This window comes from Magnolia sinica, chromosome 12 (genome assembly GCF_029962835.1).
Source record: "Magnolia sinica isolate HGM2019 chromosome 12, MsV1, whole genome shotgun sequence".
Lineage (NCBI taxonomy): Eukaryota > Viridiplantae > Streptophyta > Magnoliopsida > Magnoliales > Magnoliaceae > Magnolia > Magnolia sinica.
The window spans coordinates 81925935-81998023 of NC_080584.1; the positions used below are offsets into that span (position 1 = coordinate 81925935).

Below are 72089 nucleotides of genomic sequence, written 5' to 3' on the forward strand. Positions count from 1 at the left end.
TAATGTAAATATTCTTTATAATAATTATTAACCATCGAGTCAAGTCAATTCGAGTCTTTAAGTTGACCTGACCCGACCCAACCCCAAATGAACATGGAGTTAAGTTTGTTTTTTAACCATGGTCCATGCTGCCCATGAGCTTTTACAACCTGAATTTAAAATAAAATAAAAATTAATAATAAAAAAAGGCCACCAACTACGTTTTGAGAATCGCACCCATTCCAATTGCTTCTCCAAAGAGCTTTGGTAGGCCCTCCTAAAGGCGAAGGAGAGGCCCATTCAACTATCATGTGAGCCACTTATGCTCTGCCTTTTGCTCCGCGTCTGTTACTATTGCCACTGCTTGGAAATGAAGTTCTTGAGAGGGCTCCAACCTTGATAAGGTACCTGTTAAGATGTGCAGCCACATTTGGGACCGTCCTCGACTGGTCGTGAGCCATGCTTGACCGGTCGTAGGGTCCGGCTCGACCGATCGTGGACCGGCTCAACTCAAAGTCCAGCGAGCACTGTTTTTTATCCTGAGGTGTTCGACCGGTCGTGGCCCATTCACGACCGGTTGTGGGGTCCTCTGGACCGGGCTGCACAACCGGTCGAGGTTACGCAGATTCGTTCCATATTTTTGCGCGGATTTCTTGTCGCAAGTCCTTTCGTAACTGGGATGCGGAAAGGGGAGTTTCCTAAACTATAAACAGGGGTTCCTAGGGTTTTTCATAGTGAGAGAAAAAAATAAGAAAAAATTATTCTAAGGTGTGGGCAAAGGGTTTTCTATGTGCTTCCAAGGGAGAGGTTAGTATATTGCTTTGTAATCTTCGTTGCTCATAGTGGAAGTTTACATCTGTGGTTTTTTATCATAGTTTGGGATTTTTCCATGTATATCTTGTCTTGTGGTTTGTTTTGAATATTTTGATCTATTTCTAGTTTATATTTTTTCCTGTTTATCGTTTGTGGGTGAGGCCTGAGATTGGATCTAGGCTCACCACGTTGTTGGCGTGCCGCGCAACAATTGGTATCAAAGCTTTTGGTTTAGTTCTATTGGAAGCGATGACGGAAGAATAGAAAACTAGAATTGAGAAGTTTGATGGTTCAAGCTTTACCTTGTGGAAGATACAGATCGAAGATTATCTGTATCAGAAGGACCTCTATATTCCTCTAGGAGGAAAAGAGAAGAAACCAGAAAAGATGACAGATGATGAATGTGGTTTTTCCTGCGTAGGAAGGCTTTAGGAACGATCCGACTCTCTTTGTCTAAGAGCATCGCCTTCAATATATCCAAGGTAAAAACGACAAAAGAATTAATGGAAGCCCTAGTCACCATGTATGAAAAACCCTCAGCATCCAACAAGGTTCATCTTATGAAATAATTATTCAACATGAAGATGTCAGATGGTGGGAGCGTGGCTGAACATCTAAACGAGTTCAATACAGTCACGAGCCAGTTGGAATCCGTTGGCATTATTTTTTAGGATGAGGTAAGGGCGTCATTGATCTTATCCAGTTTACCAGATAGATGGAATGGTTTGGTGATTGCTGTGAGCAATTCTTCAGGTCGACAAAGTTAAAATTTGATGATGTGGCCAATCTAATTCTTAGCAAAGAATCTAGAAGAAAGGCATCAGGAGTTTCAGAGGATTCAGGGAATGCTCTAAATGTTGAAGGAAGAGGAAGATCGTTGAACAAAGGAGGCAACAAACACGGGTGTTTTAAGTCGAGGAAGAAGTCCAAGGGACCGAAAGACAAAGACGGGTGTTGGCATTGCGGCAAGAAGGGGCACATGAAACGTGACTGCAGGACGCTCAAGAAACAAGAAGGAAGCTCTCAAGGCGGGAAGGATTCAGTGAATCTATCTAAGGAGAGTGACACAGAGGCCTTAATCTTGTCTCTTGATGTGAGGAATGAGTCTTGGATTATAAACTTGGGTGCTTCGTTTCATGCCACTTCATGTAAGGAAGTTCTGCGTGATTATGTGTCAAGTGACTTTAGGAGAGTTTACCTGGGTGATGATGAGCCGTGCAGTATTGTTGGAAAGGGAGACATTCATGTCAATTAAAAAGACGGAACGGTTTTGAAATTGAAGGATGTCAGACATATACCGAGTTTGAAACGTAAATTGATCTCAGTGTGGTAATTGGCCGATAACGGTTATGTGACGACATTCACTAGTGATTCCTGAAAGACTACAAAAGGTGCCTTGGTGATATCTCGAGGGAAAAAGGAAGGTACTTTATACGCGACTTCAGGATCGTATTGTTCACTCTCAGTCGCATCAACTGGAGTGAATGGCCAGTTATGGCATCAGAGGTTAGGACATATGAGTGAGAAAAGGATGAAAGTGCTATTGTCAAAAGAGAAGCTACCAGGACTGAAGTCTATTGACTTGGAATTCTGCGAGGACTGCGTATATGGTAAGCAGAAGAGGGTAAGTTTCAAGAATACAGGACGCACTCTAAAGACACATCTGTTGGAGCTTATACACACTGATGTGTGGGGACCGGCTCAAGTATCATCTCTTGGTGGCTCACGTTATTTTGTTTCCTTCATTGATGTTGCTAGTAGAAAACTGTGGGTCTATTTCTTAAAGTACAAAACTATGTATTTGACGTATTTAAGAAGTGAAAAGTTTTGGTAGAAAACGAAACAGGTAGAACAGTAAAATGTCTCAGATCTGATAATGGGGGAGAGTATTATGATAAGAGATTTGAGGAGTATTGTGCAGCAAATGGAATCAAACATCAGAAAATGATTCCAGGGACATCACAGCAGAATGGTGTGGCTGAGCGCATTAAAAGGACCATCCTTGAGTGCGCCAGGAGCATGAGGCTACATGAAGAGTTGCCCAAGACCTTTTGGGTAGATGCTGTAAATACTATCGCATATCTCATCAATAGAAGTCCCTCAGCACCATTGGATGATGGGCTACCAGAAGAAACGTGGACTGGGAAAGAAGTGAACCTTGCACATCTCAAAGTGTTCGGTTGCACTTCATATGTTCACATTGATGCAGAGCATAGAAATAAGCTGGATGCGAAGTCCAGGAGGTGTACGTTTATAGGCTACGGGCAACATGATTTTGGCTACAGGTTCTGGGATGCAGAAAATCAGAAAATCATCAGAAGCAAGGACATAGTCTTCAATGAAAAAGTGATACATAAGGACAGTGTACAGGAAAATAAGGCCGAGGAGAAAGTATTCGTAGAGATGGAAGAGTTACAGGACATGGGTCTTACAATGCCACAAGATGATCATACACAAGAGCATTATGAGGCAGAGCCGCATACACCGGTTGTGAGGAGGTCTACTCGGGAGAGGAAACCCACGGTCCGATATTCACTCTCCTTACATTATCTACTACTGACAGATAATGGTGAACCAAAATGTTTTGAAGAGGCATTAAAGACAGATACACGGGTTAAGTGGGAGCAGGCCATGGATGAGGAGATGGACTCCCTTGAGTCCAATCGTACATGGGAGTTAGTCACCCTACCTATGGGTAAGAAAGCTCTTCATAACAAGTAAGTTTACAGATTGCAGGAGGAGCACGATAGTTCGAAACGGTACAAGGCTAGACTGGTTGTGAAAAGGTTTCAACAAAAGGCAAGTATCGATTCACTGAAATATTTTCATCTGTGGTGAAAATGTTTATGATTCGTATGATCTTGAGTATAGTGGATACAGAGGACTTACATCTAAAGCAGCTAGATGTTAAGACAGCCTTTCTTCATGGGGACCTTGAAGAAGAGATATATATATGCATCAGTCGACAAGATATGTGGCACCAGGAAAGGAGAACAAAGTGTGCAGACTGAAGAAGAGTCTACATGGCAGGCCCCGAAGCAGTGGTACAAGAAATTCAACAGTTTCATGTCGGAAAACAATTATAGGAGATGTCATGCAGACCATTGTTGCTATTTGAAGAAGTTTGATACGACATACATCATCCTTCTTCTGTACGTTGATGATATGCTTGTGGCCGGTTCAAGCATAAAGGACATCTCAGATCTCAAAAGACAACTGTCTAGAGAATTTGCCATGAAGGAATTAGGAGCTGCAAAATAAATCCTAGGCATGAGGATAAAGGGTGACAGGGAAAACAAGAAACTAGTTTTGTCGCAGGCAGAGTACATAGCCAAGGTACTTGATCGATTCAATGTGAGAGGTGCTAAGCTGGTTAGCACTCCATTAGCCAACCACTTCAAGCTATCTAAGGAGCAAGGTGCAAAGACATAGGAGGAACGAGACTACATGGCTAAAGTCCCATACGCGTCAGCTATTGGAAGTCTCATGTATGCTATAATGAGCACGAGGCCAGACATTGCTTAAGAAGTGGGAGTTGTTAGCAGGTTCATGAACAACCCCGAGAAGGAACATTGGGAAGCTGTAAAGTGGATTCTTAGATACCTGGTAGGTACTAAGGATGTAGGGCTGTGCTATGGTGGATCAGAAATAAAGCTACATGGCTATGTGGATTCAGATTTGGCAGGAGACATCGACGGCAGAAGAAGCACTACAGGTTATGTCTTTACTCTAGGTAGTGTTGTAGTCAGTTGGGTCTCTCAGTTACAGAAGATAGTATCTATCATTACGACAAAAGCAGAATATGTTGCAGCTACAGAAGCGTGCAAGGAGATGGTGTGGATGCAAGGTTTCATGGAAGAGTTGGGTAAGAAGCAAGCAGAATGCAAGATGTACAGTGACAGTCAGAGTGCAATACACTTGGCTAAGAATTCAGCCTTTCATTCAAGGACTAAGCATATTGCCATCAGATATCACTTCATTTGTTCGTTATTGGAAGATGGATCGATTGCTCTGGAGAAGATTCATACAAGTGAGAATCCTGCGGATATGCTGACCAAGGCGGTCACACAAGAGAAGTTAAAGCTTTGTTCAGCTTTGATTGGTCTTCAGACTTGAAGACAGGGAGGTGATGCACTCTGGATGAAGAAGATGAAGGTTTAAGGCGATGTGTCTCCAAGTGGGAGATTGTTAAGATGTGGAGCCACATCTGGGACCGTCCTCAACCAGTCGTGAGCCATGCTCGACCGGTCGTAGGGTCCAGCTCGACCGGTCGTGGACCGGTTCGACTCAAAGTCCATCGAGCACTGTTTTTTATCCCGAGGTGTTCGACCGGTCGTGGGGTCCTCTCGACCGGTCGTGCAGCCTGCACGACCAGTTGAGGTTACGCAGATTCGTTCCACGTTTTTACGCGGATTTCGTGTCGCAAGTCCTTTCGCAACTGGGATGCGAAAAGGGGAGTTTCCTAAACTATAAACAGGGGTTCCTAGGGTATTTCATAGTGAGAGAAAAAAAAGCAAAGGAAAATGATTCTAAAGTGTGGGCAAAGGGTTTTCTATGTGCTTCCAAGGGAGAGGTTAGTATAATGCTTTGTAATCTTCGTTGCTCATAGTGGAAGTTTGCATCCATGGTTTTTTTACCCTAGTTTGGGGTTTGTCCACGTATATCTTGTCTTATGATTTGTTTTCAATGCTTTGATCTATTTCTAGTTTATATTTCTTCCTATTTATCATTTGTGGGTGAGGCCTGAGATTGGATCTAGGCTCACTACGTTGTTGACGTGCTGCGCAACATTACCATGTCACTATGGATTTTCTTGGAAAAGGGTTTGGAGGCGGGTCTCTGTTTCCGGGTCATCCCACTCCAATGCAGCCCACCACTTTCTACTCCCTAAGATCTTTCCATTGAGGATGGGCGGTAAGCCAGCTAAAGCAAGAGGGAGATTCTTCAACTTCGGGCAGTTTTCTATGATGATCGTGGTTAACGAGTTACGAACCAATGTCCCACCACAAATGCTCTTCAACTCACGTAAATAATGTAAGTGCAAAATCTTTAGATTTGGGAGTGTTACGACATTCGGAGAACCGCTGCAATCATCTCCTCCTGCTACCATCTCCTCCATGAGACGGCAATGCTCCACCTTGATCACTTCAAGGTTTTGTAGCTACTGGAATAGCCCCAATGAGAACAGATTCCTCAAACAATGGCACCACTGGACATGCAATGACTTCAAATTGGCGAGGGTCCCACTTGGCGTGGAGCCTTTGCAGATTGCCTGTAGATTGCGTAGGTCCCTTAGGGTCAGTTCTTCTAAGGTCTGCAAGATGTTGTTCCCGTCCGCAACGATGCACTCGATGCACTCAACCTCATTGCAATTTATCAAGGTGCATGCCTTCAACTGCTTCAGGTTCAACAGTAACGACAAGGAGGCAATGCCACTGCACTCTTGGTGGTTCAGCTACAGCGTGTTATTAGGGAGGATTCCTTGGAGGTTCAGCTGGAGATTGTTGCTAGGGATCATGTGGGACCCATCTTCAGCACCTTAAGAGCAGCGGGTGATCTCTGTTGAGTAATCCAGCCTGGAGGAGGCAATCTCTATTGAGTAATCCAGCCTAGAGGAAGCAAGAGAAAACGGACCCTGGCCCACCCAGAGATAGAAGCTTTCAAGTTTCCCCCATTGCCGGAACTTCTGCAGATTCCTCGTGTTTAAGAGGTCGAGGCGCCTGAGATTCACCAACACTTCCACTCCTTCTGGCAGCTCTTTGATGCAAGTGTTGGAGAGGTCCAGCACGATTAAATTAGTCAGCTTTGCTAGTGAAGGCATCGTCTCTAACTTGGAACAATCACATAATAGCAGTGCACGGAGGTTCTCTAGGCGAGAGAGTGACGAAGGAAGCGAATCGATGTTTGTATAGAATAGGTCAAGAACTTTAAGATTTGGCATGGATTCAAAGAAGGAAGATCGGATGTGTGAAGAAAGAGGGTTTTCTTGCAGCAACAATGTGGAGAGTTTTTTGCACCTGGGTCGGTCCCAGAGAACTTCTATGTCGTTTTTCATCAGCGATATCCGCTCAATTTCTTCCATCCATTCCTCCACCCTTGGCAACTCCCTCAATCCAATGCCAGCTCTAAGCAGGAACCGTGGTTTTTCCTTCGTGATGCTGATGGCCATCTCCCTAACAATGTCATGCAGCTTGATGCACTCGATGTTGTGCTTGTCGACAATGTTGTCTAACAAGCAAGAGTCCCGGAGTGCATTCAATATAGCTTGGCCCTTTTTTATCTGGTACTGTCGACTTCCCGCTCTGTCTATTAATCCCTCCTAAATCCAATAATCTATAAGCTCTTCGGTGGGGATGGCATGATCCTCCGGAAACAATGCACAATACAAGAAACAAGCTCGGATATTGTCATCTCGTAAGCGATGGTAACTGAACTTTAGCCTCTCTAGAACATTGGATTCAAAACCTTGAATCTCAGCAACTTTCAAACTTCTCAATTCATTCAAGGTGCTCCTCCACACCCAAGCATTATGAACTCCTCTAAGAGAATGTCCAACTGTGATGATTGCAAGGGGCAAGCCATTGCATTTTTGGCACACAAGCTTAGCAATGTCATTGATGTTAGGAGAAAGCAAGACATCACCAACTTTATCTCTGAACAAGTCCCATGCTTCATCTTCATTGAGAAACTTGATTTCAATGTCTCTCTGTGTCTCCATGTTTCAGCAGACTCCTCGCAATCGAGTAATCACTATGAGCTTGCATCCATTTTCTTTGTTGGGTTCAGGAATTCCTACAGTTTTGAGCGGAAATGCTTCCCACATGTCATCCAAGATGAGTGCAAGCTTCTTCCTCCTCTTCAAAGCAGCGTATATCTTTATCGATCTGTTGTCTTCGTCGTTGTCATCACATAAATCTAATTCGATAGCCTTTGCCATATTGCTTTGTAGTCTCTCCAAGGTAAGAGATTTTGACACATTCACCCAAATAACATTGTCGAAGAGCTGGGCTTCGATGAGGCGGTTATTGATGTCACTACAAGAAAGTTGGGCATATCCGACACTTTTTTAGCGGCGTCCCATCACCGATTGTCGGATGCTCGGTCGACTTAATAAAAATAATAAATAAATAAATAAATAAAAGCCCTATCTCTCTTTACCTGTCACTATCTCTCTCTCCCTCTCCCTCTCCATCTCTGCCATCTCGTCTCTCCCTCTCCCGTCCTCGATCTCTCTCTCTCTCATACTCTCTCGATATCTCTCCCTTCCTCTCCCTCCGCCTCTCGATCTCCCTCTCCTCCCTCTCTCTCGATCTCTCTTTCCCTCATTTTCTTCGACGTGTTGTTCCTTCTTCTATCTGTCTCTAATCGAAGAAAGTAGAAGAAAGAAGAGAAAATCGAAGGTACTCTCTCGATCTCTCTCCCTTCATCTCTGTCTCTGTCACTTCCCATTTTGATTATCAAAATTTGGGCAGCAGCCATCGCAGCAGCGGCCATATCTGCCACTGTCCATGGCCGCTGACATCTGCATTTTGGTTGTTTGAAGAAACGCTTCAATCAATAACGTGTACCACTATTGTACATTTAATCTCTCTGTTTCTTTCATATTTTTTTGGCCCATCCATGAGTGGACTAGCCTGATATATGGGAGGGGAACAATCAACATAGACCCACCTCATAAGAGGCAGTGATCTCACACATATACCACTTTAGACCATGTATTAAAATGGAATTTCTCACTCCATTTTTAGCGTATGATTGATTTTGTTAGTTTTTTAGGGCAACTAAATCCTAAGGGAAGGATTTGCTATGGATAAAGAGCCATTTGGAAGGAGAAATTTCTGTGATGGGTTTGGCTGAATTCGTATGTTGTTGGAGCACTATAAGTTTTTTTTTTTTTTTTTTTTTAAAGTTTGAGTACTGTTTCTGTTATGGGTTTAGCTGAATTCGTATGTTGTTGGATTTTTAGTAACAAAGTCTGATTGAGTTTACTTTGATTCTCTTTTTTCCAATTTGGTTTTGAAATTTTGAATGTCAGAGAAGTGCTACTGTGATTTGTCTGGATATATTTAAGTGACTATTTTGTATGTTCTCTACACCATAATGATGTATTTTAGTTTACCTTTGCTAATCTACTGCTCTGCTTTTCTTGGTGGGCCAGACTCCTATGATAGCTCAGTACCATTTTGAAAATGGTGGTGTCTCTACATCCTCAAATGTGGCACTCATGTACGTCTATCCTATCCAGATCATCAGGACTGTGGGCACACTTTGGATGGATCATATCTCTAACGCCACACTAATCAAGCAACCCTACTTGTCCAATTGAGGGCGAAATGAGATGGTTTCTATCATATTTTCAGTGTAGTTTTTAGGATTATGCTCCGCCAGCAATTCTGGATTGCCATATGGCTGTGCCATGTGCCATGTTGAAATGTCACCACTCACCACCATTTTAAGTGGTGAACTATATGAATCTACCCTTCTGGGTGGTGATGCATGATGCATCTTTTTGGTTTCACTGGTGCTAATGGTTTAGCAAATCCACATCTTAGTCTCATCCATTTATACATTGTCAGATTCTAGTTTTTTTTTTTTTTTTTTTGGTTAAATGTTATTTTTGTTTTTCTTTTAACTGTTGTTGTCATTTTGTGGTGGAGCTTTTTCTGTTTTTGAATTGTTGGTAGTGCTTTGAACTCGGATACTGTTTCATTTTCATTTCTCTAATAATGTTTTTTATCACGTATGAAAATACATAGTATTTTCTTTTTAATATAATTGTGCATGTTTCTGAATGGAGCTTGCACTTGTTGGTATGAGGTGGTTTTGGTTCAACCTCGAAAATGGTGGGACTGGGGTTTTTTGCTTCTTTTACCAATACATTTTCTTTTGGCAACATGTATCTAATCACCAGTGTAGTATCTAACATGCATTTGAATTTTTGGCTGGAAAATTTTCTTCCTGCAACTTTGCATGCTAAGTAATCGACCTCAGTCCGAGCTCTCCAATTAGGTAGCAATGTAGCAGTTTGTCCTCCATGCTTATAAGTTTTACGACTTTTTAAAAGAAGATTCAAAAATTAAGCATTCATAGATAAAATGAGCATTCCTAAAACATTTGTGTAACATCTATGTAGTCTCTGTGTGGCATGAGGCCCACCCCACCATTTGTGTGGCATCTAATTAACCTATCCAACAGGATTGCTCTATCAGAATTGGGGTTTTTGTCTTTTGATGATTTTTCAATTGGGTTATTTTTTCTTTTTGATTTGGATGCAGAGATTTCCAGTAAAATCCTTTTTTTATTTGATTTGGTGTTTTAATACTGATTTTGATTTTGATCTTCTTCTTCTTATTGTTTTTTAAATATAGCTAACATATGCTCATTCAGGATTAAGAAACACATCATTTGCAGGTTAGTTCTCATTACACAAACTATATACGCAAGGCAGTAAATTTTGGTAACTTAATATATGAAACTCGATTGCAGTTTATCTTTCAAAAGAATAGAGCGAGCCAAAAGACTTCCTGGTGACCCATGGGCTGAGTTATGTCTATTCCTAACAGAGCGAGCCAAAAGACCTCAAGTAGCCCAAAGGCCTAATGACTAGGCACATCCAAGCCTACCATTCTTGTAATATTTTGTACCTTGGTCGCCTCTAAATACGTTATTAAAACCATTGATCTGATGGGCCTCAAATGGGTTTGCTGTATGAACTTCTATATTAAACAATTGCTGAACATTGTAGTATTTACTGATCTGGTTTTTGGGATTTTCTTCTTTCCTACTCAAAGTAGAAATGTTTATATAATGATTATCAGCTATTCATACAACAAACACACTCTTAACGGCAAAATCTGGATTGAACTGAATTCTAAAAAAAAAAAAAAAAAAAAACTATAATTTGATTTTGGGTTTTCAGGGATATGTACATCACTACGCCAAAACTGCGAAAAAAGGACGGTCCAAAACCGTCTCAAATGGCCAAAAAGGACGGTCATGGACCGTCGCAAGGGCCGTCAAATTTTGACGTGTCGTATTACTTAAAGGACGGTCGAAAACCGTCATTTTTATTGACGAAAAAAAAGACAGTCATGGGCCGTCCCAAAAAAGGACGGTCCTGAACCGTCCTTAAAAAGGACGGTCTTGGACCGTCCCCTATAAGATTTTAAAGGACGGCCATCGACCGTCCTTAAAAAAGACTGTCGTCGACCGTCTCTGATAAGTCTTCAAAGGACGGCTATAGACCGTCCTTTAAAAGGACGGTCATGGATCGTCCTTCAAAAGGACTGTCGTAGACCGTCTCTGATAAGCCTTCAAAGGACGGCCATAGACCGTCCTTTAAAAGGTCGGTCATGGACCGTCCTTAAAAACGACTGTTATGGACCGTCTCTTATGAGCCTTCAAAGGACGGCCATAGACCGTCCTTTACAAGGACTGTCATGAACCGTCCCTTTTGAGAATTTGAGAAGATCACCTGTTACAATATATTTCATCATATTCTTCCTAATATACACCTGTTATATAATATATTTCATCATATTCACATTCACATCCATCTAAACAACCCAAACCACATAAATCCAACATAAACTACATCCATCTAAACAACCCAAACCACATAAATCCAACATAAACTACATCCATCTAAACACAAGCAATCTTATCCACATTACATTCATCCACACATAAATACATATAAGTTTAACATCATAAATAAAAAAAGAAAAAAAATCAGCAACAATTTTCTTTTTGTGTCTTTCACCTGAAAAAAAATATTAAATCAACAAAACATTATAATTCAGAATCATGAAAAATTGCATAAACTTCTTCCAAAAAAGTGGACACTTTTTAAAAATAAAACTGATCATTAAAACAGGTTTAGGTTTAGGTTTTAAGTTTTAGGTTTAGGTTTTAGGTTATAGGTTAACATTAAGGTTATAGGTTTTGGTTTAGGTTTAGGTTTAGGCTTAGGTTATAGGTTTAAGTTAAGGTTTAGGTTTTAGTTATAGGTTATAGTATATAGGTTATACCTTTAGGGAATTGAGAATAGGTTAAGGTTAAGGTTTAGGTTTAGGAAATCGGGTCCGAGTTCGGGATCAGGTTTAGGTTTGGGTTATCAAGTTTAGGTTTAGGTTTTAGGCTTATGTTTAGATTATAGGTTTAGGTTATAAGTGCAGGTAATAGGTTTAGGTTTATGTTAGGTTATAGGTTAAGGTTTGGGTTTAGGAAATCGGGTTCGGGTTCGGGTTCGGGATTAGGTTTAGGTTTGGGTTTTCAAGTTTAGGTTTAGGTTTAGGTTAGGGAGTTGAGATTAGGATTAGGTGTAGGTTTAGGTTTAGGGATTTGAGAATACATTTCGATTTTAAGTTTAGGTTTAGGTTTTAGGCTTATGTTTAGGTTATAGGTTTAGGTTTAGGTTAGGTTATAGGTTAAGGTTTAGGTTTAGGAAATCGGGTTTGGGATCGGGTTTGGGTTTGGGTTTTCAAGTTTAGGTTTAGGTTTAGGTTAGGGAGTTGAGATTAGGATTAGGTGTAGGTTTAGGTTTAGGGATTTGAGAATACATTTAGGTTTTAGGTTTAGGCTTAGGTTCTAGGTTATAGGTTTAGGTTTAGGTTAAGCTTTAGGTTTAGGTCATAAGCTATAGGTTTAGGAATTGAGAATATGTTAATGTTTAGGTTTAGGAAATTGAGTACGGGTTCAGGATCGGGTTTAGGTTTGGATTTTCAAGTTTAGGTTTAGGTTTAGGTTAAGAAGTTGAGATTAGGATTAGGTGTAAGTTTAGGATTAGGGATTTGAGAATACATTTAGGTTTTAGGTTTAGGTTTAGGTTATAGGTTATTGGTTTAGGTTAAAGTTTAAGTTTAGGTTTAGGTTTAGGTTTAGGTTATAAGCTATAGGTTTAGGGAATTGAGAATAGGTTAAGGTTTAAGTTTCAGAAATCGAGTTCGGGTTTGGGATCGGGTTTAGGTTTGGATTTTCAAGTTTAGGCTTAGGTTTAGGTTAGGCAGTTGAGATTAGGATTAGGTGTAGGTTTAGGTTTAGGGATTTGAGAATATATTAGGTTTTAGGTTTAGGTTTGGGTTATATGTTATAGGTTTAGGTTTAGGTTTAGGTTTAGGTATAGGTTATAAGCTATAGGTTTAGAGAATTGAGAATAGGTTAAGGTTTAGGTTTAGGAAATCAGGTTCTGGTTCGAGATCGGGTTTAGGTTTGGGTTTTCAAGTTTAGGTTTAGGCTAGGGAGTTGAGATTAGGATTAGGTGTAGGTTTGGGTTTAGGGATTTGAGAATACATTTAGGTGTTAGGTTTAGGTTTAGGTTATAGGTTACAAGGTTTAGGTTTAGGTTAAGGTTATAGGTTATAGGTTTAGGTTTAGGAAATTGAGAATAGGTTAAGGTTTAGGATTAGGAAATCGGGTTCGGATTCGGGATCGGGTTTTGGTTTGGGTTTTCAAGTTTAAGTTTAGGTTTAGGTTAGGGAGTTGAGATTAGGATTAGGTGTTGGTTTAGATTTAGGGATTTGAGAATACATTTAGGTTTAGGTTTAAGAAATCGGGTTCGGGTTCGGGATCAGGTTTAAGTTTGGGTTTTCAAGTTTGGGTTTAGGTTTAGGTTAGGGAGTTGAGATTAGGATTATGTGTAGGTTTAGGTTTAGGGATTTGAGAATACATTTAAGTTTTAAGTTTATGTTTAAGTTATATGTTATAGGTTTAGGTTTAGGTTAAGGTATAGGTTTAGGTTTCGATTTAGGTTATAAGCAATAGGTTTAGGGAATTGAGAATAAGTTAAGGTTTAGGTTTAGGAAATCGGGTTTGGGTTTGGGATCGGGTTTAGGTTTAGGGTAGGCAGTTGAGATTAGGATTAGGTGTAGGTTTAGGTTTAGGGATTTAAGAATACATTTAGGTTTTAGGTGTAGGTTACAGGTTTAGGTTTAGGTTTAGGTTTAGGTTATAAGCTATAGGTTTAGGGAATTGAGAATAGGTTAAGGTTTAGGTTTAGGAAATCGGGTTAGGGTTCGGGATCGGGTTTAGGTTTTGGTTTTCAAGTTTAGGTTTAGGTTTAGGTTAGGGAGTTAAGATTAGGATTAGGTGTAGGTTTAGATTTAGGGATTTCAGAATACATTTAGGTTTTAGGTTTAGGTTTAGGTTATAGGTTACAGGTTTAGGTTTAGGTTTAGGTTAAGGTTTAGGTTTAGGCTTAGGTTTAGGTTATAAGATATAGGTTAGGGAATTGAGAAAAGGTTAAGGTTTAAGTTTAGGAAATCGGGTTCGGGTTCTGGATTGGGTTTAAGTTTGGGCTTTCAAGTTTAAGTTTAGGTTTAGGTTAGGGAGTTGAGATTAGGATTAGGTGTAGGTTTAGGTTTAAACATTTGAGAATACATTTAGGTTTTAGGTTTAGGTTTAGGTTATAGGTTACAGGTTTAGGTTTAGGTTTAGGTTAAAGTTATAGGTTATAGGTTTAGGTTTAGGTTTAGGTTAAGGTTAAGGTTTAGGTTTAGGTTTAGGTTATAAGATATAGGTTTAGAGAATTGAGAATAGGTTAATGTTTAGGTTTAGAAAATCAAGTTCGGGTTCGAGATCGGGTTTAGGTTTAGGTTAGGAAGTTGAGATTAGGATTAGGTGTAGGTTTAGGTTATAGATTTAGGTTTAGGTTAGGTTATAGGTTAAGGTTTAGGGAATTGAGAATAGGTTGAGGTTTAGGTTTAGGAAATCGGGTTCGGGTTCAGGATCGAGTTTAGGTTTGGGTTTTCAAGTTTAGGTTTAGGTTTAGGTTAGGGAGTTGAGATTAGGATTAGGTGTAGGTTTAGGTTTAGGGATTTGAGAATACATTTAGGTTTTGGGTTTAGGTTTAGGTTATAGGTTACGGGTTTAAGTTTAGGTTTAGGTTAAGGTTATAGGTTATAGGTTTAGGTTTAGGTTATGGTTTAGGTTTAGGTTTAGGGAATTGATAATAGGTTAATGTTTAGGTTTAGGAAATCGGGATCGGGTTTAGGTTTAGGTTAAGGAGTTGAGATTAGGATTAGATGTAGGTTTAGGTTTAAGGATTTGAGAATACACTTAGGTTATAGGTTTAGGTTTAGGTTTAGGTTAGGTTATGAGTTAAGGTTTAGGGAATTGACAATAGGTTGAGGTTTAGGTTTAGGAAATCGGGTTCGGGTTCAGGATCAGGTTTAGGTTTGGGTTTTCTTGTTTAGGTTTAGGTTTAGGTTAGGGAGTTGAGATTAGGATTAGGTGTAGGTTTAGGTTTAGGGATTTGAGAATACATTTAGGTTTTAGGTTTATGTTTAGGTTATAGGTTATAAGTTTAGGTTTAGGTTTAGGTTTAGGTTTCGGTTTAGGTTATAAGCTATAGGTTTAGGGAATTGAGAATAGGTTAAGGTTTAGGTTTAGGAAATCGGGTTCGGGTTCAAAATCGGATTTAGGTTTGGATTTTCAAGTTTAGGTTTAGGTTTAGGTTAGCTAGTTGAGATTAGGATTAGGTGTAGGTTTAGGTTTAGGGATTTGAGAATACATTTAGGTTTTCGGTTTAGGTTTAGGTTATAGGTTACAGGTTTAAGTTTAGGTTTAGGTTAAAGTTATAGGTTATAGGTTTAGGTTTAGGTTTAGGTTTAGGTTTAGGTTATAAGATATAGGTTTAGGGAATTAAGAATAGGTTAGGTTTAGGTCTAGGTTTAGGTTTAGGGAATTGAGTTTAGGTTATAGGTTTAGGGAAAGGTTCGGTTTAGGTTATAGGTTTTGGGATTTGAGAATAGTTTTAGGTTATAAGAGGTTGGGTTATAAGTTAAGGTTTAGGGATTTGAGTTTAGGTTATAGGATTAGGTTTAGTTTTAGTTTTAGGGATTTGAGTTTAGGTTATAGGTTTAGGTTTAGGTTCTAGGTTTAGGTTTGGGTTTTGGGATTTGGTTTTGATTATATGTTTTGATTTAAGTTATAGATTATAGGTTTAGGTTTTAGGTTTTGGTTTTAGGTTTAGGTTTGTTTTAGGTTTTAGGTTTTAGGTTTTGATTTAGGTTATAGGTTAACGGTTTAGGTTATAGGTTTTTGGATTTGAGAATGGGTTCGGGTTTAGGTTATAGGTTTTGGCTTTGGTTTAGGTTACAGGTTTTGGTTTTGGTTATAAGTTATAGGTTTAGGTTTAGGTTTAGATTATGGGTTATAGGATTTGAGAATGCATTTGGGTTTAGGATATAGGTTTTGGTTTTGGTTTTGGTTATATGTTTTGATTTAAGTTTAGGTTATAGGTTTAGGTTTTAGGTTAAGGTTATAGGTTTAGGTTTAGGTTTAGGTTAAGGTTATAGGCATAGGTTAAGGTTTAGGTTTAGGTTTAGGTTATAAGATATAGGTTTAGGGAATTGAGAATAGGTTAAGGTTAAGGTTTAGGTTCGGGTTCGAGATTGGGTTTATGTTTGGGTTTTCAAGTTTAGGTATAGGTTTAGGTTAGGGAGTTAAGATTAGGATTAAGTGTAGGTTTGGGTTTAGGTTTTAAGTTAAGGTTTAGGTTTAGGTAAGGTTGAGGTTTAGGTTATAGGTTAAGGTTTTAGGTCATAGGTTTTGGTTTAGGTTAAGGGTATGGTCCCTGCAAAGCAAATACAGATATAAAGACGGCCATCCGACACAAATGGCTAGGCCCCTCCAATGCTGTCCATAAAAAATGGACAGTTTTATCATGGTCATAATAGCGGTTCCCTCTTTCCAGGGAATCCCGCTCTTCCAAATAGCTCCGACGCACATCCGGGTTTGCTCCATTAATTTTGATCAAATACATAAACACGGCATGTCCAAATGGCCAGGCCTCTCCAATGTTGTCCATAGGAAATGGACAGCTTCATCATGGTCATAACAGCAGTTCCCATCTTCTAGGGACCCCTGCTCAACATCCGGATAGCTCCGACGCACATCCGGGTCTACTCCATCAATTTCGAGTAAATACATAAATATGGCCTGTCCAAATGGCCAAGCCACTCCAATGTTGTCCATAGGAAATGGACAACTTCATCATGGTCATAACAGCAATTCTCACCTTTCACGGACCCCCGCTCAACATCCGGATAGCTCCGACGCACATCCGGGTCTGCTTATTTAAATAAAATGGATTATCAAGATCATTTAAATAAAATCAGGTCCAATCAATAATCTGACCTGGAGGATTCTGTTAGCATTGTTGACGGCACCTCGAATCTTGTTTTAGGGCCTAGAAAGTCAAAATTAGATACAAAAATTAGAAAAACCAAAGAAATTTAAGAAAGATAGTCAAAGTCCATGTGAATGAGCACAAGTATGCACCTACATATGAATTCTGAAAAGCTATTGCATATCACAAAAAATAATAATAACAATAATAATTAATAAATAAATAAATAAATAATAAAAAATCCTTGCGTTTGGTTATTCAACAAAATGGGTTAGAATGAATTCAACAAAATGGTTATTCACAGAATATAGGAGTTTTTGTAACATTGCTAGATAGGTCACAGATTCTAATAAGGTTGCAAGTACAAAGGAACATACCAGCAAAAAAGTAAGATTAAGAAATCCTATGAGCCCTTAGGCTCTAATAACATGTTAAGAAGCAGGAGAGAATTTGTGAGAAAAAGAGCATATGGGGCTGGAATGTCCAGCTCACTCTTATTTATAATATTAGAAGAAAATGAAAAATTACATATTATGCCTTATACTAAGGAAAAACTAAAGGGTAAGGGGCAAATAAAGAAGGCATGAAACAAAGATAAATGGCTGAAAAATTGGGGATAAAGGTCCATAACATATATAAAACCCAGGTGTATTTACCTGTGGACCCAGTCATCCTTTTAAAAAACTTTCCTCTTTTAAAAAACTTACTACCTCCACCCATATCCTTTGGGGCCTCTCCCTTAGAGCCTTCAACTTGAACTGACCCACTCCTAATTGTCGCAGTTCTTGGTTTCTTGCTACCTCCATATATATATATATATATATATATATAAAATAAAAAAGAGGCAAAAATATATTTATTTCCTATATATGTTTAATTTAAATCAATCAAGCCAACACATGTTATCCATCATACAAATATACATTTAAGATATTTTTATTACCCTATGATGTTTCATACCTAGGTAGACTGGGTTTTACATCATAGTAGATTGGAATAAATTAGAGAAAAGGAAAGTGATTGCCGTTTCACTGGGGAATGCTAATGCGGACCCAACTGTCTTTCTTCTTTTCAAACTATAGAATGAGAATGACTCCCAGGAATATAATTTAAAAGTGCCCTAAGCTTACACTCATAAGCTAAGAATACTTATTTAAGATTAGAATCACTCATCAGTTAAACCCCACTTGGTAGATTTCATGGCTCAAAATTGAGGCTGATGGGATCATTAGATCGGCAATCCATTGTAAAGATCCAATTATATGCCACCCAAACAAATAAGAATTTGTGTGGCCCACCTGATGATTTGAGAGAAATTGATATTTTGTACATCTAAAAGAATTGATGGGGCCGGGTGCACCTGTTGGAAGGGGTGGATGGGTGTTGGGGCCATGATGTTGGACTCTTACCTTATAGGTTGGTCTACTCATCAAAAAGAAAAAGAAAAAGAAAAAGAAGAATGTTGCTATTCTCTCATTTAACCCAAAATAAATAAATTCAACAAATTAAAATTAAAAAAAAAAATAATCCGGATTCAATGAAAAGAATCTGAAAAGCAACATTCCATTCATTAATGCAAGAACAAATGAAAATCACAATAAAATTAAAACATAAAAAACCATTTCAGATTCAATCTAGTGAATGTAAAAAATCACAACTATTGCATTCAAAAAAAAAAAAAAAAAAGGATGTGACTTTTGCAATCCTTCAAAATAGCATAGTTGTATATATGCTATCCACTGTTTCTTAAATGGTGCATTAAGCATTCATGTATGTCAGTCAAGACCATCTAGATGTTTGGAGGGTAGCACATACCTTGCACATGATTGGAGGGCAGAGTTGCGTTCGCAAAATCATCACATACAGCAACTATATATGAACTTTCACATTCTGCATTTTTTCCCACCAGAGTTGCATTTGCAAAATATTCAATACATGCAAAAGGTGAGTCACATACCATGAAACTTGTTATAGAAATTGGGCCAATCTACTCATTAGGCAGGCCATAAGTCAAAATTAATGGCCAGCTAATGGAAATCTAGCTAATCACATGACTAAATGTAATTGTCCCGCCGACATGGATTGGCCTAAAGTTCAAACCAAGTAATCAACATTTTGTGAATGTAATTGTTCCGCTGACATGGTAAGTTGACTTCCCAAATATTGAAAAGCTCGAAAGCTACAACAGAACCAAAAGTAGATATACCTTGCTGGCCACCTTATTGCCAAGACCAAATTTATTAGCAGGCTTTCCATCTGGAATCTTGTAATCTCTAAACCAGTCCCGAATTGCAGTGAGAGTTCCCTGCATCAAAGCAAACTAATAGATGAAATCAAGGGCCAGAGGATAATTCCAAGTTGTGAATGAAAATGACCATTGAATGTATCTCACCAACTTTGAACAAAGTTTTTCATGGTTCAAACCACATCATAAGAAATAAGCAGCAGTCTCCAGACATGTATCAGCAAACTCCAAAATGAGACATGTCAGCGTGTATTAGATGATACATTCCATGTGAGTACTGATTTAGTGCATCACTAGAGATGACAAATGACAATACAATGTTGAATCTTCATTTTATCATATGATGGTGGCATCAGTACAATTTCTACATAGCAGGAAAGCTGAAAAAATCATATGAGAAGAAAATGAAGTCAACATTCATTGAAATAAAATATCTATCCATATAATCAAAGTGAAGGAGTCTTATGCATTAGCGCACAATGATCAAACATTTGCAAATACGATATATGGATTATGCCACTTCAATCTCCATCCTCAAAAATTAAAAAGCATTAATGATGCAGGACCATCTGACCATCCACCAGGAGACCCAGAGTGGTCTCACTGCTATCATCCAACGAGGACATCTGCATTTCACAGAAGCAGAGCCCATGTATTCCACAAAATTGACATGATAAGATGGGCTAAACACCCCGATCCTCAAAATCTGCTCCATAAGAATGCAATGATAAAGTGCTGGGTCCAATCTCAATCATTTCTCATCTGCCGGTAAACAAGCTCCCATCCACATTTGGCATACATCCCATGTGGGCTATGCTCACAGATATCTGGAAATGATTACAAATCCAATATTGTCTCCAAAATCCAGAAAGGACACAACATTATAACTAATCCAACATCTGTAAAATACCTACTATCAAAGGAGAAAATAATGATAATATTTCATACCGGAAAATGTTTCTCAACATCAGCAACATCGTTCACGAGCGAAGCTCTCGGATCGTCCAACGATATTGCAACTATTTTCCAATCAAGCTCCCCCTCATCAATCATAGCCAAACCTGCTAGGGTCTTGACCTTGAGACATTCAAACGGAAAAAAACTCGAGAAAACCAAAAAATTTGGAAGAAAGAAAATGCAAAAACCGTGGAAAAATCAAATGGCGTATATGAAACCCCAAAAATCGCTGCTTCGGAAAATTTACACCAAAATGCAGAGATTTTCTTCTATTATGATAAATCATAGAAAGAAAAAGAGGAGGAAATCGAAACGAGGTACCTGAAAATCTCCCGATCGCAAATTCCTGGCAACGTAAATGAATGTCTAAACAGGAATTCCAGCGAATTTTGTTTGAAGGAAGGCGCGGCCTCCTCTACTTGGAAGATGGATTTGGAAGATGGATTCGGAAATCCTCTTCTAAAATGAATGTAACTTTCAAATCCAACAGTTGTGAGTTTTTCATCATTTATAAAATAAACTATATTAAAAGCCATACATATAATGGACCATTTACAGATGATTAAGATAGTCTTCTATAGGAAAAAAGTATAAATATTAGCCATTTACAACTAGACCCATCATTTAGATGGTCTGGATAACACCATCTCATTGCCACCATTGTTCTGAATGAGTCACCACCATTTTACATCAAATACAAAACTCACACATTGTCACTGTACAATAAAAAACCAACCGGTTGAGCTTTGGATCCGGTAGTGTTGAGCTTTGAATCTGGTAGGCTCTATGGGTCCCACCATGATGTATATGTTTTATCCCCGCCATCCATCCATTTCTTAACGTCATTTTACGGTTGATCCCTAAAAATGAGCTTGATATAAATCTCAGGTGGACCACACCCCATGAAAATAATAGTGATTGGATATCCATCACTAAAATCCTCCTAAGGCCCACTGTATTGTTTATTTGACATCCAATTTGTTTATTAGGTCATACAGGCCTAGATGAAGGGAAAAACGAAAATCATCTCAATCCAAAACTTTTATGGCCTCCAGAATATTTTTAATGGTTCACGCTCATTCGACATTGTTTCCTGTAATGTGGTCCATTTCAGATTGGGATATACCTCATTTTTGGTCTCATGCCGTAAGATGATTTTTAAAAATAGATGGATGACATGGATTAAACACATACATCATGGTGGGGCCCATAGAGCACCAACCACCAACCATTGGCCGGTGTCCGAAGGTAGCCAATCTGTTCCCCTTATTTGTGGTGCGGTCCATTTAATCTTTGGATATGATTCATTTTTTGGATAATTCTCTAAAATGATCTCGAAAAATGGATGAACGATGTGGGTTGATCCCAAATTTTTGGTAAATCCAAAACTTAAGTGAACCATGCCACACGAAACAATGTGAAATAATGATTTCCACCGTTATTACCTTCCTTGGGCCCACAATAATGTTTATTTGTCATCCAACCTGTTCATAATATCAAAAAGATATGAATGAAGAGAAAACACAAACATCAGCTTGATCCAAAACTTCTATGGCCTCCAAAAAATTTTCAATGGTAGAGGTTCAATCACACTATTTCTTGTGGTGTGGTCCACTTGAGCTTTGGATATGCTTTGTTTTTGTTCTTTAGACTTCAAATTATCTGTTAACATGGATGAACGGAGTGGATAAAATAAATAAATAATGGTGGACCGCACAGAATTTACTCAATATGCTAAGGGTAATTTGTAACTCACCTAAATGGAGTGGGGAGGGGTTTCCTTAAAACATTCATAATCATATATTGGGCTTGACTAAATGTGATTCACATATCCAACCCACTCATTATGTGTGTCCCACCAAATGCTATTATATGTTTTAGGGATGTCTTCGCATAATTTTACATGCTATGGCCCACCTGAGTTTTGTATACAACTGATTTTTGGACTTAAAGGGAACACATCAAATGCATGGTGTTGATGTTCTACACACATCATGGTTGGGCGCACAGATTAACTTCATGGGAAGTTCCCATGAGGTGACCTTTTATAGTACCATTTCATTATTTAGGTAACTCCTTCGTGGGTGTTACTCTAACCGTGTAGGGCCCACCTTGATATATTATATATATATCGACTCTGTCCATTCACTCTATTTTACTGATCATTACCCTTAATTTGACTAGTTACTCGCCTCGATCATACTACATATGAGAAAGATATTGGGCAAACAAGATTGATCAACAATTTGAGTGAATTTTGATTTAAACATATGAAGTTATTTACTCTTCATGTTCGGACTAATCAGATTGTCCAAAAACAGTTAAAGGTTGTTCATAATATCAAAAATATATAAATAAATAGAAAATGCAAACATCAGCTTGATCTAAAACTTCTATGGCCTCTAAGAAATTTTAAATGGTAGAGGTTCAATCACACTATTTCCTGTGGTGCGGTCCACTTAAGCTTTGGATATGCTTCCTTTTTGTTCTTTAGACCTCAAATTATCTGTTAACATGGATGAATGGAGTGGATAAAATAAATAAATAACGGTGAACCCCACAGTTTACTCTGGTAAAGGTAACGAGTAACTCACTTAAATGTAGTAGAGAAATGATTCCTTAAACATTCATAATCATATATTGGGTCTGCCTAAATGTGATTCACATATCCAACCCACTCATTATGTGTGTCCCACTTGGATGAGGGGTCAGATCAAGTTTCAACCGCATCCAAAACTCATGTGGGCCCTACCAAGTGCTTTTATATTTTTTAGGATGTCTTCACATAGTTTTAAATGGTATGGCTCACTTGATTTTTGTTTACCGATAATTTTTGAGATATCTCATAACCTAAAGGGGACACATCAAATCCACGGTGTTGATGTTCGACACACATCATGATGGGGCCCACAAAACTTACTAACATCAATTCTTAGGTTCTCACGAGGTCTGTAAGTTGGGTCACAATTTTAACCAGAATATTTGGCCCATTTTACATGTATAGTCCATTCACTCTATTTTACTATCAATAATCTCAATTTGACTAGTTACTTGCCTCAATCAAGCTACATATGAGAAAGATAATGGGCATGCAAGATTGATCAACAATTTCAGTGAAATTTGATTTAAAAATCTGAAGTTATTTACTCTTCAATTTGAACTGATTAGATTGTCCAAAAACGATTAAAGGTTCAATTAGTGGATGTGCCTAATAATTTAGTAATTTTATTTTTCACATATAAATTTAACTTCTTTTTTTTCAAAGTGTATATATATATATATATTTTTTACTCTTTTAATTAAATATCATTTTTATTATAAATAAATTTAACATTTTTTTTTTACAAAATTTAGTTTTCTTTTTTAAAAAATATATATTTTTACAATTTGTCAATTTTTTCACAATTTTTTTAAATTTTTAAAATTTTCCTTTTTAAAATATCATTTTTTTATCGAAACTTTTTTTTCAAAATTATCAACATTATTCAAAGTTTTTAATTTTTTTTTTTAAATCTAGATTTTTATAAAATTACAGTTTTTTTTTCAAAATTTAAAATTTTCTTAAACATTGTTAATTATTTTTCTAAGCTTCTTAACTTTTTTTTTTGAAATTCATAATTTTTTTAAGCTTCTTAATTTTTGACCTCAGCATTAGAGACGGTCTTTGACAGAGCTATATGACGGTTTAGGACCGTCTCTAATAGAGACGGTCTTTGACAGTCTCCCATAGAGACGGTCTTTGACAGTCTCTAATAAAGACGGTCTTTGACAGGGCTATAAGACGGCTAAGAACCGTCTCTAATAGAGACGGTCTTTGACAGTCTCATATTACAAGTAAAAGACGGCCTATGACCGTCTCTAATAGAGACGGCCAATGACCGTCTCAGATGACCGCATATAAGACGGTCAAAGACCGTCTCTAATGCAGACGGCCAATGACCGTCTCAGATGACCCATATAAGACGGTCAATGACCGTCTTAAATGATTTGAGGACGTTCAAATTTTGAAGACAATATTAAGGACGGTCAGGGGCCGTCTAAAATTTTAGAGACGGTTTATGGCCGTCTCTAAAGCGTCTTTAAACCAAGCAATTTTAGAGACGGTCCAGGACCGTCTCTAAATCTGTCCTTTTTTTCCATTTTTCACGTAGTGCATCTCATAATCCAAGCACATAAAAAGAGCCTGCGGCCGGCATTGCCATGCGAGAAGTCATCGTTTGTGAAAGGTGGCCAAGCACTATTATTTTACAGTGCAATCTTCTTAATGGCGTTGGGAGTGGGCGGGATTCGAGGGGCACTTCCAGCTCTAGGTGCAGATCAGTTTAACCAAAAGGATTCCAAGGAGCTTTTTTTTTTTTCCTCGATAGCAGGCACATTTTTTAAAGAAAGCTCAGGGTCTTTGTCTTCTCTTTCCGAAAGGTTCTCTGATGGGCAGGTGAATTTGAATTTCCTTGGAGTTTTATTCTCTCTGTCATTTTGGGGTAGGCGATTTTGATTTGTGCAAAATGTGGTTATTGAAAGTGTCTTTCATGCAAGCAATGGATAATCTATTGGAAATTATTCGCATCGATTTGGAGGTGGTTTGGCAGGTTGGATTTTGGCAATTTTGGTGCTTTTGAAGGAAACAAATATTCGCATGCTTCCCCTTTTGCAGGAATAATGGAGGGTGGTTATGCTCGGTGGCTTCTACAAGTAAAGTTGTTTTCCTGTATTTCTTTGTACTTCACCGTTTAGCATATAGATTGTGGAACCACAATATGTTTACTTAGCAGCAACCATGTCTGAACAAATGTATTATTTTTATCATATCTATTATTATTATCATCATTATTATTTGTTTCTCTATTGCTTTCTCATAATTCAATGCTTCAGTTTCAGCATATCCTATAATGTCAAATGTTAAAATGTCTCTTCATCCACATTAACTTTCTCTTCTTTAACAATCCTACAGCACATTCATGTAATTTTTATATGTACTTTGTAATTGTGGGTGTTATATCCGTATCCATGGCCATGATATGTTATTAGTATTATATCAAGCAACCTTGGGGGCTATGAAGGTTCTGCTTGTTGTAGGTGTAAATGTGGAAAAGGATGAATTTTGTGTTGTACATTTGACGTAATTACAAATTTAAATTCATGTTTTCAGCTAGAAAAAGGTGTAGATGGGCTATTTGATAGTTTTGCTAGATTGGATTCACGTGTCTCTAGTGTGGGATTGACGTTGCAGAAAAACTGAATTCTTCTACTTGTGGCAAGCAGAGGATCTAGATTCATGTTAACCCTTCTGTCTTTTGCTGTTCTATTTTTGAGACAAAGATTACCAGATTTTGTTCTGAGACACTGTTTTTGTCATCTAAAAAACATAATTTCTTATCATTGATTTATTAACTCTTATTTAGTAATTTTCAGGTAATAAGTTTTAGAAATTCCAATCTTAGTTCTATAAAATGGTTGTACATCTCGTTTGAATGATCAATAAAGTTACAAGTGGCATGCTTCCACTTTTCTGGGAAAAAAAGTACTGTATTTTTTGTGTGCATGGTGTTTTTTTTTTTTTTTTTTGACTCCTGCTGGTAACATTGTATTTACTATTTGCATAGGAAAAGGGCTCAGATGAAATTGTCTTCAAGGTGATGGAAAGAGCTATAAATAAAATTGTTATGATCGTGGAGCTGATTAAGGTGGAGTATCTTATATCAATATTCTATGTTTCCTTTTTTTTTTTCTTTTTAGTAGTTCAGTTCCAAGTAGTAAAGATGGGAAGGACCACCTGTATTCATTATCAACTCATGTTGCTGGCTGCATTCTTATTCCTTTTATACAGAGAAGGATTGTTGGTCTTCATTATAGAATACATTAGTTGGATCAACTGACGCAACTGACAAAACTGTTTCCTATCACTTCTTATGTTGTTAGTCCCCCTATATATTGTATCACATACAATTTGTTATTGGTAGAGTCTCATGTCTTATCTAATAGCATAATACACACTAATAATCAGCCATTTGCATTGATTAGTTGGTGCCAGGTGTCACAGAGTTCGTGATAGCAAAACTGCTTTACTTGCAATGGATGGGATCCAAACCAGCCAATTTATCTTTACATCAATTCAACTGGAACAACTCATGATGAGGGTGAAACGGTATGTTGGTTCTTGTTTCCAACTTGGTTTAGTCTTAGACTCAGCTGGACAAGGTTATAGGTGCTTTAAATTTAAGTTTTCGAATCTCTACAGTTCCAATTTTCAGAGTAACTGTTGAATTTGTTCAATGCAAACCTGAATCTTATTTTTTTTTTTAGATTTTGTTAATATTTGTATACTTACCAGTCTGTTTTTTTTTTTCTTTTTTGTTCAATGCAAACCTAAACCTATGTTTTAAAGAAACTGATGTTTTTTTTTGTTTATTTTTTTTTTTTGTTTCTAGTCTGGCATGTTAGGTCCCCGGATGCATCAGGCTTTTTGAATGCACAATCTGTATACTTGTGAATGGGAAGTAAACATTTTGTCTCATTGTAAAGACAATTTCTCCGATATTTGCTATCAATCAAAGGAATAAGGTTGTGTTTAAATGCAATGTGATAGTTGCAACAAATTCAATAGATAAGAAATGATGAAGGGTACGTAGCAATGGGCTGGGTAGTCTGCTCGACCCAGTTTTGGACTAGGCTTGGACCTACTAGCTAGCCCATGGGTTGGGCTCGGGCCTCCCATGCATGGCCTGATTAATTTGCAGGTCAGGCCTAGTGTAAGACCCGTGTCCTAGACTGTATCGTTCCGTAGGCTTCTGCGGTCTTTCCGGTCGAATTCCGGCAACCCGTGATCTTTTACCGGCATTTGCATGCAATCTTGAGTCGTGACCAGTATATTTGAGTCGGCTCGAGTCGAAACTTGTACCGTCATGACTGCATTGTCGCCACGGTTCCAACGCCGCATCTTGTGCGCCAATCCGACGCTTAGATCATAAGTTGTGGACCGCGTGTTGCGGGACCCATCTATCCAGATTGCACATTTCCCTAGCAACCATCATCATGAGGATGATGTCACCCTAGGGGTGACATCACCATCACCCTAGCTATAGTCCTAGCCCATAGCCCTAGGCATGCTCTTACAACTCATAATGACCTTAGCCCATGCCTCCCTTACAACTCATGATTGCCTAGCTAGAAAAGAAGCAATCATTTCTCCTTTCTCTCTCTCTTATCTCTCTCCCTCCCTCTTTATTTTTTTATTTTTCCTAGCAAGAGAGAGCTCCCAACGTCCATGAGAGCTCTCCATTTCCAACCCTTTGCAAGCTCTTCACCCCCCAAATCTAACCCTCCAAAATCAATCCCAACCATTGAATCATGTTCCCTTGGAGCTCTAGATCACATTGGTGGAAGAAGAAGTCCAAGCTCTAAGGTGGGTGCTTCTTTCTCCCCCTCTCTCTTTCCTTATTTGTTTGTGATGGTGTGGCCCACTCGGATGGACCACACCTTGATGTATGTCTCATCCACACCATCCTGCCATTTGGTGGCCCACCTAGGTAGGGCCCACCCCTCCTTGGACCCACCTTAGACATGTGTTGCATTCAAACCAGACGCTGGACGAGGCTACGAAGAGAAATGTGAACTGACGGCGTGGTGTGCGGACCACCTAACAAGTAAAAATGTTAGCTTGATTCCAAACTTTTGAGTGGCCGCTTGTGTAGGCCCCACCTTGATGTATGAATTCAATCCACACCGTCAATCCTATTTCCCAGATCATCTTAGGCGTTGAGCCGAAAAATGAGACCGATCCAATCATCTGGCGGGCCGTGGCATTAAGAATGCTAGTATTTTCCATTAAAACTTGGGAAAATGATTGCTGGGGTCCACAAGAAGCTTGGACCCCCTTAAAAACTTGGTTTGGACCTCTAATTTTGTGGGACACATACAATGGACGGAGTAGATCTAGTTAACGTGGGTCCCACCTAGGATAAAAAAATAAATATATATTTATAGCATGCATTTGCTACGTTGATGTCCAGAGGAGTCTGGACGTCCAACGTTAAATAGGGAGGCCCCCTTGCCCCAGTTGTGGACCCTACCATGATGTATGTTCTACATCCATGCCGTTTATTTAATAGGTCTCCTTTAATGATGCGTTGGTTCCAAAAATCAGCCATAAACAGTTCTCGGATGGGCCACATCATCACCATTCATGCGATGGTATGCCAAACCACATGGAATCAAATGCTGGGGTCCACATGCAGCTTGGATCCACCTGAAACTCGGTTTGGACCCTTAAATTGGTGTGACACACACAATGAATGGGTTGGATTTTACTGATGCGGACCCCACCTATGAAAAACTATAAAAATAAAATAAAAATAAAAATAAAATAAAATAAACTAAAATTTACATACTGAGGGGCTGACACCCCTGGCTGCTGACATCCGTCCAAGACGCTGCGGCTCTGCTGCTTGTAAAACGGGCAGGGACGTGGGTTCCAACCGTGGGCCCCACTGTGATGTGTGTTTTGCATCAACACCGTGCATTTGGTAGGTCCCCTTTGGGACAGTGGACCCCCTCAAAAAAATCAATCGTATATAGAGCTCAGGTGGCCCACGTCACAGGAAACAGTGGGATTAAACGTCTACCATTGAAATCCTTTTGGGATTTTACAGAAGTTTTGGGTCCAAAGCAGGTGGGCCATGTGGGACCCACCTTGATGAGGTGTATATCTGCACCGTCCGTCCAGGGCCGCTGGACGTAACTGATGGTGGGTGTGGCTGTTAGTGAAGTGTTAGCTGGCAGTGGGATGTAATCACCTGCTGCATCAATTAAATAAATATATTATTATTATATAGGGGGATAGCCCATCACGTGGGACCCACCTCTGTTGTTTTCTACAAGCTGCATCATGCAGCAGCTAGTCTGGCAACATCATCAGGGCCCATGGGACCCATCCAAGCCGTCCATCCATCTTTACGGTGGGGCCACCTTGAGGATGCGCTGCATCCACCGTCCAGCCTATGGATGGTGGATCCCAGCCATGCTATATGTGTTTTACACATGCCGTCCACCTATTTTGATGGTGGGACCACTGTCATCTGATGTCAGCAATCCTATGGGTCCCCCGTGAGATCAAGACCGTCTAGATGGTGGGACCCATGTCCCTAGCTCAAATGGTAGGCTGAGTGAATGATACATCTTTTCAACACTGAGGTTTGGCATTTATTCCCTTGTACGGGTGGCTATCAGTGATGTGTGAATGTCGGTGGGGTCCATGGACTCATCTATTCGGTCCATCCATTTAGATGGGCCCCACCATTATGCATGCCACGTATCCACCGTCCTTGGACGGTGGGACCACGCCCATGTGGGGCCCTCTTTGATGTATGTGGCTGTCCAAGCCGTCCAAGGGCCTGGACGTTGCTTTGGTATATAATATATATATTATACATTATATATATTGTATATTAGATATATTATATTATACATTCATGATGGTGGGCCCTACGTGGAACCACCTCTCCCTTTTAATGGGAAAGCTGCATGACCAGCAGCTGACTTTATAATATATTAAAAAAAAAAAATATATATATATATATATATATACTTTATATCATATGAGGGTGGCCCTACGTGGGACCCACCTCTGTATCTTTAAGCAGCTGAGGCTGCACGTCCAGCAGCTATGTAGCTGCTCTTGCTCCCTTGGCGTCAGCTAGGTTCATGGGACCTGTTGTAATTGTGGATACAATTCACACCGGTTCAGTTCTGTGGGACCCACTGCTATTCTACGTGTAGGCCCCACTAGGAAGTATGTGTTTTATCTTCACGGCCCATTGTTTGGGTGGTGGGGCCCACCATGATACATGTGTTGTATCCATATCGTCCAACTACTTGTGATATCATTTTATGGTGTGAGCAAAAGAACGGGTTAAATCTAAAGTTCAAGTGGACCCCACCATTTAAATAGCGGACCGTGACATCCACCGTTCAAACTTCTAAGGGCCATGGTAGTTTCCAATTAAGCCGATATTGTTTTCACTTCATGATCCCTATGTTACCTTATGAATAGGCCGGGTCTTAAAATATATAAGGGCGGGCCCGACTTGATATATATGAGGCCCACCGGCGTGACCTATTTGATATACATGAAGCCCGATGGTGCGACCCATATAATGCGGCCCATGTGATGTGGCCCACTTAACTTACGAGGCCGTTATGATATATTTGAGGCACAGGTGCGAGGTCCACCTGTTGTGTATTCGAGGCCGATGAGATGTATGTTGGCCCATATGACGAGGCCTATGTGACGTAAATGAGGCCCATCATGATTGTAATGTGGGGTCACAGGCCCACTATATGTTTCTATGTAGGCCACTCCTTGGGAGCAATGTTGGTTCGATGTCCACATTGATGGGCAATGATGGTTGGATGTCCACATTGTGACCTTCCCTTAGGCCTTGTTAGGCCCATTCTCATCATTCTCTTAGTGGGTTAACCCAAATAAGTGGGCCCCATTCGCCGTTGACGGATGGCTCTGTGCTATCAGATTTGATATAACCACGGCCGAGTGCCGATCTTTATGCTATGGTTGATCGGCTGATCATTTATGGACCCCGCTTTGTTTATCTGTTGATTATCGGTGCAATTGTCATGACTGATTGCTGATTCTGATTGACGTGACCGATTTGCCGATTCTGATTATCGATTGATCCGATTATCGTGACCGATTTACCGATTCTGATTATCGATCTATCCGATTGTTGTGACCGATGTGCCGATTCTGATTAGCGATCGAGGCTGATTATCGTGACCGATTCGCCGATTCTAATTATCGATCGATCGCGATTGTTGAGGCCGAGTATCGAAGCCGATTCCGATTGTCGAGGTCGATTGTATAGGCCGACCCCTATTATTGAGGCCGATTCCGAGTGACGATTCCGATTGTCGAGACCTATATGATATATATGCGAACCGTAGTTGAGGCCTACTGTGATGTATTCATGGCCCATGGGCATGGCCCATTGTGGTGTATTCGTGGCCTATGGGCTAGGCCATTGTGATATGTATTAGGCCCAGGATGTATGACGCATTTGATGTATTCGTGACCCATGTGTAGGGCCCACATGTCGTGTATTTGAAGCCCATGAGCAGGGCCCACCTGCTGTGTATATGTGGCTCTTGAGTGAGGCCCATGGTGTTGTATATTTAGCCCTTTTGAGAGGCTATGGGTCCACTATATGTTAGGCTTTATGTGGGCCATTCCTTGGGGGTAATGTTGGTTAAATGTCTACGTTGTATAGGTCGATTAGCGATGCCGGTTATTGATACCGATTATGAGTATGTGACAACATAGCATCATAATACATGCCCATACGCATCATCTGTATGTTTGTTATGAGATATGGTTAACCATTGCATATGTCATTGGGCAGGTTGTTATGAGACTCCTTGATAGGCAGAGATTGTCTCACCTGAGTGCATGGTATGCATAGGAGTGATGCATGATTGGATCGTATGACTCATGCATCTTACATTGTGATCACTATATGCCCTAGTAATATCAGGGTCGTAGCCTCCACAGGTATTTCATGGATGGCCAGATGGGACACCGAAAATCTATTCTACATGGGGTGCTATAGATATCCCTGGGTGAAAGTCCCTAAACCCTCTTGGTTCCAGAGGTTGCTTCAACGTCTAGACCGAGTGGATGCATGAGCGGATGAGGGCCGTACACCGTTAGGCCGCGTCTCTCACTGTGTCGTAGTCGGTTGGAAAGGGGTACAACCTTACCTGCCCGAGAGGAGGGGGCATTGCTAGGCTGAGTCTGACCAGCTCGAGGAATGGGTCCGCTATCGGCGAGCCGGGCCCGATATTGGCAGGCGGATAGTGAGGTCTCTTCCACTCACCTTGTTGCGCGCGATGGGGCGGCAATCTGGTTTGGAGTGTAATAGACCCCGGTGATGATCCCAGAGATGAACCGTACTGATATGTGGACTTATTGAGCAGGATTTACATACTCACTCATTCATTCATTCACTATCCACTTGGGCTGGTGGTGCACAACTATTTGTTATATGAACTTTCGCAATGGCCAGGATTTCGGTTGGGGCGCGCGACTAACCTGAGATCAGGAGTTTACCACATTGAGTCTGACTATCCAAATTTAGGTATGGGACTGGTTTGGATAGAAGTCCCTTGTGATGAACCCTATAGCCTGTGATACTACGTACTATCATCCCGACTTCACACTCCAGCATGGTCATTCCATTTGCACTACATATTACATCGCATCCTCGACATCTAATATTTAGCTCTTTACGACTCCTCATTTGCATAGCTGTTCTGTATCGCGTATTCTGATATTGCTTGACTCATGGACTTATCTGTATTTTTCGCTTACTCTGTTATCGTATGATTTATGATTTTATCAGTATTTCTGTTTATCCTGATAATTCATGATTTTGTCAGCATCTCTGCTTATTCCGGTATTGTATGAATATGACATTGCGTTGAATACTTGACACTTACATTGCGCACATACTTACACCACCCTCTAAGCTTTCTATAAGCTTATGCACGATAGATGTGTGTAGGTGATGTTAGGTTGCAGCAGCGTTAAGCTTGGAGCGCGCAGCGGTCTTCTAGAACTTGATTTTCGATTTATGTATTTCCCTTTGAGTATTGTACCAAAATGATTATATTAGTGGATATGTGATGATGATGTTGCCTTTTTGAATTAGGTAATCTTGTGGTTATGCTTATTATGAGTTAAATGTACATTGAAAAATCCTCCTTGTAGGATCCCAGGATCGGAATCTGGCGTATGGACGCTAGGAGCCGAGAATGGGGTACTACGGAGGCTGTCGGCACCGGATTTGGCGATCGGGATTCCAGTGAATCCGATTTCTGGATTTGGGCCGTGACACCTGGACTCATGTCACTTTAGTCTGGCCTATTCAGCTAACTATGTGCATGTGTTGAATGTATACCGTTGGTTTAATTCCTCTGTAATGTTTTTTTTCTTTGTGCATTTTTTTTCTTTCTTTGTGCATTTGTTCCCCACATGATCAATCGATATTAGGTCTCTTTCTCCCTCTCTGTCTCTCTTTCTCAGTTTCTCTTCCTATCTCACATCTGTTTGAGACTAGACATGTGCTCCATTTCCAGTTGGGCATATCCTCGTGTATGTTCCTTTTGGCAATATTACATTTTCTTGACTTTCACATAACAATATTACATTGGTTGTTCATTGACTTTCACATAACAACATTTTCTTGGAAAGTAATTCCTGCTGGTCAATGGAAGCTTGTTGCATGTCAAAACTTAGTTCATTTTTTTTTTAATACTTTAAATGGATCTAGTGGTTGAATATTGCATCAATTGAAAGCATCTTTATGCCAAATTATGTGACCTAGAATATAACTTCCATCCAATCATGTGCATGTGACTTCCCTTCTCTGCATTTTTTTAAAAAAAACTTTCAATCAATGATTAGTATAATGCCTCTTATACAAATCCCATACATATGTTTCCTATTCCTTCTTTCCTTTCTTACCATTTGTATGCTATGATTTTTGTTTAATGCAATCGTCATTCATATTCATAGGTTTGTATATAGCTGTCATGACACAAACAACCTCATTATCTTTTGCAACTTGATGGGGGTTAAGAATCGAAACTTTAATTTATGACTGACCGAAGCAAAGGAGAATTTTGGTCTTTAGATTTATGACTGACCGAAGAAAACTTTAATTCATTGGTCTTTCGATTTATGACTGACCGAAGTAAAGTATTTGCACTTTTTTAGTCCAAAAATGGAAATGGGTGTGGTGTTTGTAAATCAAAAAGGTGGGTGTAAATAGTTGATCCCTTTCTTCAGAGGGTTATTTGTGGAAGAGAAAGGAAAAAAGGAAAGAAAAAAGAATACCAAGTTAAGTTCTATGATTGCCCATTTTTGTTTTTGGGTGAATTTAGATATCGTATTGCATTTATGTATTTTGTTACGTAGGACATGATGGAGCAGGAATTCTAACAGCTTCGCTTGCAGGATTGTCCATTTTAGCTTTAGTAGTCTTACCCAAATGGTCCAACTATTGATGATAGAAATTGAATAAACTTGCTGGAATTTCAGATTAATTGCTGAAATTTCACCATTGCTTATACTTTTGTGATTAAATACTCTGATTTTCATATTTCAGTATTGGAAATTCATAATGATATGTCCTGCTTGGAGCAAATCAATATCACAAGTACAAGCTAAAAAAGCAACCTAGTTGAATCCTTGGAGGAGCTTGCACCTGCTTGCACATTAGATGTGAATTTTCCTCCATGGTAATATTACCCTGAAACAATAACTTGTTTCATCATTACAAATGAATTTTATTTTGCCTTGGTTATAGATTGAAGAATCCTTGGAGGAGCTTGCACCTACTTGCACATTAGATGTGATTCGGTCCTTCTAAATGCACATTAGGTGGAATTTAAAGCTTTAAATTGGTGAAATGCTCTGAAATTGTACAAATCATCTCAGATAGATTAAAAAATTCAGATAATTGTACAGATCATCTCGGATGCGAGTTTCAGGAATTTCCTGCTTTATTAAAAAAGAAAAGAAAAAGAAAAAAGGAAAAAAAAAAAATTTACTCGAAGTTCCTGTAACCTAAAAGCTCTACAGGACCTGCTGCTAAATCCTTGAGAAATGCACTCCCTTCATCAGTTTCTCTAGCTCATTTCAGATTTAGAACAAAACATGAGCATTCATTTACCTATGAGGGATGCTATCTTTCCTTCTCATAATTGAGGAAATATCTATGGTATCACTAAAAGACGACTGGCCCCTCTTGCCCCAGTAACCTGAAATATCCCATGGTCTTTTTTGCATTAGTTGGCACAGCACATGCATATTTTGATTTGATGTTATCTTTCTTACCTTTTGAAATTCCAATGTTCTTTTAGTTCACTAGCATTACATGTGCAGATTCCTTCCAAATTACTGTGAACGGAATCAATAGATTACCTTGTCAAATTGTACGGCCAAGCCCAACTACACCCGATCTTTGGGCATGAGATGCACCATCCCCAAGTTTGTATGGAAAGAAAACACATTCCAAAGATTACATTGTTATGTCATTCTCTGTAATTTGGCTTTCTAAAGTTTGTTGTTTGTTCTTACATTTCTCCTGAGAGTATTTCTCCAAAGAATTCCACTCACTCTCATGATTCTCTGCTACTTCTAGACATGTCTCTATATAACAAGAAATGGGCTCAAATGGCGAAAACCATAATTTTAAAACTCGGAAGAAATCAACTCATTTGGCTGAGTCAACTTGACTAGACCAGATTTACCAAGACTTGGAAAAACTAGGTCCAGTCACACCTTGGTTAAAACTTGAGAAAAACAGTAAAAATTCAGCAAGACTGAACAAAAAATTCGAGTCAACTTAGGCAACTCGACATTATTTATATATTCTTTAGACTCTTAATGTTGATGTTCATGGTAGTGTTATTTCAGATGGCAGTAATCCATTTCCTTTCTTTTCTTTCTTTCTTCCTTTGGCCTATGAAATATATGCTGAACCTAGTAGATCTTCAACAACATAGGGAAGACAAAAACCTTTAAACTAATGGGGTTTCAATGGTCCCATAGTCTCTCTAAATCAACAGTCTTATATGTAGAGATAAAGGCAGGCAGTTAGTTTTAAACCAAACACCATGTCACAACAGAACCAAACACCACTTACTTCATTGAGAACAGCAATATGCAGAAATCCTCTCAAATGACAGAGACTTGCTAATTAGATTAACCGTCAATGTTGGCTTTCCATTAAACCATCATCAAGATTCAGGCACCATTCTCAAAAGTTCTACTTTGATATCATTCTCATTGCCTTCATTATCTTGATTGTTGATTGCCAGATTGAGCTTGCAAAAATGTTGTTGGTGGAGGGATAAAGTCATCTTTTTGTACATTGGCCTGAACAAGGAGTTGATGATGAAGAAAAGAAAAGTTTCTTTGATCAGGTTCATTTTCATGGAACTTTTTTTTTTTTTTTTGGTTATTATTATTTTGGTTCTAACGAGTACAAGAACCTTGTATTCCATGCATTCCCAGTATATTTTTACAACTCAACTGCTGTATCCTGGAAATATTAAATGGTCTCTGTTGATTTCCAAGTCCAAGCAGCAAAAGTTTAACATCGGTTTCAACTTTTAACCTTCCATTTTCCTCACTCAAACATTTATTTTTGTTATTATTATGATTATTTTAAAATTTATCTTTGGAAGCCTTGCTGACAACAAATTTCTGGTAGAAGACCAAACTGATTTTGATGGGTTTCTGGAAACCTACATTGCTTTGTACCTGTCAGCAAGATTGTTAATACTCTTCACATATCTGCTTATTGATGTCAAGTAGCTCTTTTCTATAGGTAACTCAAGTTAATTCAAGCTATCCAGGTGGTTTGGCATCATATATTCGAAATGCTAGGAATCTATTAACAGATTCAAAAGCAGGGAAAAATCCATTTAATGGCTTTACTCCTTCGGTAAGTGAATCTATTATTTTTGTTTTGCAATATGTGTTTCTTGTACATTTCTGCCAGATTTTTGTCTTCAATTTTACTTTCTTTTTTTTTTTTTTAATGAGAAATATTTGCTCTATGGCTACTGTCGCATTGTTGGGCTAGCAATCTATAGCTACGAATTTTATCTGTAGCTTTTGACCAATTTTCTGGTAGTGTAGCAAAAACCGGCGATTTAGCGCCGTCCAGCACAATCATCAGTAAAGGTCCTGACCGCCGGTAAAGCCTTCACCAGCCGAGGCTTTACCGACTGTTTGCTGACCGCGGGCAAAGGATTTGCCGACAGTTTTCTGGGTCTTTGCTGACGGTTTTGACCGCCGGTAAAGGCCAGTTTTCTTGTAGTGGTGCTTCATGATGACCGTCTTCCCTATCCCGCCCAAACCAAAGACGCTGATTTTAACAGTCTCCTCATTGATTAAGTGGTCCCAAATTACGGACAGAGTCTTTTCAGCCATTGTTTTACCCACTAATGGTGTTAGGGGTAAGGCCTTACCACTACTGAGCAATGGATCAGCCACCAACCTGTCTAAAAATGGGCCTTTTGTCCTAAAGGTCTACCACCTTTTTGATCATGTTCACGATGAGAATTCCTAGCTTGAAAGGCGAGAACCATCCCCTTTCTTCTTGGAGTCTCTGTTCCACACCACGCACTTCGTTTGTGATCTTTCTTACATTTCTCAGCCATGCTTCTACCTCATGCTTCCGCGTCTTCCTGAGTTGTATTTCTGCCCGATTCACTGCCATCCTCACATCATCCTCTAGGCTGCTCAGTTCCTCCATTTTGCTCTTCAAAATCTCCACATTTTCAGAATACCTATACCATGCTAATACTTTCTTCACAGCGTCAAAGGTGGCTCCAATAGCAGCTTCCATGGACACTGCAGCAAAACAGTGAAGCTGAGTCATGCTCAAATTCAGGGACGCGAATTAGCTACTGAACCCGACAGTAGCCAACTCGCTACTGAAGTGATGTCACCACATTCTATGGGCCCTATCATGATGTATGTATTGTATCCACACCGTCCATGTATTTGGAGATATATCATTTTAGGGCATGATCCAAAGAATAAGGCAGATCCAAAGTTCAAGTGGACCCTAGCACAAAAAACAGTGGAGACAGTGACGGCCACTGTTGAAACCTTCCTAGGGCCCGCCATGATGTTTATTTGAGATCCAACCTGTTTATAAATTAACAAAGACATGAAATAAGGGAAACACATATATCAGCTTGATCGAAAACTTTTGTGGCTCCAAGAAGTTTTTAAGGGTAGTCGTTCAATCCCACTTTTCTGTGGTGGGGTTCACTTAAGCTTTGGATGTGCCTCATTCTTTATCTCATGCCCTAAAATGATCTCTCCAAATGGATGGACGGTGCGGATACAACACATACATTGTAGCGGGGCCCACAAAACGTGGTGACATCACTACTGTCAGGTTCTGTAGCTAATCCCCATCCCAAATTCAGAAGGGTGAATAACAAGATAAAGGTTTCGTTTGGATGCACCCGTTTGAGGACTAAATAGTCTTTAATACAAAATGCAGTTGATGTTGTTCGTTTTGATACCCTTTCCAAGTCTCCATCTCATCTTCCACTCAACAAAGTAGGCGAAGCAACGAGTTCAAATCAACAGGCTTGAATTCTAGAACCCCTATGAGGAAGTGCATCCAAATGGGCCCAAAATGGCAGTTCAACGAAGTTTGCAAGGATGGATGGTCCAAAGTTAAAGAATCCCAGAATCCGTCCGATCATCCTGGCCATTTTGTCAATTTAAGTTTCGTTAGTGGCCATTTTTCGCCGTAAATGGTGTGCGAAGGCTAGCGCCGATGCTCGTGGGCCCCACCATGATGTATGATTTGTATGACCTTTCATCCATTTGGAAAGATCATTTTAGGGCAATATCCATAGAACGAGTTAAATCCAAATCTCCAGTGGACCCCAGCACAGAAAATAGTGGGACAGTGACGCCCACCATTAAAAACTTCTAAAGGCCACAAAATTTTTAGATCAAGCTGATATTTGTGTTTTCCCTTTTTTCATGTCTTTTTTAAAAAAAAAACTTTTGAATAGGTTGGATTTCAAATAAACATTATGATAGGCATTAGGATAGTTTCAACGGTGGGAATCACTCTCCCCACTGTTTTCTTTGGTGGGTCCACTACAAATTTTTACTTTCCTCATTCTTTGGTTCATACCCTAAAATGATATCTACAAATAGATGGACGGTGTGAATATAACACATACATTATAGTGGGCCCACGGAGAACCTCGTGACGTCACTTTAGTAGCCAACTCGTTATTCAACCTGTCGGTATCTAATCCACGTCCGAGCATCAGCGCTGGACTCGGGTTGCCTCCTACCCCCGCCCAGATGGCAATCCACCCACCGTGGTGTAAGTATTTTATCCACGCTATTGATCGATTTTCTTAGATCATTTTAAGGTACAATCCTAAAAATGAAGCAAGTCCACACCTCCAGTGGACCACACCAAAAGAAGCTGCAGCGATAATGACACCTATCGTTGAAACCCTTCTAAAGGCCACCGTGATGTTTTTTTTACCATCCAACCTATTCATAAGGTCATGTGGACGTGGATGAAGTGAAAACACAAATATCGGCTTGATCCAAAGCTTGTCAAGCTCCTAAGAAGTTTTTAATGGTGGACGTTCAATCCCCACTTTGTGGTCCACTTAAGCCCCATACCTGCCTCAATTTTTGAATAATACCTTAAAATGATCTGAAAACAATGATGAACGGCGTGGATAAATCACTTACATCACGTTGGGCCCCACAGAGCCCTGCCCTAATCCGTACGGGCAAGGTAAGACGCAATCCGCGTCCGTCAGTGCTCGTCTTCGCACACCAACCAATCCGGGGTATTTTGGTCCTCAAATGCTCGTCCGTGCGTCTAACGCTTAAATTGGGAAGGTAAGTTTTGGACTCTTCAGAAAAGAAACCGGGTAAAAAGTTGCATCTACATTGGTCAATTTCTCTTAAACCTGACTAAATAACAAAAATCCAGGAAAAAAAATCTCACTCAAAAGAGAAAAAAAAAAAAAACACTAGACTTTTGCCAGTCACTTTCAACACTTCATGGGTGGGACCATAATGGTGGCCCACTCTTCATTTGGTCATGAATATAATTCTTCATAATCATTGATGATCTACCTTATGAACACACATGATCACGGGTTTCCACCTCCAACGGTGGAGAGCAATCTGACCCAATGCAAGCTAAAGTGGGCCCTATATTAACAACTGTGTACATCAATGATTGGGCTCACATGATGGACGGTGGATATTAAAGGTAGACCAAACAAATTTGAAAGATAAGTACTTAAGGTGATGCGGGACAGCTTAGCATACCTTTTTACTTTTTTCGCTCACAGGTATATCTTGTTTACTATTAAGATAAGTTACTTTAGGCATAAGTAGCTTATGTAAAGTAACTTCAATCCAAATGTATTAGCTTGCTGGAAGGTTAAGATGGGCCAGTCACTACGCAAGTAGGGTGTGAGGTACTGGGCATACATTTTACACCAGCAGGTTGGGCTGGGTCATATGTCCTATGATTTAGTTCATGTACTCGACTTATTAGCCTAAGAGGCTTCTACTGGTTCAAAATTTCAACATTTAATTTTTTAAAATTTCTAATATCAATAATTTAATATAAATAACTCTAATAATAAGACAATTATATATTTGATATGGAGGAAGTGATGAAAGATGAAGAACGGACATATATGTTGCTGAATTCTCTTCCGGCGTCTTATGAGGCATTTAAGGACACTATATGCAGCACGAATAAAATCCTGAGTGTCAACACCGTTATCTCGGCTCTTCAAGGGAAGGCTATGAGAAAGCTTAACGTTGACATGGGGATATCTTCTGATGCACTGGTTACAAGGGGTAGAAATTCTGAACAAGGTACATGTTCTTCAGGTTCTAGATCCAAATCTAAGGGCGAGGGCAAAGGAAATGTAAAGTGCTGGAACTGTGGGAAGGAAGGACATGTGAAGAAGGATTGTGAAAATCTTAAATCGAAGAGAGAAGATTCTGAGACTTCATATAAGGAGGTCAATGCTGCCATGTCTGATGGATCAAGTGGATGTGATGGTAATGTTTTGTCTGTGTCTACTATCAAGCGACCATATGATGATCGTGAGGGCAAGTGGATGCTAGACATAGGGGCATCTTTTTACATGACTCTTCATCGGAGTTGGTTCACCAGCTACAGGGAGTGCGATGGTGGACAGGTGTTTATGGGCAATGGCGTTGCCTGTAATGTTGTGGCTATTGGTACGATACGCATCAGGATGTTTGAGGGGGTGGAGCGTACCTTGACTGGTGTTAGGCACGTTCATGATTTGAAGCAGAATCTGATTTCTCTTGGTGTACTCGAGGTAAAAGAATGCAAGTACAGAGTTATTGATGGTGCTCTTAAGGTATCTAAGGGGTCACGGGTAATCAAGAAAGCGCAACGACTCGGTAACATATACAGGTTGATCGGGAGTACTTCAAAAGGTGGACCTGCAGTGGATGTAGCGGATTCTATATCTGCACGTGTGTGGCATGTTGGACATGGCCACATGAGCGAGCAGGGCAGGAAGGTTGAGACGCGCGGATAGGGTTACAGAGCAGGTGGAGCAGTCACTTATGAGAAGAATCACACGGCATGACCGTAGGATATCGACGAGGTACATGGACGACTCCAATATCGAAGGGGATTCATCTTCTATTTAGATGGCTCTAGGTAAGCCTGGTGCTGAGAAGTGAAAGATGACTATGGGCGACGTGATGGATTCGTTATACCAGACCGACATATAGAAGCGGGTAGAGCTTCCAGTGGGCCGGAGAACGATTGGATGTAGGTGGATTATTGAACTTTTTTTTGACAGGCCACTTTCTACGGTTCGTATTGCACGTGGTAAATAAAAAAGGAGAGCAGATCAGCTGCAGGCAATGGTACCATAACTTCTCGTACAGATCATCTGTTCTCACCAATATCCCACTTATGTACGATATCAGTACCATGAAAATGATAGAACGCTCTGCGGACATCACGTTTCTCAAAAATCATGCTGATCAGATTACTAGGTGGGCCACACCTATATATTGAGTCAGACCGGTGGTTGCATATTGATAACAATCATGTGACCTACCTGTTGAACGGCCCAGCTTGATTAAAATGCCAGGTCATTTTCACAGCCGGGCCTGCATTTTTTTTTTTACCATTTTGTTGTGTTCTACATAAGTCGCACAGAAAAAGATGGTATTGTACCATAAATGGTGGTACATAGCATGTAGGTGAACTCTCATAAGAAAGTTTGGCTTTTTGACTTGAGTCGTTGATAGTCATCATCGGGTCTAATAATTGTGGGGATTTTCATATAAGCCGCCTCTATTTTGTTCTTTGAATTGAAAACTGTTTCTTTTAGGCTACTTATCCGAAATCGCCCACTATTTAAGTCAAAAAACCGCTCGCCCTCATTTCGCATACAGAAAAGTACCTTGGAATTTATGAAATTGCCCGTCTCTAAAAGCTATTTCACAACTACCTTTAAAGAACCAAAAAACTAGGTGGGGCCAGTTTCCTGAGGCTTTTGATAAATCTGATCCGTCCGCCATTTGCCCATCACATTTTAGAGTGTTGCCCAAAAATCGAGATCCAATGCATATATGGGTATAATTGCTGGGAATTTTCTAACGGTGGTCTTTAAGGGTCCACATTTTCTTGCAGTGTTGCCGCCTCGATAGCTGGACATGGCCTTTTTTTTTGGTATTCTAGGTAAAATGACCTTGCAAACTTGTGGATGGATTAGATTTCTCTCAAACGTCATGGTGGGAACTACCATCAACTCAATCATCTCCTATCAAAGATGTGACATGCATCACGTGGTCATGCAACCCTTGATCTTGGTGAGTCCCACTTTAGCGAGGCTTGTGATAAATCGGATCTGTTCGCCATTTCCCCGTCTCATTTTAGGATGTGGGCCCAAAATTAATGTACTCCAGTCTACAGTTGGGTTCCACAATCTACAGTTGGATTCCACGACAGGGAAAAGCCTGACGATGGCCTTTAATGGTCCACCTTTTCTTACATTGTGACCCACTTGAGTGCTTTATTAGCCCCAAAATACACTACGTAAAAAGACATGGGAAAACTTGTGGACGGATTGGATTTCTGTCAAACGTCACGATAGACCCACCATCACCGCAACCTCTCTCCAATTTAGTATGACGCTAGTTGCCAGTGATGTTAGCGTCACAGCGGGATGCAGCCTTTGCGTGGGAAGGGCCAACTTTTGTTGTAAGGCTTATGACAAATCTAACTTATCTACCATTTTTTATATTTCATTTTATGGCATGGGTTTAAAATCGAGAGTCATCCAAAGCACATGTGAACCCCGCCCAAGGAAAATTTTGGACGGCCACGTTTAGCTGTCCTCTATTTCTTTAATCGTGGCCTACATGAGCTCTGAATCAGTTTACTCTTTTAGTTTCCAAGGTAAAATGAAATGCTAAAACTTTTAGGCAAACATCATGGTGGGCCCCACGGTGGCTGCAACCATCTCGAATCAAATCTAACAGGGTCGTGCTAGATGTGGCAGGGTCACCTCATGAGTAGAGCTGTACAAGTCAAGTCATCGCTAAAAACTCCAAACTCGTCGCTAAAATTTTTTAGTGACGAGTGTTGTTCGTTGCCACGTTTGTTACAGATACGGCATCGCAAATTCTATTTAGCGATGAAAACTTTTTATTCGTCGCCAATAACTCAATTATTTATGACAACCTAATAACTTGTCGCAAAATACAGTTAATTAGCGACGAGTTGACACGTCGCCATTGCATATTATAAAACATCGTTAAATATGAGACTCGTCGCGAATAAAGATGGCTTGTGACGAATTGACACGTCGCCATTGAATATCGTAAAACGTCGTTAAATATGAGATTCGTCGCGAATAAAGACATTTTGCGACGAGTTAACACGTCGCCATTTCATATCGTAAAATGTCGCTAAATATGAGACTCGTCGCGAATAAAGACGTATTGCGACGAGCTCGCGTTGTCGCTAAAAAACTCAAATTTATTGCAAAAAGTTTTTTGCGGCAAGTATGGCTTGTCATGAATTTTGTTGCAAATAATAATTATTTACGACGACTTAATAAATCGTCGGTAAATATAACTTATTTGCGACAACCTAATAAATTGTCACTAAACATAGCTTATTTGTTGGATTAATAGCTATAGTTAATATCTGTAGCTATTGCCTACATTTTAAAAAATTTATAATCATTCATTCATTCAATTACTACCTACATAATTATCCATTCATTTTATAATCATTCATTCAATCAATTACAATTACAATAATACTGAAAATACAAATCTTGGTGAGTCTGTGTGCACTCGCATATGGTCAGGTGCATCCTTCATTCACCATATATAGAAAATGGATGCAAGTATTAGTAGTCCACCTGCACATCCAACAGCTATACCGATAACTTCTCTTGTGCGTCTTTTATAATTATTCGAGGGTGAACCACCACTAAAGGACTCTGCAACATAAAAACAAAGAATCAGTCAATTGAAGAATGATGAAAACTAAATGCAAGGAAAACATAGAATTCCCCTGATGTAAACTGAATTAATGCTCCAAACAGCGTTCCCACAAAATTTGTTTACAGTCAAGTAGTCCAAAGTGGATCAAGGTCATTACTGATTCGGTTTTAAATGGATCATGGTTCTTTTTTCTTCTTCTTCTTCTTCTTCTTCTTCTTCTTCTTCTTCTTTTTTTTATTTTTTTATTTTTTTTTATTTTTTTAATTTACCAATTTAAAATTCAAAATTAGTCAGAGGTCCACAATGATAGACCTGATTTTTATTTTTTTTATTTTTTTTTGAGGGTCATGTCAGGTCTCATGTGATAATTTGAATCGGATCAGGTTCAGTTAAGATGGGTACATCAACACAAATTAATTAATCCAAATTATGGGACTCAAATATAGATATGTAATAATACCAAAATCATTTTGGTTGAAAAATCCTAACCCCATATTCATGGATGCTTGTTGAAATCATATTGGTGCTAACATACTATAAATCAACATATTGCACATGATAAGTTGAAAATCTTTAAATACCTAATGATGAAAACAATAGTTTTCAGAGTATATCACATGAAGGAATGAAACAATATACATGAATGGTTAAATCCAGATCGCCCTAAACCGGAACAAATCCAAAACCTAACCAAATATAGGGTCCCAAGACAAGAGGGTATCCAAACCCAACCAGATCTGGATTTAAACACAGTACCTGGAACTGAAAGTAACAACCCAAGCACAAGCACTTCATGCAGGTCCAGGTATGAATACACTTGGACCTGACTTAAAACCAACCAGTTGACAGCCTTACTTGAGAGGGAGGGGAATGAGGAAATCATTTCAAATCATGGTCTTAAGACTTGGATCGAGTCCCATGCGACATGTCCAAGTCAACAGACTTGCTTAGACCCAATATGTTTCAACAACACAAATCACCTCCAACTCTAAGTCAACATGTCTAGGTTGCTGAGACTCAACCATTTAAAATAGCAGACCTAGGGCTGGCTTCAGCCTGAACTCTAAACTAGTAGGGCCAAGCTGTCAGGATGGTCTTATTAAAAATTTATTTTTGCTTGGCTTGGGCCTGGCTCATTGACAGTCCTACATGTGGTCGCCGAGAATCCAATGATTTCTGTAAAAGAAAACAGTCATTTGTACAAAATACGACCTCAAGTGTATGTTGAAGCATGGCCCCATGGCATGTGTTGTTGACTTACGCCATTAAGCTATTTGTCTCCGCCATAGTTGTATCTAGCCCTAAAACCCCCCTTGAGCCATTTGGTTCCACTTATTTGATTATCTGACTACTGGATTCCAACAAATCAAAGGTTAGGATTGTTCAACCAATCTGATTTTGGGATTGACTTAGTAAACAGTTGAACCCTTGGATAAAGCATCTTTGCCTTTATACCCAAAATTTGTACCAGATCAATACTATCCCGTGAGACAGTCAATGGGTCAAACCCTAGGTTGAGGAAAACCAAATTTTTTAGTAGGGCTGGGCCTGACTGCTGACAGCCCTACAACTGCAAGTGAAATTTCTTCGGCCTGCTAAAAGCCTACGTGTGGAGCTCCGCCCATCCAAATTGCACATGAGTCGAGCTTGGCACAGCTTGGCTCAGCTCGGCCAATAGCTAATCCCACCTTGAAGCTCAGCTCGGTACTTAAGCTTGATTGGCCAGATCGGCTCTGTTTAGTCAGTAGTTCGGGCCAATTTGAGTCGAGTTCAAGCCTCTGTGACATTTTCTCAAACATATAGAATGCATATCCAACTATTCTCATAGAATACAAAACAGTAATAACAGTTTACATGAATTTCGTCAAATACTCGTCAAGTATATACGAGGGCAATTTCATAATGTAAAGTTTTTTTTTTTTTTTTTTTGCTTTTTTTGTAGTGATTTGTTTCGTATCCATTCTTTCCTCGCCATCAACTAATTCCACGGAGAATGCATGATCCCGAAACAATATTTCATTGAGTCATTTCATCAAACACTCGGTGAGTAGCATTAATATCAAAATAACCAAGTCATTGAGCCAATTTAATTCGAGTTGAGGTTCGATCTGAGTCAAGTCGAGCTCGGGCCAGCTCGAACTCAGCTTGAAATTTTTTCGAGCTCCAAAAACCAGCTCAACTCGGTTCAAATCCAATTTCGAACTGAGGTGAGTTGAGCTTTTCCGAGTTGAGTCGAGCGAGCTCACTGAGCTAACTCGACTTGTGTACAGCTCTACGCGTGAGCGGATTAGGTGCGGTCCCGTTGTACCATACAGTACCAAACACGATGCAGCCCTGACTGTAAGGCCCACTTTGATGTGTGTATTGTATACCAACACTGTCCATCAGAATGTGGCGAGGTTACTCCTGACTAGGAGAGTAAATTTGTCATTTTCTCACTTACTACACAGCGGTAGCAAGTCCGTGTATGAAAATAACAGCCAGTTTTGGATAAATAGTTTTGAACTAACATATTTTCAGTTCATAAATAGACAAAAGTAGAGGCGGTGTTAATTTCAGAAAAATCCTATAATTCTATAAGATAAGTGTGCAGTTTCCAAACACAATCAATGTCTTCAGATGATTGGATTAATTTTAATTTGGAGTGTTTTGTTAGATTGATGCAAGAAGCTTTTTAAGGCCTACCATGAGAAATGACTTCAAATCGAGTTGTCTTAACCGTCCAAACATTTGGAATGGTTTCTGTAATAGAATATTTACTATGAAGCATGATTTTAAAACCCCCAGACTTGACGTGAACTCAGTTAACACAGAGGCCTCACAAATAGTGTGGGCCAGACAAAGGTGTGTCATATATACCCATAAGGAAATGGATGTAGCTGCACAGCAGGAATTGCAATCCAGCACTTGTATGGCCACACAAACATTTATATATGAACGTGGGTCTTGCTGTTCAATTGGGATACGTGGTCATATGTGTAATAAATGGCAAATTCAGTCAGATGTGTGCTGATTAGATTAGCATCCTAGTGTTAAAATCGTACTCGAATCAAATCAATTGAACTAGTGACATTAGAACTGAACTTATGATGGTTGGCCAACTGCTCAACCACCAATTATTATAGCAATAAAGCAATTTTAGAAGGGGATTATTATTATTATTTCCTCCTTGAATTCAATTACTTTTATTTTAATGGTAATAGCTTATTAAGTTTCTCAGTAAAGGAATAAAGATATTGCCAAAAAATATTGGATTGTTGATTTTATTGATTAGAATGCTTAATAATGCATAGAAGGATGCGAGGTCGAGCACTGTCTTCCTCAGGATAACTGTTTTGAATCCACAGAACTTCTCTGGACTCCTCACAGAGAAACCACGAATCCACGAGAAAAAAAATGAAAATAATTCTAAGAAATTCAAAATAATTTGATTGATAATGAAAAATGATATTACACCCCCTTTAAATAGGGATATTAAGCCTTGGAAGAAGTTTTAGAATTGAACTACAACTAAAACTCCTAGAATTCGCTACTTATTATTTATAGATGGTTGTGATTTCCACTAGACCTCATGGTTTTCGGCGACAAAAAGTAAGTGTCCTATTTGGCTCAACCATGCTATACTCCTAATTATTCTAAGCACTTTTAATGTTGGGCGCAACTTCTAAAGCCTAACGGATGAAGAATTATGACCAAACTAAAACTTACTATAAATAGTAAAAATGAAATTAAAACGTGAATTCAAATGTCGATCTGATGGTATTTCGCAAATTCGGCGTGGGCAACCCAGCATAGTAGGATTGGGTGGCTAAAGTAGCTCTTCCTACCCCAAAATCATATATTGTACGTCCGATTGCTCATTTCAGTTTGCGAGATACCTCCATTTTAAGTTTTGACAGTCTGGATCACTTCTGTCATTGACCAGCCCTTTTCTGATCCATCTTGGCCATGAAACTGTCCGCGACCCGTTATACATCACTGAAGTAGTACAATTAATAAAAAGAAAGATTAACTAAGTATAGGGAAAATAAAATACCTATGGCAATTTATGCTAATGAACTTGATAATCGAAGGATCCAACGAAAAGGTTGTGGATAGTTAACTTACTTTTAAGGTCGTACTGTAGTGATGTGCTAGACAGTGATACATTTAAGTTAATTAACCAATGACTCCAAACTTACAACAACATGGCTAAACAAAGGTAGAGTGACTAAAGGTAAGAAGATGAAATTAATAAAGGCCCATGGAGGATGAAGGAGAAGGTAGTGTAGAGCGGTAAAAAGATTGATTATTTGTGGCGTGGGGCCTGAAGCTCTTCTTTGTGCATTGCTTTTATAGATTTTCAATATGTGGTGGTTAAGCATAAGCCTCGTGGTTTCTGTGTGAATCTTCCAATGACACAGAAGTTCTATCCTAGTAGGATTTGGAATATCATTGTCATATTATGTTATCGTGTATGATCTGTTTCTAATTTTGGAATGGCTCTCTTATATTTGCTCCTAATTCATTGTTTCCTTAGAGGATGGTTGCATGTAGTGTTCAATTTGTTAATGATAATATCGCTATTATCATGATATTATTATTATCACAACATCGCAATATTAACATGACAATCTTTTATTTCTTTTTCAGTTGTCAACAATTTGTTGAGAAATATCATGTGCTGCTGATATTCTGAAATATCGATAGAATATTTGGATGGAAGGTTGGAGGTTGGGTGGATAGATAGGATAGATGAGGTGGTTGGACTAATTCCTTATAGTGCATGCTTTTAGGCTCTCATTAAATAGAAGCATATTATGTATGCTTTCTTTTTATATATTTTTTTATTCCTAAATATGTAAATATGTGTGTTTTAGCATCTCCTGAAATTTCAATAAAAAAATTCCATTGTTTTCCCCATATTTTCTACATTTCGGTTATTAGTGATATTTTTGGCAATATTAATATTGTTTCCGTTTCCCATCCAACGAAACTTGTAGTGATACCGACACTTTGAACGCAACTGGTTATTAATATCCACACCAACTTGAGGGGGAGTATTACATATATCCCAATTCCAGCAAATTGATTACCAACAAATCACAATCCCGGCTAATTGATTGGCAGCTAGTTATAAGCTAATTGATCCTGATAAATGGTTCCTAGTTGGTTAATTTATTTTCCATTTCTACATACAATGTACCAATACATGTAAAAGAAATGCACAACTTACAATGAAATACATTTTATTTGAGAGCTAAGATAAAATGCTAAGAAGAAACATTCAGAAGCCATCGTCACTAGCATAACATTCTTGGCCAGCACAAGACAGGCAAGAGTGGAAACTCGAATTAAGGAGAACCTGGTGAAGCAACATATGATAGCTCGTTTCCTTTTCTTTTCATTCCTCGTCCGTTCTGGTCTTCTAGTGTCATGGGAGAAGAACCTCCAAACCATGACTTTGAAGCAATAAATGCCAGTTCTTGTGAGTTTCTTTTGGTTCCCCGCTCTTCTTCTTCACCGTCTTCCAGAAACAAGGGTTGGAGGGGCATTTTCCTGCTCTGTTGCTGCGTTGTCGTTGAATATTTTAACTTTTCATATACATATTTCCACTTACAAGCTATTTCCCTTTCCTTCAATGCCCTCTCTCTCCTTGCATTCTTCCTTATAGCCCTTGCCATCTCAATAATGCGAGGTGGAAGCCCGCCACATTCTTCAGCAACACCCCTTGCAAAAGGTTCTACTTCTGGAGTAACCTCCACATCAGCACCTAGTTTTTCCTTTAACAATTCAAACGAGTCTTCGTTTGAGAGAAGCTCCACTTTCAACTCTCTCTGGCAATCCATATCTATGCACAAATCCACCCAGCGAGTAGTCAGCACTAATTTACAACCATTATCTACATTGGGCTCTGGAATTCCTACCTTTTCCAAAGGAAATGCTTCCCATATATCATCTAATATTAGTACAAATTTCTTCCTCCGGGTCAAAGCCTGAAACAATTTCATTGCCTTTCTCATTTCATTGTCTTCCTCCCTAAGCTCCAAACCTATCTCCTTTGCTATGTCTTTTTGTAATCTTTCTATGTGAGTGTCTCTTGAAACAGTCACCCAAATAACGCTATCGAAAATACAAGCGTCCTTCAGCTTGTTATGTATGTGGGTCATGACCGTGGTCTTGCCAACTCCATCAATACCATAGATTCCTATTATTCCAACCCCAACATCCAATACGGAGTTCCAGATCTTTTTGAAGTTCCTTTCACCCACGAGTCTTGTCGTGGGTATCTTTCCACCGTCTGGCAATATATCAGCAAACAACCCATCTGAAAATCGACTGCTCTGCTGGAGCTCAACTGTCCGTTGGATCTTCTTTTCCACAAGCTTTCCCAAATCTGCACGCGATAGTGAGAATTGTCTCCCTTGGCCCTGAAACCCCTCTTCTATTTGAATCACTTCTTCTATGATCTCTCCGACATTTTTCAACCATATGTTCACCTCTCTCTTTGGTTCCTTCCCATATAATACCTCTGCTGAATTCAGTTTTTCCTTCACGTCGGATTCAACGCATTTCAACACTTCAATTTTTTTCCTCAAAATAGTAAAATTTTCTTCGAGGGTTCTAATGTTGTGCAACTGAGATGCCGCTAGGTCGGTCAGCTGTGATATTATTATTTGGATGACTGAATCAGTCACAGCCATTCCTGTCATTTTACCCCCACCAACTAGCAAATGAAATGGAGTGCAGATCCTCTGCAAAGCTTCACAGTACAAACCTGGTCGGATGTAAACATGTCATGGAAGGTATCATCGTTGGAAGAAAGTCGATAAAAGACAGTACAGTAATTATTGCTTCGATTTTTATGAAATGTCACTTTTTTTATTATTAATATTTTAATGCCTTGATTCAACAGAACTTCTGAAATAATTTTCTTTAGATGTCACCACCCACATTTCGGGGGATTTATTTATTTTACCACTTTCCACAAAATCCAAGTAATGACCATTAACTAATTTCTGAGAGTGCTAAAATACCCCTAAGAAGTGTTCGTTTCTTTGCATATATTGACAAGGGTCAATCTAGGTCACTGTCTGTCATTGTGGAATGGTTTGATTGCTGCCCACTGACTTTTGAATGGCCCATATTGCTATCCATGTGCTTTTGAATGGTCTAGATATTTGTCGACCTACTTTTGGATGGTCTCAATAGCTAACAACATAATGTTGAATGGTCTAGATCATTGTCCACTGTCTTGAAATGGTCCAGATCACCTTCTATGCGGTCCACCATTACCACTTTCTAGAGGTATTTTTGTAATTTTTAATAAACTTAGATGAATCTCCCTTCCCACGACCAAAAAAATTGTATTTACTTGCATTGTAATTGGCCCACATCATTAGTGCTGCATTAAATGGCGGGTGCAATGATGTAGCCCAATCAAATTGCAACAAATAAGAATTTCCTATTTATGGAAGGATCTTCTACTTAGATTTGATGAAAGCATGTAAAATAATTACATACCTAGAATATAGGTGGTGACATCTAAAGAAAATACAGATTTTTACTGTAAAATTCCTCGGCAGTTTGGATTTTACCAAATGGTGCCTAAAAATACCAAATTTTATATGGTTATTTCATTTTAAGGGAAAAAATTACATAAATATCCTTGTTTAATATTTCTTTAAAAAGTGGAGAATTAAGAATTATAGGCGCCACACGGTATGTATCTGACATCCAAACCATCTAACAGATGCCCCCCACTATGATTATCATACTAGTGGAGAATATGACAGTTTCAATCATAAGGTAGATCAAGCCATACTAAATAATGTACACTACTTAGAAACATCCAAATTCAAGTGTGGCTCATTTGACGATCCAATTGGCCAGAATTTTTGTTCTTCTTATCACTATGATGAATGCATATGTTGGATGGGTAGGATGTTACACATATATCATGTGGGCTTTACAATTTTTAACTTCACTTCTTTCATTCCCTTGATGAGAACCTTTCAAGAGTTTCCAGTTGTGCAGGTTTTGTTTGATAAAATGCAAAATCCTGACGATTTTTTTTTAAAAATTTCTCAATAAATTTCCACCCATCTGGGAGTCACACAATCTAATAATCTTACTTTTTAAATTCATAATACATGATTAATCGTTTGGTCAGTTTTGTTTAGTTAGTTCTATTTCAAGGGAATTGTGCCAATGCTCCTAAATGCATTGGTTCAGTTAGTCCAATGGATTGATTTGAACTGTCTGATTAGTCCAAGACATGTTTGTAAGGCTACCATGCATAAATCACACTTACCCAATGATCTAATCAATCCTCTTTTGGTCATATTTTCTGTAGCCATCCTTTTCCAAGCCATGAATGCGATAGCTACGATTGCCTTAAAATTAAAGTGATTCCTTAGAATCATATGCGATCTCTATGGTTTCAAACAAATGAATGGATCAAATTGTCGATTAAACCTATTTTTGTGTAAATGTATCTTGACCTTCCATATTTAAAGACTATTTGGCCAAAATTGTTTTGTTTTGTTTTGTTTTGTTTTTTTTTTTTTTTTAATTTTTTAATTTTTAATTTTTTTTTTTTTATGATAATAATAAAGTAATAACAAAGAGGTGGATGCTAGTACTATACTACATTGTGTGCCTGTGTTTTGTTTTTGATATTTTAATTAGTTTATTATTTATAACCATTTTAAACGCATTAAACAATTTTATTTTATTTTTAAAGAGAGAGATTTTTACAGTAAAATTCCTCTCTAATACACATTTTAGTAAATAATTATGGATGATTAGAAATGACACGGGAGGTGATTTTACGAGAGAAAATTACAACAATGCCCTCATTTATTATTATTATTATTATTATTGTTTTTAAATAATGAAAGTTGAGACTTATGGGGCAACAGGTGTGTATAACATCTAAGCCATCAAACATATGCACCCCAAACATGGTGATTGTACAAACCAAAAATAAGCCCAATCAAATTATCAAATGGGCTACACTTGAATTTGGATGTTTTGGGTGGTGTATTGTTTTGATGGGTTGGCCCATGTTATGATTGGATCGATTGGACGGGTGGAAAGTCAAATACATGCCACGCAGCCCTATAATTCTAAATTCTTCACTTTGCATATAAAAAATAAATGAAAGCAACAATGTAATTTCTCGTTTACCTACGATCATGGGAAGCTATATGGAGCCTACGGAGTAACTATGACAAATTCATTCCATCCATTAATTTTATAAGACCATAATAGGATAAGAATCTAAAATTTAAGTAGATCCAAAACTCTTTTGGGCCATACAACACCAAACAACAATGATTGAACATCCTCCAATGGAACTTTGTAGGGGCCATAGAAGCTTTGTATTAGGATGATATTTATTCATACAATTTATCTAAGGGCCCGTTTGGCCGGGTGGATTGAAAGAGATTGAATGGTATTATGGTGGATGGCATGGATTTCTAGGTAATGATGGTGTTGTCAGTGGATTGTCTTGAGATCTACGGGATTGCTATATACAGTCTGTTTGGCACGCCCGGCCAGGATTAAACCTTCCCATTGCTTCCAATCCCTCGAACCAAACACATCTCAGGCAAATTTGAATGGATTAAGGTGGATTGGATGGGATTTAAAGGTAATGATGGTGTTGTCAATGGATTGTCTTAAGACCCATGGGATTGGGATCAGATCACCGACTCTGTTTGGCACGCCCGACCAATCCCGGGATTTAACTTCCAATCCCTTCCAATAGCATCCAATCCCTTCCAATCTGACCGGCCAAACGGGCCCTAAGTGGTAATAACCTATGAACGATTTAGATGGCATATAAACAACATGGTTAAATCTAAAAAGGTATCAATGCTGGATGTTTTCATTCCCACTGTCTCATATTGTATGCCCACTTTAGTTTTGGATCTTCCTGATTATTGGATGCCTATCCTATACAACTCTTGCAAAACTGATGGATGGAGTGGATTTGTCACAGGCATATCTGTAGGGCCCACACAACATGGGACAAGAGGGGCCGACTTCTGAATTTCAGTTCCTCCTGCCACTATTTGGTAAAATTTGACTACTTGGGGAATTTTATGGTGAATATATATATATATAGCCGGGTCAATTAAAGACTTGTTCAAGTCTTCGGGTTGATCCAAAGACTTGGTGAAGCCTTCAAGTTGAACCAACCCAGCTTGAAACCCAGTCGAAAGTTTACAAGTTTTGGAACTATGATTAGAACATTTTAAACTGTGTTTTCTAGCATTTGCCTGTTGAAGTAAGACCATTGGATTGTACACGTGTTGCCAATCTGATGGAAAGATAAGCAAATAAAGTATAAATTTTAATTAATTAAACATCTAAAATGTTACAATTAATTTGAACGGTATCCTTTTAATTACTTTGTTAGCCGCAAATACCATTTTAACTAATTTTTAAGTGTTTTTGCATCATTCACCACACTGGTGGAGCAGTTAAAGATGGGATGAGGATTGCCTAAATTCTGTGGGGCCCACCCTGATGTATGTGTCCTATCAATGCTGTCCATTTATTTTTTTCATAGCATTTGGGGGCATAAGTCCAAAATTGAAGCATACCCAAAACTCAAGTTGACTACACCACGCAAAATAGTAGGAATTGAATGCATGCTTCTGAGAACTCTACAAAGACCATGGAAGTTTTGGATCATGAGTCTTGATATTTGTGTTTTCTCTTCGTCCAAGTATGTGTGACCTCATGAGCTGGTTAGATGACAAACAAACATTACTGTGGGCCCTAAAAAGGTTTCAACGGTGGATATCATTATCCTCTCTGTCTCGTATGGTGTGATCCCCTTAGCTTTGGATATACTTCAGTTTTCGGTTCATTACTTAAAATGAACTGGAAAAACGGATGGACAGCATTGATAAGATACATACATCACGGTGGACCCCACACGCAATCCGCGTCTGTAAAGAACAAAGTGTGGTAGAAAATGCTCCGCAAGACGAGATAGGGTTAGAGTCAGAGAGGACGACTGCGTCAACTGGGGACGCGGTTGCCTGTAGCCCTAAGTTCTGTGGGGCCCACCTCGATGTATGTATTAAATCCAGTCCGTTCATCTGCTTCGCCACCTGTCCAAACATGGATCAGATTCAAAGCTCAAGTGCTCCATGCCATAGGAGCTTAGTGAAACTAACGGAGCATAAGTTAGATAAAAGAAGAAAGAGCGTGGAAGGATTCGGTTCTTTCAAATGTCACTTTCTTTCATGTCACATATGCTCGACGGTGGACCGTAGTGATATTGCAGGGATATCGTACGGTAGTAATGGGGCTAGCAACGGTAGACATGGGCGGCCCAGATGTGCGGATTTGCTGGCAGGCAGATTGGAGATGGGTGCAAAAGGGACCGTGTGAAATAACAGTTTCTGAGCAGATCCCACAGAGATGTCGGAAACAATGGCAGTGCTGGTAAGATGAATTGGTCTGTAGTGGTCACGATGAAGGCAGAGAGTTGCGGATTGCCTGCGAAAGCCTTGGAACTTCCTGGGATGGGAAGCTAGGGGGCCCACCGTGATGCTTGTGACAAATCCACCCGTCCATCCGTTTTGCCAGATCATGGTAGGACGTGGGGCCAAAAATGAGCAGATCCACCTGAGATTTGGATCTGCCTTACTTGAGTTCTGGATCTGCCTCTTTTTTTCTTTTTTTTGGCCCACGTCCTAACATGATATGGAAAAACAGATGGACGGGGTGGATTTTTAACAAGCAGCACAGTGGGCCACACCTCGACCACAAGCTAGGGAGGGCCCACCATGAATTTTGTGAGACATCTAATCCATCCATCCGTTTTAGCATATCATGTTACCACATGGGTGCAAAAAAAAGATAAATCCAAATTTCAAGTAGGTCGCACCAATGGAAACAGTTAGAATTGAACGTCCACCGTTGAAACATTCGTGTTCAATTTGGCTCATCGGTTTTTTTTTTTCTTTTCTTTTTTCTTTTAATTAAAAACTTATGAATGGTATAGATGGTAGACAAACATCATCATAGACCCAGGGAGCATTTAATTGTAGCCATTTTCCTGGCTACATTTTCTGTCATGCGGCCCCACTTAAACCTTGTATCTAACTCAATTTTTGGCCTGTCTCCTAATATAGTCTGGTAAAACAGATGAGCAGGGTGGATTTTACATAAACATCAAACCTTGGATCTACTTCATTTTTAAGCATATGTCCTCACATGGTTAGGCAAAATAGATAGATAGGACGGATTTTACCCAAACAGCACCGTTGGCCCCACCTAGCTTCCTGTCCTAGGAAGTTCCCGTGGAAGGCATTGGCAGGCAATGGGCATCCACACGCATGCACGAATAGCAGTGGTGGTGTAATTTTAGGGCAAGAGACAATGAACCCTTCTATGATGTATGTAATTTTAACCATGCCATCTATTCATTTTACCTGCTTATTTTAGGGCATGAGCCAAAAAGAGGCAAATCCAAATCTTGCTTAAACCACATTATAGGAAACAGTAATTATTGAATGCACACTATTAAAATTTTTGGAGGCTACAAAAGTTTTAGATCAAGCTGATATTTGTGTTCTTCCGTCTTGTTTGAGAGACATTGGTAAAACAATTAAATATAATAGTGAGCTATAGGAATTTTTTAGGGAGGGAATTCAATCACCATTATTTTTTGTGGTGTGGTCCACTTGAGATTTGAATCTATCCAATTTTTGGGCTTATTCCCTAAAATGAGCTGGCAAAAATAAATGGACAATAGGGATAAAATGCATATGTAACAATAGGGTCCACAGGGCTTTTCCAGCAGCACACAATATTCATGTCAGTGCTGTGTTCCACTATGTAATCCCCATCCATGAGGGTCAAAGGAGAAATGGTCAATAAATTTATCCACATACATAAATGGCAAATAGTACTACGAGGTCAACTCATGGGAGCTTCCCATGAGGTTGAGCTATATGGGCCCCATCTTAAAATGTGATGGGTATCCATACTGCCAAAAATCAACCATATCCGAAAACTTAAGTGGGCCATACCATCTAAATTATGCCTAAAACATCTAAAAGCACTTGGTGGGGCCTACCTAAGTTTTGGAATGGCAAAAATTTTACCGTGACTCCTCATCCAAGTGGGACACAAATGATAGGCTGAATGTCTAAACCAAATCTCATTGGGCTATATACAGTAGGAAAGTTTCAATGGGTGGGCATCCACTCTCAACCATTGTTTGTGGTGCGGGTCTACATAAGTCATCGATTAGCCTGATTTTTAGCCTCCTGTCTTATCATGGAAGGGTGCATCTGATTAATGAGATGGATGTCCCTCACGCATCAGGGGCCACAAAGCTCAACCACATGGAAAGCTTCCCATTAGGTCGACCTTATGTACCTTTTCCTCTATATTTATCCATAGATTTATTTATACTAGCACAGCTGTGAGTGCGTATCCTATGCTCAAAGAACAGCTACTAAGCTCCGAGGCCAACATCCATGCATCCTATTCTACGATGGCATTCAATCAGACCTATGCGCAGAAATTCATTTCTATATTAAGGGAGAGGGTGGGACCTGATCTTTCAAGAAATCTATGAGAGAATCCAATGCAAAAGTTGGATTGAGAAAAGGCTTTCAAACGCAACTGAGTGCCTGCACAGCAAAAAATAAAAAAATTGGAGGAAGTTGGACTAAACTAAAAATTAGAAGAATTCAGATCATCTGCTGGCCACAAGGGAGAAATTCCTGCTTGTTGCAATTTAATTAGACCATTTCATCACATATTGCATTTAATGCAGCAGAGTTGACAACGCCAATGATAATGTGGACCAATCACGATGTAGAAAGCAGGATTTTTCTGCTTGTGGCAAGAAGATGATCCAAATTCAAACTAGAAAGGAAAGAAAACAGAAAAGAAAACAAATAGAAGAGGACTGCTATGAAGTACAAACCTCAACTTAGATGATTCAAGACATGCAAAAGAAGTAAATCATTAGTGCACTGGTTTCTGAATTTTGAGAGGTAACGTTGATTTTCTGATCTCTATATAACCTCAGAAAATCAACATTTAAAATTTGAGTTGTAATGTTGATTTTCTGATCTTTATATAACAGTAGAAAATCAACATTAACACAGCTAAAGGTGGGAATGCTTGACTCCTGTGCTTTGAATCCGAGAAAACTTTTGTTGTTTGACTTGTTTGGTTAGATGCAACGAACCCAGGCCCATTCAATGCAACTCTCTACAGTACAAGCGGTTGTAACGTGTCAGGCGCGTCACTCATCTAGAGAGACTGATGTTGTAGCATTCCACGTCAACCAACTTGATAAGGTTATGCACTCTTTTTATTAGATTTTATTTATTTATTTAATTAAGGTAACCTTTCCTTTAAGCTATATTTTGCGGAGATCAAGTAACTAGCCCATGTATGATCTCGTACAATTGCCAATAGAAGAAAAGCTATAAAAAGATAAATCAAAGTGCCTAGCAAGCAAGTTATTTTGATTAGTCTATCATTTAGGCAATTCAATCAAACACCTACCCACAAGTGTGAATAAGGGACTATATTCGGTTTTTATTTGCGTTTAAGTATTGGTGTGCCAGAATCATACTCAACTCAAATGTTTCATTGAACGCTGGTGTCCTCCATAATAAGATGGACCGATTAAGACCAAATACAAAGATCCAACCACCCTCTCAACCATTGGTTGTAATAGTGATTAGGAGATTTGTAAAAACAAAGAGTTAGTCATCCTTGATGGATTCTTTTTGCCTTACTTTCAAGACTTTTCTTTCACTAATAATTGTAACTAATGTAACTTTTAAATGAATAAAGATGGACAAATAAATAAAAAGAAGACAAACAATTTTGATTTTATAAATTTATAAATAATGCACATTATAATCGATAAAATGATAAAAATTAGAGAATTATAAAACAAAACAAAAGATAAATACTTGACATATCCGTAAGAATAGATAAGATAGGTGAATGAATAGCAGTATGTGACCAGAAAATTTGGTCTTCTTAGTAAGAACTCAGTTGGTTGGGATCCAACAATGGAAGGTTGTAGACAATTAATCTAATCCTACGATACTACAGTGGTGGAGCTGGACAGTAGTAGTTTAAGTTAAAACTAGGCTAAGTTATGCAAAAATTAAAGATAAATGTAACAAAAGATAGATTGTGTTTGCCATGAGACCTGTCGCACTTCATTGATTGCTACTTTTACAGACTCCTGGAGTGGCAAAACCCTAATTGGGTTTCCTTGATGGTTCGGGATCCTTCACGATGACATGCGTAGAATTTCCATTGGGAGCTTCCGTAAATCATTAGTCTAAACCTCCACTTTTACATGGATGCTCCCCTATTGGAGTCCTTAAAGACACTATTGCATCGAGATTTAGCTCGATTAGAGCCATCTCCACCCTTTTTTTAAATCTATCATATCTTTGAATATTTACATATTTGATGAGATGGGTTGACCAGATCTGATCTACTATTCTTTTGATTCTCATATGCTCCAATATGAATACACTCTTCAAATATCCAAAAATCTTTGTAATCACTACGAGACCTCCGAATGTCTTTGAGAAGATTTCCCGTTTTGGAAGGATTATGAGAGAACCTTACTGAGCATATTATTTCCAAATATGTGAAATGATCCTTGACTCAATAGGTCTTTTATAGATATGTTGGGTGTGCTTCCTTAATGGCGTGCCAATGAATCATGACCACTTGTCATTCGTAGTTTTGTTCCTCTAAAGGCATGTATACGGTTCTTGTGCCACCATTATGCATGTCATGCCCTGAAATTCAAGGGTCAGGTACGTCCACGATTCTTGATTTTCTGGGTGTCATTTATGAATCCGCAAGCATAATTTACTGGTGTAAGTCAAATAGTTTGTGTCAGTAGTAAAGGACTAAAACAAAATAGTGTATACATATTTGAAAGAAAATTGTATCATACATACAATCATCTCTCACATGACCTCAGAATTCACTCAATTGGGACTCAAATATATACATTTCAAAAAATAAATATAACAGGCTATCCATACATTTTACTATCAAAATATGGTACGAAACTATGAATTTGTCAACCTACATCTGCTCATGATGAATTGAAAATAGAACCCATTGAACATAAGGTCCACAAACACATCTTCCCCTTCAATTGCCTCTATAGTACGTGCGACACAAGTATATGGTTGGTGTTTTAAAACAGCATCCTAGGAGGGAGTCAATGATCAACTCAATGTTAGTATTCCCCAAATTACACATGTTATTCAAATAATTAAGTACATGTAATAAAGCATAACATCACAAGTAGTTTCCTAATCTAGATGATTAATGCATGCTAAGAGGAATGAAAAATGGTGGGGTTGCCAAACTTGCCACCCAAAACAGTTTTAGTGGGGTTACCAAATGCATCACTCTACGTAATATGATAGGGTTACCAAACATAACATCGAAGTAAAATGCAAGCATGATTAATCAACCTTTATTAATTCATATTCAATCAGCAATATTAGTGAAGTCAAAACACCACAATTGTAACATAAGTTAATATGCAGGAAACATGTGACTCGTTACCAGTGTCCGCTTGTCCATTCAAGGTTTGTCACCCAGTGTCTTTAGATCAACAATTTCATATGTATGGGCATTCACCCAAGATAGTAATTTAATATAATTCGGGTTGTCACCCAAAATCAATGATGGTAAGCTTGTCAACTCCATCAGTGCATAAGACTCTCTGTAAGATTACTTGATTAGTATATAGGTCAAAGACAATGCACACAGTGTACATTATCACTGTGGTTGTCCCATGAGCTATAATGAATAAGTTCGTCTTTATCAAGGATAGCTTATAAATGGTCACTTCCACTACGCCAAAACTGCGAAAAAAGGACGGTCCAAAACCGTCTCAAATGACCAAAAAGGACGGTCATGGACCGTCGCAAGGGCCGTCAAATTTTGACGTGTCATATTACTTTAAGGACGGTCGAAAACCGTCATTTTTTTTTGACGAAAAAAGGACGGTCATGAACCGTCCTTAAAAAGGACGGTCTCAGACAGTCTCTTATGAGCCTTTAAAGGACGGCCATCGACTGTCCTTTAAAAGGACGGTCATGGACCGTCCTTAAAAAAGACTGTCGTAAACCGTCTCTGATGAGCCTTTAGAGGACAGCCATAGACCATCCTTTTTAAGGACGGTCCATGACTGTCCTTAAAAAGGACTGTCATGGTCCGTCTCTTATAGGTCGTCGGATCGCAGACCATCCTTTAAAAGGACGGCCACAGACCGTCCTTTAAAAGGATGGTCATGGACCGTCCTTAAAAAGGACTGTCATAAACCGTCTCTTATAAGATGGTCAATATATACCTGTTACATCATCATATTCTTCCTAATATACACCTGCTATATAATATATTTCATCATATTCACATTCATCTAAACCTAAACTACGTAAATCCAACATAAACTACATCCATCTAAACCCAAACTACGTAAATCCAACATAAACTACATTCATCCAAACATAAACTACATCCATCCAAACACAAGCAATCTTATCCACATTACATTCATCCACACATAAATACATATAAGTTTAACATTATAAATAAAAAAAGAAAAAAAAAATCAGCAACAATTTTCTGTCTTTCACCTGAAAAAAAAAATATTAAACCAACAAAACATTATAATTCAGAATCATGAAGAATTGCATAAACTTCTTCCAAAAAAGTGAGCACTTTTTAAAAATAAAACTGATCATTAAAATAGATTTAGGTTTAGGTTTTAGGTGTTAGGTTTTAGGTTTAGGATTAGGTTTTAGGTTATAGGTTATAAGTTTAGGTTATAGGTTATAAGTTAAGGTCTAGGTTATAGGTTTTGGTTTAGGTTAAGGTTTAGGCTTAGGTTATAGGTTTAGGTTCAGGTTTAGGTTTTAGTTATAGGTTATAGTATATAGGTTATAGCTTTAGGGAATTGAGAATAGGTTAAGGTTTAGGTTTAGAAAATCGGGTCCGAGTTCGGGATCGGGTTTAAGTTTGGGTTATTAAGTTTATGTTTAAGTTTAGGTTAAGAAGTTGAGATTAGGATTAGGTGTAGGTTTAGGTTTAAGGATTTGAAAATACATTTCGATTTTTGGTTTAGGTTAAGTTTTAGGCTTATGTTTAGGTTATAGGTTTAGGTTATAAGTGCAGGTAATAGGTCTAGGTTTATGTTAGGTTATAGGCTAACGTTTAGGTTTAGGAAATCGGGTTCGGGTTCGGGATCGGGTTTAGGTTTGAATTAGGGAGTTGAGATTAAGATTAGGTTTAGGTTTAGGTTTAGGTTTAGCTTATAAGCAATAGGTTTTAAGTTTAGGTTTAAGTTATAGGTTACAGGTTTAGGTATAGCTTTAGGCTTAGGTTTAGGTTACAAGATAAAGGTTTAGGGAATTGAGAATAGGTTAAGGTTTAAGTTTAGGAAATCGGGTTCGGGTTCAAGATCGGGTTTAGGTTTGGGTTTTCAAGTTTAGGTTTAGGTTTAGGTTAGGGAGTTGAGATTAGGATTAGGTGTAGGTTTAGGTTTAGGGATTCGAGAATACATTTAGGTTTTAGGTTTAGGTTAAGGTTTAGGTTTAGGTTTAGGAAATTGAGAATAGGTTAAGGTCTAGGTTTAGGAAATCGGGTTCGGGTTCGGAATCGGGTTTAGGTTTTGGTTTTCAAGTTTAGGATTAGGTTTAGGTTAAGGAGTTGAGATTAGGATTAGGTGTAGGTTTAGGTTCAGGGATTTGAGAATACATTAAGGTTTAGGTTTAGGAAATCGGGTTCGGGTTCGAGATCGGGTTTAGGTTTGAGTTTTCAAATTTAGGTTTAGGTTTAGGTTAGGGAGTTGAGATTAGGATTAGGTGTAGGTTTAAGTTTAGGGATTTGAGAATACATTTAGGTTATAGGTTATAGGTTTAGGTTAAGGTATATGTTTAGGTTATAAGCAATGGGTTTAGGGAATTGAGAATAGGCTAAGGTTTAGGTTGAGGAAATCGGGTTCAGGATCGGGTTTAGGTTTGAGTTTTCAAGTTTAGGTTTAGGTTTAGATTAGGGAGTTGAGATTAGGATTAAGTGTAGGTTTAGGTTTAGAGATTTGAGAATACATTTAGGTTTTAGGTTTATATTTAGGTTATAGGTTGCAGGTTTAGGTTAAGGCTATAGGTTATAGGTTTGGGTTAAGGTTTAGGTTAAGGTTTAAGGATTTGATAATACATTTAGGTTTTGGGTTTAGGTTTAGGTTATAGGTTACAGGTTTAGGTTTAGGTTTAGGCTTATGCTATAGGTTATAGGTTTAGGTTAAGGTTTAGGTTTAAGTTTAGGTTATAAGCTATAGGTTTAGGGAATTGAGAATAGGTTAAGGTTTAGGTTTAGGAAATCATGTTCGGGTTCGGGTTCGGGTTCGGGTTTAGGTTTGAGTTTTCAAGTTTAGGTTTAGGTTTAAGTTAGGGAGTTAAGATTAGGATTAGGTGTAGGTTTAGGTTTAGGGATTTGAAAATATATTTAGGTTTTAGGTTTATGTTGAGGTTATAGGTTATAGGTTTAGGCTAAGGTATAAGTTTAGGTTTCGGTTTATGTTATAAGCAATTGGTTTAAGGAATTGAGAATAGGTTAAGGTTTAGGTTTAGGAAATCGGGTTCAGATTCGGGATCGGGTTTAGCTTTTGGTTTTCAAGTTTAGATTTAGGTTTAGGTTAGGGAGTTGCGATTAGGATTAGGTGTAGGTTTAGGTTCAGAGATTTGAGAATATATTTAGGTTTTAGGTTTATGTTTAGGTTATATGTTATAGGTTTAGGTTAAGGCTATAGGTTATGGGTTTAGGTTAAGGTTTAGGTTTAGGTTTAGGTTTAAGGATTTGAGAATACATTTAGGTTTTAGGTTTAGGTTTAGGTTATAGGTTACAGGTTTAGGTTTAGGTTTATGCTATAGGTTATAGGTTTAGGTTAAGGTTTAGGTTAAGGTTTAGGTTTAAGTTTAAGTTATAAGCTATAGGTTTAGGGAATTGAGAATAGGTTAAGGTTTAGGTTTAGGAAATCGGGTTCGGTTTCGGGATCGGGTTTAGGTTTGATTTTTCAAGTTTAGGTTTAGGTTTAGGTTAGGTAGTTGAGATTAGGATTAGGTGTAGGTTTAGGTTTAGGGATTTGAGAATACATTTAGGTTTTAGGTTTATGTTTAGGTTATAAGTTATAGGTTTAGGTTAAGGCTATAGGCTATAGGTTTTGGTTTAGATTTAGGTTTAAGGATTTGAGAATACATTTAGGTTTTAAGTTTAGGTCTAAGTTATAGGTTACAGGTTTAGGTTTAGGTTTAGGTTTATGCTATAGGTTATAGGTTTAGGTTTAGGTTAAGGTTTAGGTTTAGGTTTAAGTTTAGGTTATAAGCTATAGGTTTAGGGAATTGAGAATAGGTTAAGGTTTAGGTTTAGGAAATCGGGTTTGGGTTCAGGATCGGGTTTAGGTTTGGGTTATCAAGTTTAGGTTTAGGTTTAGGTTAGGGAGTTAAGATTAGGATTAGGTGTAGGTTTAGGTTTGGGGATTTGAGAATACATTAGGTTTTAGGTTTAGGTTTAGGTTTAGGTTTAGCTTAAGGTTTAGGGAAAGGTGGTTTTGATTTAGGTTATAGGTCATAGGTTTAAGTTAAGGTATAGGTTTAGCTTTCGGTTTAAGTTATAAGCAATTGGTTTGGGGAATTGAGAATAGGTTAAGGTTTAGGTTTAGGAAATCGGGTTCGGATTCAGGATCGGGTTTAGGTTTTGGTTTTCAAGCTTAGGTTTAGGTTTAGGTGAGGGAGTTGAGATCAGGATTAGGTGTAGGTTTAGGTTTAGAGATTTGAGAATACATTTAGGTTTTAGGTTTAGATTTAGGTTATAGGTTACAGGTTTAGGTTAAGGCTATAGGTTATAGGTTTAGGTTAAGGTTTAGATTTAGGTTTAAGGATTTAAGAATACATTTAGGTTTTAGGTTTATGTTTAGGTTATAGGTTATAGGTTTAGGTTTAGGTTTACGTTTAGGTTAAGGTATATGTTTTGGTTTCGGCTTAGGTTATAAGCTATAGGTTTAGAGAATTAAGAATAGGTTAACGTTTAGGTTTAGGAAATCGGGCTTGGGTTCAGGATCGAGTTTAGGTTTGGGTTATCAAGTTTAGGTTTAGGTTTAGGTTAGGGAGTTTAGATTAGGATTAGGTGTAGGTTTAGGTTTGGGGATTTGAGAATACATTAGGTTTTAGGTTTAGGTTTAGGTTATAGGTTATAGGTCTAGGTTTAGGTTTAGGTTTGGTTTTGGTTTTGATTTAGGTTATAGGTTATTAGGTTAAGGTTTAGGGAAAGGTGGTTTTGATTTAGGTTATAGGTTATAGGTTTAGGTTTAGGTTAAGGTATAAGTTTAGCTTTCGGTTTAGATTATAAGCAATTGGTTTAGGGAATTGAGAATAGGTTAAGGTTTAGGTTTAGGAAATCGGGTTCGAGTTCGGGTTCGGGATCGGGTTTAGGTTTTGGTTTTCAAGTTTTGGTTTAGGTTTAGGTGAGGGAGTTGAGATTAGGATTAGGTGTAGGTGTAGGTTTAGGTTTAGGGATTTGAGAATACATTTAGGTTTTAGGTTTAGGTTTAGGTTAAGGAGGTTATAGGTTTAGGTTAAGGTTTAGATTTAGGTTTAAGGATTTGAGAATACATTTAGGTTTTAAGTTTATATTTAGGTTATAGGTTATAGGTTTAGGTTTAGGTTTAGGTTAAGGTATAGGTTTTGGTTTCGGCTTAGGTTATAAGCTATAGGTTTAAAGAATTGACAATAGGTTAAGGTTTAGGTTTAGGAAATCGGGTTTGGGTTCAAGATCAGGTTTAGGTTTGGGTTATCAAGTATAGGTTTAGGTTTAGGTTAGGGAGTTTAGATTAGGATTAGGTGTAGGTTTAGGTTTGGGGATTTGAGAATACATTAGGTTTTAGGTTTAGGTTTAGGTTATAGGTTATAGGTTTAGGTTTAGGTTTAGGTTTGGTTTTGGTTTTAATTTAGGTTATAATAGGTTATAGGTTTAGGTTAAGGTTTAGGGAAATGTGGTTTTGATTTAGGTTATAGGTTATAGGTTTAGGTTAAGGTGTAAGTTTAGCTTTCAGTTTAGGTTATAAGCAATTGGTTTAGGGAATTGAGAATAGGTTAAGGTTTAGGTTTAGGAAATCGGGTTCGGGTTCGGAATCGGGTTTAGGTTTTGGTTTTCAAGTTTAGGTTTTGGTTTAGGTGAGGGAGTTGAGATTAGGATTAGGTGTAAGTTTAGGTTTAGGGATTTGAGAATACATTTAGGTTTTAGGTTTAGGTTTAGGTTATAGGTTACAGGTTTAGGTTAAGGCTATAGGTTATAGGTTTAGGTTAAGGTTTAGGTTAAGGTTTAGATTTAGGTTTAAGGATTTGAGAATACATTTAGATTTTAAGTTTATGTTTAGGTTATAGGTTATAGGTTTAGGTTAAAGTTTAGGTTAAGGTTTAGTTTAGGTTTAAGTTTAGGTTATAAGCTATAGGTTTAGGGAATTGAGAATAGGTTAAGGTTTAGGTTTAGGAAATCGGGTTTGGGTTCAAGATCGGGTTTAGGTTTGGGTTATCAAGTTTAGGTTTAGGTTTAGGTTAGGGAGTTTAGATTAGGATTAGGTGTAGGTTTAGGTTTAGGGATTTGAGAATACATTAGGTTTTAGGTTTAGGTTTAGGTTATAGGTTATAGGCTTAGGTTTAGGTTTAGGTTTGGTTTTGGTTTTGATTTAGGTTATAGGTTATAGGTTTAGGTTAAGGTTTAGGGAAAGGTGGTTTTGATTTAGGTTATAGGTTATAGGTTTAGGTTTAGGTTAAGATATAAGTTTAGCTTTCGGTTTAGGTTATAAGCAATTGGTTTAGGGAATTGAGAATAGGTTAAGGTTTAGGCTTAGGAAATCAGGTTCGGGTTCGGGATCGGGTTTAGGTTTTGGTTTTCAGGTTTTGGTTTAGGTTTAGGTGAGGGAGTTGAGATTAGGATTAGGTGTAGGTTTAGGTTTAGGGATTTGAGAATACATTTAGGTTTTCGGTTTATGTTTAGGTTATAGGTTACAGGTTTATGTTAAGGCTATAGGTTATAGGTTTAGGTTAAGGTTTAGATTTAGGTTTAAGGATTTGAGAATACATTTAGGTTATAGGTTTAGGTTTAGGTTAAGGTATAGGTTTTGGTTTTGGCTTAGGTTATAAGCTATAGGTTTAGGGAATTGAGAATAGGTTAAGGTTTAGGTTTAGGAAATCGGGTTTGGGTTCAGGATCGGGTTTAGGTTTGGGTTATCAAGTTTAGGTTTAGGTTTAGGTTAAGGAGTTTAGATTAGGATTAGGTGTAGGTTTAGGTTTAGGGATTTGAGAATACATAGGTTATAGGTTTAGGTTTAGGTTATAGGTTATAGGTTTAGGTTTAGGTTTAGGTTTGGTTTTGGTTTTGATTTAGGTTATAGGTTATAGGTTTAGGTTAAGGTTTAGGGAAAGGTGGTTTTGATTTAGTTTATAGGTTATAGGTTTAGGTTTTAGGTTTAGGTTTAGGTTTTGATTTATGTTATAGGTTATAGGTTTAGGTTAAGATTTAGGTTTAGGTTTAGGTTATAGGTTTTGGGATTTAAGAATGGGTTCGGGTTTAGGTTATAGGTTTTGGTTATAGGTTATAGGTTTAGGTTAAGGTTTATGTTTAGGTTATAAGTTTTGGGATTTGAGAATGGGTTCGGGTTTAGGTTATAGGTTTTGGTTTTTGTTTAGGTTATAGGTTTTGGGATTTGAGAATGAGTTCGGGTTTAGGTTATAAGTTTTGGTTTTGGTTTTGGTTTAGGTTATAGGTTTTTGGATTTGAGAATGGGTTATGGTTTAGGTTTAGGAAATCGGGTTCAGGTTCGGGATTGGGTTTAAGTTTGAGTTTTCAAGTTTATGTTTAGGTTTAGATTAGGGAGTTGAGATTAGGATTTGGTGTAGGTTTAGCTTTAGGGAATTGAGTTTAGCTTATAGGTTTAGGGAAAGCTTAGGTTTAGGTTATAGGTTTTGGGATTTGGGAATAGTTTTAGGTTATAAGTATAGGTATAGGTTAGGTTATAGGTTAAGGTTTAGGGATTTGAGTTTAGGCTATAGGTTTAGGTTAAGGTTGAGGTTTAAGTTATAGGTTAAGGTTTTAGGTCATAGGTTTTGGTTTAGGTTAAGGGTATGGTCCCTGCAAATACAGATATAAACACGGTCACCCGACATAAATTGCCAGGCCCTTCCAATGCTGTCCATAAAAAATGGACAACTTCATCATGGTCATAATAGCGATTCCCTCTTTCCAGGGAACTCCGCTCTTCCGGATAGCTCCGACGCACATCCGGGTCTGCTCCATCAATTTCGAGTTAATACATAAACATGGCCTGTCCAAATGGTCAGGCCACTCCAATGCTGTCCATAGGAAATGGACAGCTTCATCATGGTCATAACAGCGGTTCCCACCTTCCAGGGACCCCCGCTCAACATCCGGATAGCTCCGACGCACATCCGGGTCTGCTCCATCAATTTCGATCTAATACATTTAAAAACAACATAATTATATCTAAAAGCATTTGGATACCTGGGGAAGGCCTCCCATATTCGTATTATTGGTTACTCATCCCTTTGTCTATAAGCCACAATCGACCAACACTTTCTATTGCTACCTGTACTCTGAAACCAACACAAATATAACTGGGAAACAATATAAGGAATAAGAAAAAATGAATTTACCTGTACACATCATTAAATGTTTCCCTATAAGGAGGTGATATTATATCTTTAATAGCCACAACCTGTATGACAGAGAAAAATGCAACCGATACAGTCTATTACAATTCAAAGGAGAAAAAAGATTTGTAGTTGCACCGATATTCTAGTACATTACAAACGGTTGCCTACATACCCAAAAAGTCAGATTGGGATCAAGCCACTATGTAGTTCTTTTTAATTAACCAAGTTACTAAAGGTCATAAATTTCATATTTAACAAAGTATCATTGAACGTCGTCTCAAATCGTTTCTGGTTGGTGCATTTAAAAAAATTCAAATACACAATCAATGCATATTCTTAACTAAGAAAAAGAATGCCATCATTCATCCACATGCACATCAAAGACGCTTACATATACACATTGTATACATAGGCAACTAGACATCATATATTTTAGCTAATTCATGTATTTTTAGCTACAAAAAGTCAAGGGAGAGCTTTTCCACAAATTTCTATTCTTTTCACAATTTGTTATGATAAATCATTGCTTACTTCTAAAAACTATAGCATTGGCTATAAGAAGAAACATGGTTTTGTTTCAATATACTGTTCATTGCAGATATTGTAATTGATGGTTTCTCCTGCTTCACGATGGGAATACTAGAGATTTAAGCTAAAAGTTCTAAAAACTTGAGGAAGGAAACACTTGATTTTTAAGCTAAAAGTTCTAAAAAGTGTGACCCAGCTTGAGTAGCTTTTGGACATTTTTGTCCGCACAATTAGCTTCCTAGGGCTGAAAACTTTCAATACTCAATGGGTTTTGAAAGAAATTTCAAATGAAGTCAAGGGTATATTAGAAACTAAAAAATGTGGCTGTTGCTGGTTAAACAGTTCCGATTTTCCCTAGAAAAGGCTACAACAGGTTTGGATTTTCCCACAAGAAGCATTTCCCACAAAGGTTTTGATATGGTCGCTCCTTTAACACAATTTGGTGATGGTGGCTGGTTTACACCCCCAAATTGCATCCTTCGATTTATTTATGTCATTCATGTTCTCAATACAACCACATAGAAGCTATCTACATGACTGTATCAATCTCTTCTACCTATCTACATGTATTTGCATGTATTTGCATTTGTATACCTCAATGTCAAACTTCAGGTTCGTTTGGATGAACCTACTTTCCAACAAGATTACTTTCCACCAGATGGTTGGTGTAGTTCCTAGACTTGAGAGATTCGTACTCAAGGGGCCAATAAAGTAAAATTCAGCAGATGGAAAGTAATGCTTCATACACAAACTAGTAATGTTGTTGTGCTATCATGTACCAGTGAAATCCCAAAAAAAAAGAAGTAAATATGAGCAAGTACCCGTGAAAGTGTTGCATGATAAGAGAAGTAAGAGCAGTCACAAGCGTCTTTGCATTTGGCCTCTCATGAGGTTCATATTGCAAGCAACGAGAAGCCAATCGCACCAACTCAGTTCCATCATCATTTAAGATGTGGCCTTCCAAGCAAGAATCCATTAGCATCAGGAAACTCTTACCGCGTATAAGGTTTGTTGACTTGCTGTTTGTTGTTACTAATTATGAACAATGGAATCATGTCTTCTTGTTCTAAACCCATAATGTCAAACTTCCCAGTAAGATTTGTTGCTGAAAACAAGATAACTCTATCATCTTCATTCACTGCTTCCTTTCCCAACTCGACCAGATTGATATCAGAATGCCTGCCAGGAAAGAAGGAACCAGTCCAATCATAGAACAGCATTAAAAAAAAAAAAAAAGAAAAAAAAGAAAGACACCATGTATGGGTGGATGCCAATTACTAACAAAATGCATGCAATAGGTACATGTTTAGAAACAAGAAGCCAATTTCATAGAAAGAACAAAATAAAACACATTATGGGACATGAAATACTAATTCTTGGCATTATATTTCACAACATCTAATAAACACTTCATACATGTGTGGCATCCAGGCTTGGATAAAGCACTTCATCTGAAGACTTCTCAATAGGGAAAGAACTCCAAACAGGATTAACAATCAAACAACAATGGTAAAGGGAAGAAAACTAACTTCTTTCTTGCTCCACATAATTTGGAAAGGTGTTCCTGTGCCAACGGCGACATGTTTACCCCAAGAACATGATGCAACTATACTGGATAGTGAATCCGTGTGACACCTTTCAGCTACTCTCTCAAAACATTCACTACAAAAAAAATGGCCAAAGGCTACGAACTATTCTGACTTTTTGCTACGGCTATGAACCGTAGCTAATTTGCTACGGCTTGAAACCGTAGCTAAAGCTTAAAAACCGTAGCTAAATGCTAACTCTGCCAAACATACATACAACCTTGGATACCTCATAAGGGACTCTACGAGGCCCATTAAAATGCATGTACTCCATCTAATACATCTATCCATTTTTTAAGAGTATTTTAGAGCAAGAACCCAAAAAAGAAAGTAGATTGAAAGAACAAGTGGACCACACGGTAGGAAAGAGTGTAGATTAATCCATTGATCGATGGTGTGGTTCAATTAAACCTTTGATTTGCCTAGATGTTGGGTCCATTCCCTATTAAAAAAATACAAAATTAATGGACGGAGTGGATATATCGATTGCATCAAGATGGACCCCACAAAGCCCTTGACAAAGTCGTACATCCAAATCCCGTCAAATGTGAACCGTAGAGGGCCTCTTATGGATTATTCAATGGCTACGGTCAAATTGGATTTTAGCTACGGTTAAAAACCGTAGCAAGACCGTAGCAGGCAAAAAGCACAAAACCGCGTTGCCTTTTTTCTTTTCCCCCTCTCACGAAACATTCATTTCCCTCCCTCCACTCAACCCTATTCCCTCTCAGGTACGTCCCTTTCTCTATCTCTCGATCTCCCCCGCCCCTTCTCTCTCTCTCTCTCTCTCTCTCTCTCTCTCTCTCTCTCTCGATCTCCCGCACTCCTTTTCTCTCTCTCTCGATCTCCCCTCTTACGAACTCCTCTTCTCTCCCTAACCATCCCCTCCCACTCGATCTCACAAACTCCTCTTCATCAATGGATGATTTCGAGTTTTTACACTCCTGGTTGTGAAGGATCTAAAACCTCT

The 72089-nt window shown here is 38.5% G+C and overlaps 1 long non-coding RNA gene and 1 pseudogene across 4 annotated transcripts; one reads left to right on the plus strand and one right to left on the minus strand.

Annotated features, from left to right (window-relative positions):
• Window positions 1-306: 306 nt before the first annotated feature.
• Window positions 307-57865, minus strand: LOC131220329 (probable disease resistance protein At5g63020; annotated as a pseudogene).
• On the plus strand, window positions 24291-34934 carry LOC131221900 (uncharacterized). 4 transcript variants are annotated; one of them, XR_009159644.1, is made up of 4 exons: window positions 24291-24815; window positions 25727-25807; window positions 26145-26268; window positions 26565-26649. It is a non-coding gene; the product is annotated as an uncharacterized LOC131221900 (long non-coding RNA). The 4 variants fall into 4 exon arrangements; XR_009159645.1 differs by having other exon boundaries at window positions 25733-25807; XR_009159643.1 differs by lacking the exons at window positions 24291-24815; window positions 26565-26649 and adding an exon at window positions 34301-34934 and having other exon boundaries at window positions 24845-25807.
• Window positions 57866-72089: the final 14224 nt, after the last annotated feature.